The sequence below is a fragment of the Zingiber officinale genome, chromosome 1A (genome assembly GCF_018446385.1).
Source record: "Zingiber officinale cultivar Zhangliang chromosome 1A, Zo_v1.1, whole genome shotgun sequence".
Taxonomy (NCBI): Eukaryota; Viridiplantae; Streptophyta; class Magnoliopsida; order Zingiberales; family Zingiberaceae; genus Zingiber; species Zingiber officinale.
The window spans coordinates 57,497,515-57,569,603 of NC_055987.1; the positions used below are offsets into that span (position 1 = coordinate 57,497,515).

The 72,089-nt window shown below is 38.0% G+C and overlaps 1 protein-coding gene across 13 annotated transcripts; it reads left to right on the forward strand.

Moving 5' to 3' along the window:
- The first annotated feature begins 16,390 nt into the window (after positions 1-16,390).
- LOC122025183 (protein MEI2-like 4) lies at positions 16,391-43,704 on the forward strand. 13 transcript variants are annotated; one of them, XR_006123621.1, is made up of 6 exons: positions 16,391-16,526; positions 16,607-16,718; positions 18,254-18,584; positions 20,204-20,454; positions 20,615-20,699; positions 24,727-25,150. XR_006123621.1 is itself a non-coding variant. In XM_042583959.1 (5 exons), the coding sequence occupies exons 2-4, from the start codon at positions 18,317-18,319 to the stop codon at positions 20,648-20,650; spliced, it is 402 nt and encodes a 133-aa protein (XP_042439893.1). In that variant the 5' UTR covers positions 16,456-16,718; positions 18,254-18,316; the 3' UTR covers positions 20,651-20,699; positions 24,727-25,150. The 13 variants fall into 13 exon arrangements, 1 of the variants encoding a protein (XP_042439893.1); XR_006123627.1 differs by having other exon boundaries at positions 16,396-16,526; positions 16,614-16,722; XR_006123620.1 differs by having other exon boundaries at positions 16,396-16,526; positions 16,614-16,718.
- The last annotated feature ends 28,385 nt before the right edge of the window (positions 43,705-72,089 follow it).

Below are 72,089 nucleotides of genomic sequence, written 5' to 3' on the forward strand. Positions count from 1 at the left end.
AACGTCCTCGTGTCGAAGTCGTCGCCGGAATTGCCCTTGGAACCAAACCCTTGCTTGTTCTTGTGGTTGGCGCCGAGAGAGGAAGAGAAGGGAGAGGGTCGGCGGAAACTAGGGTGAGGAGGAGCAAGTCACGTTCAAAAGAGAAAATAACTCTTCACCTATTAATTCCCTATTTATATTAAGTGGGTATTTCCGCCCATCTCAAATATAAATTTAATTGATCCCCTTTCCTTTCAGCACGACCCTGCTGGGTTCACTTGGTTACCATGGTTCACCACAAGTCATAGGACCCATAGGTCTCGGGTTCAATTCCCGCGTAAGCTATTTTCGTTTTCTATTTATTTTTGCTACTTCTGCTATTCTAAAAATTTCATAAAAATATTCTAAATTTCCAGAAAAATCATAGAATATTCCTAAAATAATTTTGAGAATTTTCGGGCTTTACAATCCCCCATACCTTATAAAAAGTTCGTCCTGTCTCATGCTGGCTTCTGTCTCCCAGGTTGCCTCTTCTGTTGTGTGACTGTGCCAACTAACTTTGACTAATGGTACTTCCTTGTTCCGCAATTTCTTAACTACTCGGTCTATTATCTGAATAGGCCGACTGTCATAGCTGAGGTCCTCGCGGATTTGTACCTACTGGGGCTCAATCACCTGGGTGGCATCTGGGATATGCTTCTTCAGCATAGAGACATGAAATACGTTGTGGACAGCTGACATTTCCTGGGGTAGCTCTAACTCATATGCTACCTTGCCCACTCTTCTGCTGATAAGGTATGATCCCACGTATCTGGGACTTAGCTTGCCCTTCTTCCCAAAACGCATTACTCCCTTCATGGGAGCTACTCTGAGGAACATTGAATCCCCGACTGAAAACTCTAAAGGTCTGCGCCGTTTATCAGCATAGCTTTTCTGGCGGCTCTGAGCTGTCTCTATCCTCTGGCGGATATGCTGTATAGCTGCTGTGGTATCTGCCACTAGATCTGTCTGAAGTTCTAGTTCTTTCTGTTCACCACTCTCATACCAGCAGATTGGAGATCTACACCTCCGCCTATAGAGAGCCTCGTAAGGTGCCATATCGATAGTGGCCTGATAGCTGTTGTTGTATGCAAATTCTTCTAGACTCAGATATTTGCACCAACTTCCTTTGAAATCTAGGGCACATGCTCGGAGCATATCTTCCAGTACCTGATTTACCCGCTCCATCTGACCATCTGTCTGAGGATGGAAAGCTGTGCTGAACTTTAACTTCGTGCCCAAAGCTGACTGTACACACTCCCAGAAGTGTGATGTGAACCTACTATCTCTGTCTGAGATAATGGTTCGTGGGACTCCATGTAATCTGACGATCTCCTTGAGATACAACTGAGCTAACTGTTCCATGGAGTAGGATATCCTGATAGCTAAGAAGTGGGCTGATTTAGTCAACCTGTTGACTATTACCCAGATGGTATCAAAACCATTCGTGGTTCTGGGTAATCCCACTATTAAGTCCATGGAAATATCTTCCCACTTCCATTCTGGAATCTGGATAGGCTGCAAAACTCCTCCTGGTCTCTGATGTTCTGCCTTAACCCTCTGACAGGTTAGGCAGGTGCTGACATATCGCGCGATGTCTCTCTTCATCCCAGGCCACCAAAAATGTTTCTTCAAGTCCTGATACATTTTGGTGGAGCCAAGATGCATCGCGTAGGGAGTCTTGTGAGTCTCATCTAAAATATTCCTTCTGAGTTCCTCCTGATCTGGAACACATAACCTGTCACCAAAATATAGTACCCCGTTATCTGATATTCTGAACTCTCCACTCTCTGATGCTGCTAAACCTTGCTTGATTTTCTGAATTTCAGGATCCTGCTCCTGAGCTGTCTAGATGTCACCAAGCAAGGTAGACTCTAACGTAATAGTAGAGAGTTGTCCGACTATGAGTTCGAGACCGAAATCTGCGATCTCCTTTTGTAGGGGTGGTGACATGGCTGCTAAAGATAATAGGGCAGCGCTGGACTTTCTACTGAGGGCGCCTGCTACCCTATTTGCTTTTCCTGGGTGGTAGAGGATGTCTATGTCGTAGTCTTTGACCAGTTCTAGCCATCTGCGCTGTCGCATATTCAGATCCTTCTGAGTGAAGAAGTACTTCAGACTCTGATGATCTGTATACACTCTACACTGAGCTTCATACAAGTAATGTCTCCAAATCTTGAGAGCGAACACCACCGCTGCAAGCTCAAGGTCATGAGTGGGGTAATTCCTCTCATAATCCTTGAGTTGTCTGGAGGCGTAGGCGATTACCTTGCCATCTTGCATCAGTACGGCTCCTAGTCCCAACTTCGAGGCATCACTGTATATATCAAAGCTATCTGCGTTCTCTGGTAGCGTCAGAATAGGTGCACTGGTCAATCTCCTTTTCAGCTCGCTGAAACTGTTCTCACAGTCCTCTGTCCACTGAAACTTTTTGTTCTTTCTGGTAAGAGCTGTCAGTGGGGAGGCTATCCTGGAGAAGTCCTCTACGAATTTCCTGTAGTAACCTGCTAATCCCAGAAAGCTTCTGATCTCACTGGCGTTCTTGGGTCTTTTCCAGTTGCTCACAGCTTCTATCTTACCGGGGTCTACCATGATCCCATCCTTTGAGATGATGTGACCCAGGAAGGACACCTGATCTAACCAAAATTCACATTTTGTGAACTTGGCGTATAGCTGATTCTGCTGAAGGGTCTGCAATACTGTTTTCAGGTGCTCTGCGTGTTCTTCCTGAGTTCTGGAATAGATAAGAATGTCATCGATGAACATGATAACGAACTTATCTAAATATTCCCTGAATACTCTGTTCATGAGATCCATGAAGGTAGCTGGAGCATTTGTCATGCCAAAGGGCATGACTACGAACTCGTAATGTCCGTATTTGGTCCTGAATGCTGTCTTGGGTATATCCCCTTCTTTGACTTTCACCTGATGATAACCTGATCTGAGGTCTATCTTAGAGAACACTGCTGCTCCCTTTAGCTGATCAAATAGGTCATCAATTCTGGGAAGAGGATACCTGTTCTTGATGGTGACTTGGTTCAGTGCCCGGTAATCTATACACAGGCGCATGCTCCCGTCCTTCTTCTTCACAAACAATACAGGTGCTCCCCATGGTGAGTGACTAGGGCGTATGAAACCTTTGTCAAGCAGCTCCTGTAGTTGCTCATGAAGTTCCTTCAGTTCTGTTGGAGCCATGCGATAAGGCGCTTTGGAGATAGGATTGGTACCGGGAATGAGCTTTATCTCAAATTCAATCTCCCTGTCTGGTGCTAATCCTGGTAACTCTTCAGGGAAGACTGCTGGGTAGTCACAAACGACTCGGACCTCTGCTAGCTGTTGGTCCTTGTCCTGTCTGGTATTGACTACGTGTGCTAAGAATCCCGTACATCCTGAATCCATCAATTTCTGTGCCTTTATAGCTGAGAGAAAATTCTTGGCTTTTCTCCTGGGTTCTCCGACGAATTCGAACTGTGCTTCTGTTTACGACACTCGATGGAGGCACCGTTTTTGATCAAGAAGTCCATCCCGAAGATGACATCGTAGTCGGTCATATTAAGCACTATCAGATCGCAAAAGAGCTCTCTGTTTGCTATAATGACCGGCACTGCTCTGAGCCAGTGCGTGGACGCCATGATTTCTCCTGAGGGTAACGTCGTAAGAAACTGGCTACTGAGTACCTCTGGAGGTACTGCTAACTTCTCAGTGAATGCCCTGGATATATACGAATGGGTTGCCCCAGTATCGAATAAGATAGTTGTACTTTGCTGTAAAATACTAATCTGACCTGTGACAACTGTCGAGGCATTTGCTACGTCCTCTCTGGTGAGTGAGTAGATCCTCGTATTGGTCATAGCTGGAGGGGCTTCTAGTCTGCCCTGGCTGATGTGTGGACCTTCTAAAACGGCCTGCATCTGATGCAACTGTGCTGGCTTGGCTTCGTATTGGATCGGTTGTGGTGGAGGGAAAATGGCCTTGTTCGGACACTGCTTGGCCATATGCCCTTCCTGTCTGCATTCGAAGCATCCTCGTGTGCCCTTACGATAAATTCCAGGGTGGAATTTCTCACAAGTAGCACACTTTGGATAACTGGGTTGTTTACTAGCTGGTCCTCCCTTTGGGTAACTCCCTGGTTTGCGCTTGTTGCTGGAGTTTCCTTTCCAATTGGAGTTGTGGCCCTGTTGTTTCTGAGTGCCTGAACATCCTTGACCTTTAGATTCTTAGAGGACTTGCTTTTGCTGCTTGATATTATTCTGGTAGTGCTCGGTGGTCAGAGCATTGCTAACTAGTTCTTCGGTGGTTTGCGGCCTATGAACGCCGCCAGCCACGTTCACTGCTATTTCCGGCCTCAACATCTTCAGCATCAACCGGACTCGTTCTTTTTCTGTACTGACTAGTTCAGGGCATAGACGAGCCAATCTGTTGAATTTCTTCACGGCTTCCTCCACTGAAAGGATGCCCTGGAGAAACTCAGTGAACTCATCGTAGTGGCGGTTTGTGACCCGCATGTGAAAGAACTCCTCGAAGAATTCTTTCTCGAAGTCAGCCCATGTCATCTGATTGACTGGGCGCTTCGCTCTAATTCTCTCCCACCACATGCGTGCATCTCCTGTCAGACAGAAGGAGGCGCACTTCACCTTCTCATGTTCTGGCCAGTCCAGAAGCTCCATCGTGCTTTCTAGTGTTTTGAACCAGGCCTGTGCATCCCATGGTTCACTGCTGCCTGAGAAGTTCTCTGGCTTGACTCTCTGCCACTGGATCAGATAAGCTTCTCTCTGCGTTCCTGCTGCTGGGGCTACTGGTCCTGCAGGCTGGACTGGTGGAACCTCCAAGACCACTAGTGTCGCTAAGTTAGGCTCCGGGGTGACAGTGGGGGTGTTCTGATGACTAGCCTTTAAGGTGGCTATTTCCTGTTGTTGTTCAGCTAGCTGCTGCTGTAACTGAGCCACTAGTGCTGTAAGGTCTGGAGAGGCACTGAACTGCCTGCCTCGTGCTGGGGCTCAGTAGCTGGTGCCCTTCTAGCTGGGCGTCCTCGTGCCATTTCTAAAGACATAGAGGACATACATAACTAAGGCAATCATGCTTATATAACTACTATCACTATCATGTTAGGTACTATCATCAATCAACATGCTACAGTATCTATAAACATGAAAGAGAGAACATAATAAAGTGAGAGACGTTTCTTACTTGGAAGCTGCAGGTTCAATGCTGATGTGTGTGTAGGAAGTATGAGAACTGCTCTGATACCACTCTGTAACGACCCGCCTTCTACATGTTGGGGTTTTCGGGCCGCGAAAACTGCTTTTCGCGTCGCGGAAACCCCGAATCGCCCAAGCCACGGATCTCGTGCAAGGTAAAACTGAACGAAAAATACGAGTACGAGTTTAAAACACGATCGACTCTTAGATCTACGAGGGAAAAACATTTACCCTTGATGCGTGCCCTTCGCAATCCCGCAACGTCCAAAGGTAGCCGGATCTTGAGACCGTCAAGCGAACGGTCCTCTAGCGGTATCCACACGAACAAGGAGTGGTCTTCTACCACTCAAAGATGGAGAGGAGAACCCACAAGTGTGCTAGCACTTTCTAGGGCTCTCGGATTGGATCTAAAAGGTGAGAAAGGAGAGAATATAGAAGAGGAAACACATGTACACCTCTTGGTTCCCTCCTTTGTGACCTTCACCTTCCCTTAGTCTTTGGATTTAACTCACACTCCTCTTTTCCTCCATGAAACCCACGACCATCAGCAAGGTTGAGAGAGGAAGAAGCACACAAGGAAGAAGAAGCATTTACCACAATTAAATTGCCACAAGACAAAACCCATTTTTCCTTTAGTGTGGCCGGCCACACTAGTGTAACTCCCACATTAATGTGGCCGGCCACATTAATGCATTTGGTGTGTAACCTCCATGAGGTGGCACACCATTAAATGAGGAGATGATGTGGCTAGATTGGTCATACCAAGTAGGATGAGTCAACCTTCATGATGATGTGGCAAGACATCAAGTCAAACTTGATGTTTCAACTTCCATTTGGTCAAGTCAAACATGACCAATTTTCTTCCTTGTTGAGTTAAATCCAACCTTTGATTCAAGTCAATTTTAATTTAATGAATCTCAATTCATTAATATAAATTGACTCATGAATCAAATTTAAATTAGACTAATTCAACAATTGAATCTAATTGAGTCTAACTCAATAAGTCTAATTTGAATCCAATCTTTGATTCATCATATGAATCTAATCCTATTGATTCATCATATGAACCTAATCTCCATGCACATGTTCTTTGTGTGTGACCCAATAGGTTCTTGTAACGTTGGCAATGTTATAAACTCTTTTAGAAACATAAGCAATGAGCGGCATCTAGCAATACATCATTGCTACCCAAGTTACAAGAAATGTTGAGATCCAACATCACCTTGTGACTACTAATTGTGACTTCTCACAATATGTGGCAAGTGTCCTTCTATCCTAGACATCTAGATTGATCAATGTGAGGCATAGACCGTGTCATCCTCTGACCAATCTAAATCTTGAACTCCAAGTAGACTCACTCAATCAAATGAGCTCAATATCTCATATTGACTCATTTGGGTATGGCCATACACTTCGTGGTCTCACTCTATCAAGAATATCGATGTCTCTCCCGTCATATAGGAGGGATAGATCCCATCTACATCACTCACATCCCTCTGCATAATTTGTTATATACCCAGTAATCGCCTTTATAGTCCACCCAGTTACGGGTGACGTTTGACGAAGCTAAAGTACATAACTCCTTATGTAGGGATCCATGGTGACTTCAGGTGTAAGGACTAATAGTCATACTAATAGCCACATGAGAAAGTATATGACACTCATATAACGATCCATGATACTTTCTCATGGCGGGTCATTCAGTATACATTCTCTAATGTATACCCATGTGTCAGCTTGATATCTCTATATCCATGACTTGTGAGATCAAGTCATCGAGCTGACCTACATGCTAGTCTTATTGTATTAACATTGTCCCTGAATGTTAATACTCGACTAGGAATGATTTAGAGTAGTGTTCCCTATATCATCTCACTATCGATTCAACTAATCGATTGATATAGGTATGAACGTTCTACTCAAGGACGTTACTATACTTATTTTATCTGACACTAATACAAATAAGCATAATAACCAAAAACCAATGCTTTTATTAATATACAAAAAATATGATATACATGAGTCCATACAATCATCAAATGATTGGCTCTAGGGCTCTAACTAACACTACAAACTAAGCTGTAAGGCCGATCATCACATTATGCTGTGCTAAACTATTCCCTGACCATCACTAAAACTAGATACAGAAGCTGTGCTAATTAAAATTTTACTCAACTACTAACATTTCTTGGTTCTGTACATACTAAGGTAGGTAAACTAACTATTCATGACATGTTTTACCTTCCCCATGGTCAAGGAACTGAACTTAGACATTTTTCCCGCTGATATCAGACCTCCCAATCGATCCATTGATCGATTGGAACGTCGGATCGATCCAGCACGCTACTGTGCTCGGGCAATAATTTGGATCGATCGGCTGATCGATCCAGGCTGGTCAATCGATCCATTGATCGATCCCAGAGCTCTCTGTTCGCGATGGAAATGGCTGGATCGATCAGCGGATTGATCCAGCAGCCTACTGTTCGCGGAACAGATTGTCCAATCGATCAGCTGATCGATTGGGAACCCCCAATCGATCCACCGATCGATTGAGGTATCTGATTTTGCAGTTAAGCTCTGATTTCAGCACTGTTTCGTATCTCAATCACATTACAAGTGCTAAAATGACTAAGAAACACTCTAACGACAACAACTAACATTCTAACAACATAAAAGAGGTGTTCTAAGCATAATAAAGTGCATGGCTAACTAATTCATAGCAATTAACATACTAAAGTGCAAAATGATAAAAAAAAACACTGAAAAGCTCTAATGTTTGAAACAAAGCTTGCTAAGGTTCCCTAAGATCTCTATTCCAAGTTCCTGCCCACACACATCTTCGTAGCATTGCCCTCTAGCCTCCGCTAGTCCATCTTCCCTTTACCTTTATCTGCAGTATAAGGAAAAGGAAGTATCTATAAGCTTTCGCTTAGTAAGAAACCATCTACTCACAAAAACATGCATACGATAAGTTCATGCTTTGAAAGATGCTGATTGAAAACATGATAGAGAGTGCTAGGCATGACATACTATCATACGAGACATAAAAACCAAGAGCTGCTCATGGCAATAACTGAAGTATCAACAAGAAAGAACTAAACTGAAACATAACTGAGTTAACTAAAGCTGAACTAAAACTGATTTCAAAACATAATCATATAATTGATTGTGAGTTTGGAAAGCTATTACCATAATAGATCAAAATACATAATCATACTGCTAATGGGCCCGGTAACTGTACATGCTATGCGCGCATCCTTAACTAGACCCGGGGTTGCAAATCCCGAATTTAACAAGGTTTACTAGGTTATCTAAACCTAGGGACCGACTATGGGAGCCCAGCCCAATGGATATCTAATCCTGTACAGTGCCCCTATTGAAAGTAAAATACTGGATCATAGCTAACTAATTTATCTTGCTTTTACTAGGTAATCTGAACCTAGAGGCGACTATGGGTGCCCACCCATTGGACCGTAGTCCCATATATGCTGTAGCAAGACTAACTAAGCTATTTTAAATGCTTCCATTGCATTTACTGAGCTATTAAAAAAAAAGCCTACTGTAGCACTTTACTGAGCTAAGCATTTTATCGAACACTTAGTGTACTCCAACTCTCCCCTTTATTAGGGAGATCACCTCTAGGCACCCGACATCGTCTAGAATCTCCAACTGAAAGGAGGAAACGTGTCTGGCCCATCTAGATGTGCTCAACTAGATCCCAAAATCTACGAGGAGGGTTAAATACCCACTATGCGTCGAAAAATCTACATATGGCTAAATTAAAAGCATTCTATCGTACGAAAAGCTACTTATACTGCAAGTGAGTGGTTTCTTACCTCCTATTCGAAGTTTCTTACGATTCTAATTGCTAGATTTTCGGAGGAGACAATCCTTTCGACGATCTTCTCGCGTCTATGCGTTCTTCTCGCGGAGAGGAACGTCCTCGTGTCGAAGTCGTCGCCGGAATTGCCCTTGGAACCAAACCCTTGCTTGTTCTTGTGGTTGGCGCCGAGAGAGGAAGAGAAGGGAGAGGGTCTGCGGAAACTAGGGAGAGGAGGAGCAAGTCACGTTCAAAAGAGAAAATAACTCTTCACCCATTAATTCCCTATTTATATTAAGTGGGTATTTCCGCCCATCTCAAATATAAATTTAATTGATCCCCTTTCCTTTCAGCACGACCCTGCTAGGTTCACTTGGTTACCATGGTTCACCACAAGTCATAGGACCCATAGGTCTCGGGTTCAATTCCCGCGTAAGCTATTTTCGTTTTCTATTTATTTTTGCTACTTCTGCTATTCTAAAAAATCCATAAAAATATTCTAAAATTCTAGAAAAATCATAGAATATTCCTAAAATAATTTTGAGAATTTTCGAGCGTTACACGTTGAATAGGATACATCGATCCTCTATAGACTGACCAAACTGACAACGGTATACGACTAATTTAGTCTTTCCCCAAGTCAGTACAAGTCATGTACTCAATGTGCTCAAGATATCCAACTAAGCACGAATAACCCAAAGATCAGCATCTTTACAAAATAGAGTAAGTCGATACCCTGCTAATCGGACCAACCAAAACAAATGAATCGGTCATCGACTATCTATATCTACAAGGATAAATCAAACTTCTACTGACCGATCTAGCAAGAATAAATCAATTATCTACTAATAAAATTAACTAAGATAAAACGACATTCTACAAGCTAAGTCAACAGGAATATGTAGGTATCATCCACTACCCAGCAAACAATAGCAGAGGCTGGTATGTGCCTCCATCTCCTACTAGTAGTAACAGAAGTTAAAACTACTGATGATATGATATGAAAAATCACCAGAGACTATAATCCTTAATCTCTATTAAGGTCGACCATGCTCAATGGCTAACCCATCACATGTAATATGTGTTACAACAACCAGACAGGTACTAAATAAAGAGTGCTAATACATGTCATAAACTATAAAATTAAACATCATACCTATATGCCGTCTGGAGATGTTCCATCGCTGTCCAGCCCCCAACTTCTGACCTCAAAATTCCGAACATGAAAATCATCGGAAATCTATATAAATCCGAAACAGAAGTCCGAAACATAAACATAATGGAAATTCGTAGCTCCGAAATAAATACCCAATTTTACTAGTAAACTCGGGCTAACTCCAAAAATACAGAACACCATAAGCAGATATCATAACCCGCTCTGATACCAATAAATTGGTATCAGATAAATCTCGAAATTCGTAACACGAAAATCAAACAAGTATCGCCAACCTGGCTCTGATACCACTTAAATTGTCAAGCCCCGGGGAAGTCACTGTCCGAAGAAATTTAGGCAGCATCTCCCCTGTACGGCGGACAATCTGAAACTTTCTACATCACCATATACCTCAGCCACATGCGGCTGGAATAATAACAATAATAAACAAACAATAACACAGACATCCACGCAGTTTATATCAATTTCAGCCTCTGGCTGAGACAACCACGCAGTTTAATAGAAATGATAAGAAGACTCAAAATCCACTCTACTCAACTACACCCATAAAGCTCAAAACCGATGTCCTACTCCACTACACTCATAAAACACAAATCACAACGAACTTACCTCTTCTGTCCTCTAGGCAGGCTTGTAGTAAAAACAAATCCAAATAAAAGTCATCCACAAGTAAAACAAATTCATACAAGATCCAAAGAATCCAAAATGGAACAAGTCCAAACATAGTCTAGAAAAGAACACCAAAAGACAAATAACCATCCTCGTGGACTGCAGGGGACTAACGACTGGAACTCTCTCCTGACAGCATCAACCTAAAAATAGCAACGGAGGAGGGTGTGAGTCCAACACTCAGCAGGTACAACTGATGTACATAGTAAGGAAATAACATCTAGCACTAATCATGCGTACAGTCTCCTGACGTAATAAAGGTAAATGCAAACTGAAATAAACAGGAGAATACTGTACTAACCAGGACCTGGTACAAGGATAAACAGTCCGAGAGGTATAGAAATCCTGTATGCATGTCAAGCATGGGCATCCAACCAATATATAGCAAATAAATGCAGCAAACACAACCACAAGAAATAAATGCATCAATGTGTATGATGCCAATGCAGTCATGGTCACCCCTGATGCCAGTCAGTCATCTCACACACAATGGTGGAACCGACTGGGTAGGGCAGTGACAACCGTGCACTCTGACATCATTGCCCCTGATGAGTAACCAAATGGACGGGATGCTGTCAGAATACACACATACTCCTACCCCAAATCATAAATGGGGGAGCGCAATGCTCTCATCTCCCGGTACACCATGACGGGGAGGGATCCCTGACGTGCTACCACGCTGCGTCACACTACCCATGAGCGGATCAACGAAGCACCAAACAGAGCACAACTGACGTGCTACTACGCTGCGTCACGCTACCCATGAGCGTCAATAACGGAGCACCGAACAGTGATGAAACTGGCGATGTGCTCGACAATAATGGAGCAATCTATCACACAGCATGCAATCATGCAAATTGTGTATGACACTAAGCATGGTAATATACTGAACCAATCTATATACATATATGATGTGCACCATAGTCAATAAATCATATCAAAAGTACACAGATCAGATAAGGTATCACACCTAGGTCCTGAACATGGTGAAGCATGGTTATATCACTACCCCTAATCATGTATAATCAGGTAAGCAATAACATGAGATGCAAAACAAGCAATCAACCAAGCATGTAATAGGTAGCTGGTAGTGACTAACCGAAACAAAATAAGAAACATAATTATTTCTATTTGTTAAATTCACTACTATGCATATCAAAGACATAAAGTCAAAAGTACCCGCCTCCAAACGAAAAGTCCAAATTTGGTCCAAATATGACGTCGAGATACTCGTCTCACGTCAAAATCCTGTGATATCAAACAAATAATGTATTTAGCTATATAGCTAAATAAAAATCTCTAAACCTATTTAATAATCTTATCCTTCCTAAAAAAAATTGGAATTGATCCCATGTAACAAAATAAAGCAATGGATTAAATTCAACACTAATCCAATTTTATACACATCTTACCCCAATCGAGATCTGCAACAACTCGGTGAAGGAGCTCGATACAGCCGCTAACTCCTGTCAGAATTAACGCTCTTATCCTATTATGAACTTGTGTAGTAATCAATAGAAATCGCCTCAGCCAAAAATTTGTAACCCTACTCCTTACCTCAATTCACAGTCGTGCCAGTGCTGGAAGGAGTGACTGTCGGATCCAAGAAAAACCAACAGCAAAATAGCCTCTCTGCTGGACTCACCTCACGATCACAAAATCTCACTTCACTGGAATCAACCGAATCACAAAGAAAGCAAAAGGTCAACACCACATAAGGATCAAGTACCCGATTCACCAATTAGGGCAGAAACCCTACCTCTGTGCTCTGAGCCCCAACTCGACGCCGGTGATCTAGGGTTGAGATCCTTTGATGGTGCAGCAACAACTCACGAAGAGGGAGAGGCTCGGCAAGGATGCGAAGGTGAGGCCAGTGTTAGGGCACAGGCGACGGCGGCCGACGCTGGGGTTTGAAAGTGCGGCGTCGGCAGACACAGTGGTGGTGGCAACCGGCGCTAGGGCAGAAGCAGTCTCGGTCGACAGCATCGGCTCGAGCTCTCAGACAGAGGAGCAAGGGGCACTGCCCGGTGACCGGTGCTAGGGCTGGAGTGGCGGCACCTAGTGCGGCTCGGGAAGGAGAGGCCGACGGCAAAAATCTAGGGCACAAGCGACAGCTAGAAGGCCGGCGACCCGAGAGATGAGGGAGGAAGGAGGGTTCGGCTCGGGAAGAAGAATTGGGTTTGGCGTCGGGCAGAGGAAAAGAAGAAGAAGTGGAAGGAAGCGGAAACCGCCTCTACGGTTAGGGCACAAGGAATGCGGGCGAGGAAACGGGCGCGCGGGGGTGGTTTCGGCGAGGAAGAGAACGAAAAAGAATAAAAGAAATAAAGAAAAAAAATAGAAAAGAAAAAGAATTTGGAAAAACAAACATTTCCTCGTTAAAACGGGGTAACCTAAACAGGCTTTTCCGGGCCCCGTTTTTATCCCCGTAAACTCGTCCATACGAGCTTTGAAAAATTTCCGAAAAATTTCCAAAAATTTCGGAAAATTCCCTTATTAATATTCGTCTATTTTTGGTATTTTACTGCAGATACCTAGTTGACATGTATAGTAAACTATAACAAATGGTAATAACTATGGAGTACAGTCTCCTGGACAAAAGCTGGATGATGCACAATAGAAACGCTCATTTGGCTACCAGGGATTCATAAACTCTAGTACTTAAACTTGGAGGTCTAGAGTTCGAATCCTGGGGAAGGCAAAAATCCACTAGCCAGGGGTGGGAAGACCTAGTGAGTAACGGCACGGCCGAGGGTCGTCGGATGACGACATAAGGGGTCGCCAGTTGGGCCGCCATTGTGGCCGCCCAAGGGACCATCAAGGGCCGCCAGTTAGGCCACTAGTATGGCCGTCCAAGGGGCCGAGGGGTCGTGATGTTACAACTATTGTAGAAATATGGGAGTATTGTTTTCATTTATTAGAGAGAAGTATTGTTCTTTTTGTTTCAGCGACAAGCGCTTCTTCTTTTATAATTTTCACTATCAGTCACAGGTTGTACCTGATCTTATTGTTTTAGAAGAATTGGTAAACCTTAATCTTCTAAATCATTGCTAAAAACTTTCTAATTTTATCCTTGTCATTGTGTGTCATATATCTGTCTACTTATGATTATTGAAGCATATTGTTATTGCATGTTGAGAGCATCATATCAAATCTATATTTTGATATATGACTAAATTTAAAGTTAGTTTATTGGTGATCTAACAAAGTGTGTCAAGTGTGCAGGTGTAGGTAACTTAACAAGTGGAGAAGTCCTTGTTGGAAAATAGACAAAGACAAAGATCTAATAAGACTAGGTAGTGGATGTCCTAATAGGGCTAAGCGGTAGAAGACATGGTTGGAATCCGGGAAAGAAAATCTTAGTTGGGAACTAGATCAAGCAAGTCCAAGCAAGTCCAAGGGAAATCAACTAAGAGCTGTGTCTTGACAAGCAAGTCTAAATAGGTTAGTTGGGAGTTGAACATCTAGCTAAGGTATGCAAACTTAATTTAAATTTCTCTATCATACTCAATACGTGTTGATTTGAAGGGAAGTATTTTTTTAGGGTTCCAGGCTACCGAAAAGGAGTTCGGGTGATTGAATGGAGATAAACCTTGACTAATGGAGTTGGGTGGTTTCAAGTGACCGAAGCGAGCTGAGGCGATTTCGGCATCCACACAACTAGAGATAGCTTCCATGTGACAAGTTAGTTAAGATCGATGATTGACCAAGCTCCAAGCTGCCGAAGGGAGTCTAATCGACCAGAGACCACAGACAACATTATCAATGATGATAGATTTTGTAGTCAAATTCAGTCGACTGTAGTAGTGCCATATCAACATTGACAAGGATCTTGTTGAAGAACAACACATGCATCCAAATATCTATCATTGTTTGAAGAAGCTCTGTAATGCTCTATGCTGATGTGCTGCGCTTGTGATTCATCACTTTTCTAACTGACAACTTAAAGGCTAGTATTGTATCCTTTTACTGGTTGTTGTATATTTGTATTCTTTGTGCTTAAAAATTTTTAGATTATTTTTAAGGTTTCTCCACCTCAGGGGCTTTTTGGAAAGGAGAGAATCGAAATAAGAATAACATATTATTTTAATCGTGGTTGTCGATCTCGGATTAATATGGCTTCAAATTCTTGCATGTTAATTTTGCTTAACATATTATTAGTCTTTCCATGTTTAATATTTTTTTAGTTTTTGCACACTTGATGTGTTAAGTCTTAGAAATATTGCATGATAAGTTTATTGTTGAATATTGCAAGCTAAATTAATTGTTGAATCTTGTGTATTAATTTGTTAAGCCATATATCTTATTAAATTTTGTTTAGTTAAGTTAATTGCATTTATTCTACTACATACTCTCTGTTTATTAGTTTAGAATCATAATTATCACTCATAAAATTTGTAAATCACTATTCACTAACTACAAATTAGTATCAAATTGAATTGAGCTGATAATACATTAAGGAAGTTTGATTAAGTTCATATTTAGGCTGGGTAAGACATACTCTATCTGGTATATTTAATCAAGTAGAACTAGATGAAACTACATCAGCACATTTTAAACCAGTTAGACTAAGAGATTGTATTAAAGTAAGTCAAGTTTTTATTCTTAGATTAACTTTGTTTTAGGAAGTAGTTGCTCTAAAGTAGGCCCTTGAACCTCACCATGACCTAGAAGCTAATTTAAAAAACTTTTATTTAATTAACCCAAAGTAAAACCTAAATCTAACCTTGGGCCAAATTTTGCATTTTGAGTGGATCAAACTCTAATCAAATTACAATAACTTTAATATGAGCCTAGCCTAAACCAAATCCAACCCTCACAACCAATCCTAACTCAAACCAAACCCCTATCCCAACCTAGCCCTAATACAACACTTGGTTGCTACTGACTACACTTGGTTGCTACTGACTCGAGATTTGTAAGAATTTGGAGATATTTTCAATCTTATGACTATGCAGGAAAGATTTAGCACAATCCATCCTCCTCTTTTCGATGATAATAACTTTGTCGATTGGAAGGGAAGGATGAAATACTATCTCATGAATGAGATAGAAAATTGGATGAGCATCAAGGTAGGATTTGAACTACATAGAAATTCAAATGACAGCTAATTGATTTTGGTCACTAGATAGGTGATATTAAAAAGAGAGCCCAATCCAATACAATGGCTATAAATACATTGCAATGTGGTTTAACCAGTACAACAAAACTACTTAAAGATAATACTACAAAGACAATAATTTTGAAAAAAATTATTGTAAATTTAGCAAAAGACGATGATTTTGTCTAAAATTATTGTCTTTGATGTAACTTTTACCCTAAAAGATAATTTTTACAACATTTGGAATAACAATGTAATAAATCATTGTCAATGAGAATATTTTTATAACGCTCGGAACAACAATCCATAAATTGTCATTATGCTAATAAAACAATGATTATAAACCATTGTAAATAAAATTAAACCTATTGTATTTTTTCTGACTCAAAACTCGTGCCAGAAATTGGGACACGTTTGTGAAAATCTTAAGAATCATACACCCAAAACCACGTCACTTCGGCCAAAAACTCTTAACCAAGTAGCATACACCCAAAAGGCTCATCGGTGTGATCTCAAAGCCTTCATCTTCTCCAAAGCCACATCTTCACGGTGCGATCTCAAAGCCTTCGTATTTTCCATTTCATCTTCACGGTTCTCTCTTTAGGAAGCATATCTCATTCTCCCTCTAGGAAGCAGATCTAGGGCAAAAAATGGAACGTTGAAGGGAGGGGTTTTGGACGTCAGCGAATGGAATGAGCTCCGAGGTCATCCTCCTAGTCTTGAGCTGGAATCTATACTTCCGTGGGTAGCTTCTTTTAAATTATTTCCCACTACCATCCGTTCGTGCTTTTTCATGTAATTTGTGGTTTGACAGAAGATCTAGTGAGTTTTTTTTTGTCCTCTCTGATTTACTTTGTTTGATAAAAGTTCTAGTTTTATCTACGATTCATAATTTATGCGATCAGTGCGTAAAGGTTGGTTTTTAATGTAAGTTTGGACAGAACCATGAATTTCTTGTGCTTAAATGATCGAATTCCTCTAATATTTCTTATTGTTTTTATTTTTGCCTTGTGAGAATGCTAGTGCATTTTTGTTTTTCATGCTTTAATTTAAATTGTTGGTTTCGTGTCCTTTCTCTAATAGAAGAAGCAATTTTTAAGATCAAAAGTTACCCTCCTCTTTTATTAAAGAAAAAAAATTAAGGCCTCACTGTTTCTTTATTGTCTGAATATGATGTAGCAGCTTGTGCCTTGATCCTTTTATCCCTTCTTCTCTTCCTCCTTTGCTGCAAAGAAGTCAATCATCTACTTGATAGTTTCATTATTCAAGAGATAGTAGTCACTCGATCAGATTTTGTCTTTGCTTGGAGGCTGTAGTAGAGACAGGAAACATTATCCAAAAAGGATCGTGGGTTCATTTGTTCTCTCTCGCCGATGAGATGCTGACTAAAATCATGGAACAGAATGACCAATATCCATTTCTTTGGAACTTTGAGGAGTCTTCCTTCTTCTCCAAGGAGATAGTCTTTCCAATAGAAATAATTACCTAGCTTTACAAGAAAAAAAATGTCCATGTGTCCTCTTATTTCCTAAGTATATCGCCCTTTAGTTGATTGGCTCAGACATATGGTACTTTCTTTTTTTGCCTATTTTTTTTTAGTTTTCTTCCTTTAGAAATATTAATATTATTTTTTATCAAATGACACCTCAGTTATTTATGTTTTTTTTATCTATCACTTATTGTAGACGCAAGTTTGATTGAAGAAATCAAGTCCAGAGATTGATCTTCACAGTGAACCATACAACTTTTTCTTTTACATTTCTATTGACTATTATTAGTTATGATTATGTTTGAATATTGAACTCTATCTGTGACCCTATGTCAATAATTCTCATATTCTATTTTACTAGCTTCAATGGATATTATGGGAAACTATTAAGAGAGATTGCTAAAGAAAGTCTGAAATATTATTTCTGAATACTATTAAGGAACTCCTTTGGACGACAAAGGAGAAGATAAATGGCATATAAAATTCATAGAAAGATGATAATCATTATTCAACTCTCCAATCTAATCTTTCCAATATGTCAACTTCTGCAATGGAGGAACCCATAAATCAGAATGGAACCCTTTATGAAAGACTTTTCTCAAGTTCTTTAGCTGATGTATTTGTAAAAAGATGTATGTTCTTCCTTTTGATCTGTTGTGGCATTAATGTGCTATTATTTCTTGACAATGTTCAACATGAATGTTTCCTTTTACAAAGGTCTATTTCATGTCTTAATATATTTCCAAAAATAATCTTGACTATCTTCTCTGTCATTTTGATGAGGCAGTGCAATTATCATCAAAGAATGCCACTTTCTATCAGTCTGGACATGAAAATAACTTAGACAAAGATGAGCCTTTTGAAACAATGGAAGAACTTGAAGCTCCTCACAATAGGAAACCTTCTTCCTGATGATGATGATTTGCTATCTAGTGTTATTGGTGATATTGGATTTGTTGGCCAAATCAATGATAGAGTTGATATTGATGATGACATATTCTACCGTGGCGGAGGCATGAAACTAGAAGTCGATAATAATAGTGATGCCAATAAAGCTTCTGCACTTGTTGTACAAGCAGCTAATGAGCAACTAAGTGGACCAAATGGCCTATTTTCTGGTGAACATCCTTCAAGAACTCTTTTTGTTCGAAACATTAATAGAAATGTTGAAGATGCTGAGTTACGAGCTCTTTTTGGGGTATTTATTCTTGAAATTATGTTGTTTTTTGACTTTTTGTCACTGATATTATTGAAGCACTCAACTGTTGCTTTGGTTGCGTCATTGATACCTTATATTGTTAGATAGTAGCCATTTATAAGGTTGAATATGAGATATCACATAGTTGGCTATTATTGATTGGATATTCTAAAAATTATAGCAATATAGTGAGATACGGAAAATTTATACTGCTTGTAAACATCAAGGTTTCGTTATGATTTCTTACTATCATATAAGATCAGCTTGAAATGCGATGAAATCACTTCAAAGTAAGCCATTGAGGTGGAGGAAGCTTGATATTCACTTTTTAATTCCAAAGGTAATCTACAAAACATGTACAGAATTGTTTTAGTGGGAAAGGTATTGATCAAAAGTTAGAATCTATAATAGCCTTCTAAATTAATTCTACATGCCTTCACGTATAGCCTTCTATAATGTAAACTAGATTTGGTTAGACCTAAAATGTGAATTATACTACCATACTGTTCATCCATTGTGGACAATATATCCAAATTTCTACCTTGTTATTTGTTAACTAATGTCTAGTTATCAGGACAATCCATCAGACAAAGATATAAACCAGGAGACACTTGTTGTATTCAACCTTCATTCATCTGTTTCCATTAATGACCTCCATCATATATTTAGTGTTTATGGTGAAATCAGAGAGGTGATAAATATTCTGATTCCCTCTTCTATTTTTTGGGCTTATTGATGACCTCCATCAACTTCTTCAAGACCATCATTACTACTAGCTTTTTAAGGTGAATTTGACCCAAAAATGTCAATTTGTTAGATTTGCTGATTTATGCACTTCCTAAAGTTTCTAGTTTACATTTCCTTCTAGAGAATCTTTGCATTTTCATTCTTTGCAACAAGAATTTAATGTGCACTTTTTTATAATGTGCTGTTGTATTCCTTTATGCAATCAGCAAAATGGTTACCACAAGCCCAACCAGCTGGAGTGGTTCTTACAAATACATCAACTAAAAGATCACAAGCTTCATCGTGTTGCTGTTAGATAACTTTTACAAATGAATTTTTTGATGCATTTCTCTTTTAATGTTTAACAACATTCTTAATTAAATGGAGCTCCCCTTGGAAAGATCGGTCTCGGGGATTATAGATGCCCAGTGTGCATGGTAAAATTTCTTACACTATCAGAAAATGCATAATCAAATTCATATTTGTGACCCGTCCTCATTCTTCTTGATGTATAGATTCATTTTTAGACTGTAGTTTTAAGGGTATCAATGCACTAGGTGGGTATGCAAAGAAAATGGAGAAGCCAATCTCAAAGATGATAGGCAAGCACAAATGTTTGCTCATGCACCACTTTCATGTAATATATTTTCCCCAAAAATGTATTCTTTTTACCATCAATGCATCAAACAATACCAATGAGTTTTTCGTGAATAAATTCATGCAAATAATATTGTGTGTATTTTTAGGCGGACTGAAGATTTTTTTTTTTTTCAGTTGGTCTTATTTTTTGATATGTTTTTAATCTCCATGCAGGGGTGAGGTCATTGGAAGTGGACTTTGAGAAGCAGAAGGTGGTGGTGGTGGTTGGAGACAACATCACTCCATTTGAAATCCTAAATGGTGTATTAAAGGTTAAGTTTCTCACTCAGGCCAGATCACGAGTGGTGATACAGTACATTGTTCTTATGATGACAACTCTCTTCATAATAAATTGAGCCATTGGAAGAAAAGTCTAGAAGTTTCTCACTCAGGCCAGATCACGATTTAAGTGAGCCGAATAAGAGGTTGAGCTAATGACCTTAAATAAGTGCTTCTTGGGAGGCAACCTATGTTCAATTTTGTTTTCATTTTAGTTTTAGTTTCCTTCAAGTTCCTTTTTAGTTTCTTTATTCATAATAAATCATGTCATCTACTTAATTTTTCTAGGCTATCTTATTTTTGTAGGATTTAATGTCGTGGAGGAGTGAAATTCACATATAGGGAAGTATCTTCAAAATATGAATGTCAACCATTTAGAGCTTATCACTTGGTAACTTCTCTAACTTCATAAATCTCCTCCACATTCTATTTTTAGTTTTCATTGGAACAATGAAAAATTTAAGTCTAAGGAGATGTTTGGGTTTAGGTTAGTTTTTGTCATATTTCTTAGTTTTTGCACATTTCTTTTTGAAATTTTTTCTAGTTGCATCATTCATCATAACATGAATATTTGTTCCTTAATGCAAAATACTAACATATTTCATCTAGATATTTATGTTGTGTGATTTGGTATGCTAGTATGTCTATTGATCTATGTTTTCCTATCCATAGTAGCATAAAATGAGCATTGTTATTACTAGAAGAATGTGAATGTTAACCTAGTTTTAGGATCACTTCACATTATGCTTGACTTTGATGGTAGATATTTTTGAAAATAGTCATGATTCTTAGAACCAGACTAGTACTCTTGCTTCTATGGTGACCTGTCAACTACTACATTTTAGTTACTAGATAAACTCAGATTACTAAAAGAATTTGAATGTTGACATAGTTTTAGGATCACTTCACATTATGCTTGACTTTGATGGTAGATATTTTAAACAATAATCATGATTCATAGAATCAGACTAGTACCCTTGCTTCTATGGTGACCTCTCAACTACATTTTAGTTACTAGATAAACTCAGATCATGCAAGCTCATTTGGAAAAAATCAATCCATAAAAAAATGATGAATGAAGGTTTGTTCAAGTTTGATACTTTGCAAACATTCAAAGAAAGAAAAAAAATAAGGGATAAAAAATAGTTATCGTGAGTGGAAATTAGTAATTCACCCCTTTGAGACTAAGTTAGGTTACTGGAGAAATGAATGCTATGTTTCTCTTGATACTGAGTATTCCTTTGAGACCTTGTGTAGACGATGCATAGCATTTTTGTGGGAAATAAACCTTGTGTGTAGAAGGTAAGTGCCTATCACTAGAAGTATGAGGAACATGGTTAAATGAAAAATTGACTAGGCTTAGAGATTGACACTTGAAAAAGTTAAGCCACTTATCACACTGAGCACGGAGAACTTCTACATAGGTCGCACTCAAATAATTTTTCTATCATGCTCATCAATGAAACTATATGATAGGTTTATATTGATTCATTAGGGATATTACATTCCATCTACGCACATAAATCTAGATTGTGGGTTTTGCTTGAGAACAAGCAAAGGTTTAAGTCTGGGGGTGTGATGTGCGTAGATTATATACACTTTTATGCATATTTTAACGCACATCTATTTGTATTTCATTAGTATAATCTATGTTTATTACACTCTATTTCATTATAATGTCATACTTTCATTATATTCTGTTCGGAGATATGCTCTTTGCATATTTTGATTGACAGGACGTGATTTGAAGCAAAAATGGAACTTAAATGGAGTCTAGAGCTTCAAAAATACTTTGATCATGCTTATGAGACATGGATGTGTGAAAATATGGCACAAAACAAGGTCCACACAGCCTAACCGTGCCTAAAAGGCACGACCTTGTCAATTCCACACGAGTGTGTCAATTCCACACAACCATGTCATTTTCAGCACCACAGACCGAAAGTAAAATAGTCATAACTTTCTGCTAGGTTGGATTTATAAGCCATTCTAGACATCAAAATGTAGATAACTTTAAGATCTACAACTCTTATGAAGACTTAAACCAGAGAAAATCAGGTCTTGAAGGTCTAAAATGTGTTTCTATGAGACACGACCTTGGCACATGGCTGTGTCAAATCCTGCATTTTCTGCACTGTATACTAAGAGTAAAATAGGCATAACTTTATGCTTTGTTAGAGTTTTGGGTGTTATTTATGTTGATTTGTAGCTAACTTCATGATCTACAATTTTGATGAATACCTCAACTCAAGAATACCATGATAAGAGGTGCTAAAATGGCCTACAAGACTAGGTCGTGTGAGTCACACGGTCGTGTCACCCCACCAGCACAACCAGATCTAGGATGTGTGAGCCACATGACCATGTAATATTTCCAGAGAGTAAGAATAGCTAGGTTGTGTGAGCCACACCACCGTGCTGTATTTCTAGAGGTCAAAAAGAGCTAGGCCATGTGAGCCACATGATCGTGTAGCCCATCCAGAACTAAAGCAGAACATGGTCGTGTGAGCCACATGGTCGTGTTACTAGTCCAGAGAAGAAACAAGACATGGCCGTGTGGGCCGCATGACCGTGTGGACGGGCCATGTCGTGACCCGTTTCTAAGACTATAAAAGGGGGTTTTCTCCCCTTTTCATCCATCTTTGACTTGGGGTTCTTCCCCATTGTTTGGGGAAGGGTTCTTCCCCTTTGGGGCGGCCCTAGATCTTCCATCTTCATTGATCCATCCTCCTCTAGAGCAAGGGAGCACCTCCGAGGACACCATGCATCTAGGATAAACTTTCTCTTCTCTATATCTTCATGTATTGAGTTGTAGTTTGCTTTATTTATTATCTTGGTTGTAAATTCTCTTGCAATGGAGTAGATCTCTAGATCTACGATGTAGGAAGTAGTTGTGATGCGATATGATATATGAACTATGTATTTGGATGTTTCCTTATGCTATGAAGTGTTTATATCATATTCTATTGTGTATTGTGCCTTGTATGTGTTTGACAAAATATGTGTGAGGATAATTCATGTAGATATAAGGGATTTGTCTTTATGTTATGGTTGTTACTAGATTGGATAACCGAGGGATCCTTGTGACAAAAGGATACCCATTCAACCGAATATATTATGTCCTTCGTGATAGAGGACATCGATACTTACCCAATTTCTAGAGTCAAAAGATCTTAATATAGGGACTGATCCTTGTTAAGAAGATTAGTTAAAGTTTAGAGAGTTTTCCCAAATTAATATTAGGAAGTGACATGTGTAATCTAGGAACGTGGACCGAGGGCCCTAGTGATAGAAGGATAACCTTATAATCAGACTTCCTAAATTACCTCTTCTACTTAATTGCATTAATCTACCATTAGGAAGTAACTTGTGTAATCCAGGAACGTTGACCGGGGGCCCTTGTGACAGAGGGATAGGCCTATAACCGGACTTCCAAAATTACCTCTTCTACTTAATGGCGTTAGAATATGGGTAAACTCTTCGGTGTGATCTTTGCGAGATTATATCGGACTTTAGTTAGAACTCCTACACGAATGTAAGCATGGAGTTAGGTAAATGAATAATGCATAGGGACATTAACTAGCATCGCAACGAAACCCAAATCCTAGTAACTATCATCCTTCATTCACTTTCTCTCTTTACTCTCTCTCTCTCTCTCTCATTTCTCTTTTCTTTCTCTAGTGTTTGTGAACCATTTTAGATTGTCTAGATAATTGTTGTGCGAAGTTAACTAGTGCTTAATCAACAGTCCATGTGAAATCGATAATCATTTGTATTATTGTCAACATAATCGTACATTTGCAGTAACATAACACTAGTGGAGTCGGTTAAGTTGTAAAATCCACTCCAAAAATAGAATGCTATACATTGAAGTCATGACTTCTCCCTTCACCCTATGCTATTTGAAAGTTCTTCCTTGAGGTTAGAGACAATCAATTAGAGGACCCACTTTGAAAGCTTGATTTTTATCGGACCTTAAAGGCCAAGAAAAGAGAGTGCCTCTCACATGCAAGCGGGGTTCAAAAAATCAGAAGAAATACTAAACTTATAGTGTTGTAAGGAGCCTGGAGTTTCTAGAAGAGTGGATGTGACATCCTCTTATAGTTCTAGCTCTAGATCAGGTGCTGGTATAATAGAAGGAAGTGATTTTTGGGTCTTTACCTCCACAGTATAAGTCCCTACACTCTCCTTAACAACATTTGGTTCAGGTGATAGGACAACTAAAAGAGGTGATTCATGGGGTATTGCTTCCACCATGTGATGTGCGTAGGTTATATTCACTTTTATGCATGTCTTGACGCACATATACTTGTATTTCATTAGCATAATCTATTTTTATTGCACCCTATTTCATTGTAATGTCATACTTCTATTATATTTTATTCGGAGATCTGCTCTTTGTTTGTTTTGTTTGACAGGACGTTATTTGGACAAAAAATGGAGCAAAAATGCACACGGGAACAACTTCGAAAGAAATCCAGTATGGGTCGTGTATGCCACACGGTCGTGTGGCCACCATGCAAGTCCCTATATTTTCATCATCAACAACTTCAATTCCTATAATATCAACAGTGTCAACCAAAGTTTTGCATCCAAAATTTGCAGCAATAATATCATCAGAATCAAAATTTCCTACAATTACTACATCATAGTGCAAAAAACTAGAGGAGTCTTATAGAGCAATGGAGTGTCATAAGCTCTTCAATCCATCTTCTCACTGGTGTCTTATGCTTATAATTGGCTGATGGATGATGCAATCTAATCTAATTGTATTTGTAAGTCTTGTATCCTTGTACCATTTTATTTTGGAACTAAGGGTCAAGAGTGGCTTGTTGTTGCAAATGTAAAGTTAATTCCTATAATATCTCTTCAAACCCTTGCCTAAGGGTTTCTTTGTTAAAGCCCTCAAATGTACCTAAGAACATTGGCTCAACCTGTTAAAATGGTTGAGACCAAGTAGGCATTGGGTCGTCCTAAAATACAAATGAACTCTGGTATGTTGGAAAGGTCTTAGCATTCTATTGTTGTGTTCCCCCATGTATACAATCTAAATGATCTCTCTAATTAGGCATATACACATTAGGAACTAGGGGTGGGTAGCACTACTCAGAAACATATTGATGTGCTTTCTCATACTTGAAATCCAAGAACTCCCTCCAATTAGAATTGTGGGAATCTAAAAATGAATCATACCTATTCTATTGATAGGGTTAACGGTACTGAGGATTAGGCTGATAATATGGTGGCTCGGGCTGATAATATTGAGTACACTAAGGTTACATGGTTTGTTGTTGTTGGAATTGATTTGCAGTGTACTGTCTAAGATGAAATGTTATTTCATCCAACTTACTCACCATTATATTGATGAATATAATATATGTTTATAGCACCCTATTCTATTATTAAATCATACTTTTATTCTATTTGTTTATGTTGGTGCAGGAAGCATCCGATGATCGAACCTGTATTTTGATTATGCCAAAAGGTTCAAAGTTAGGTTGCCTTGTGATCTAACATGTTGGAATGAACTTGCAGGAAAGTCCTAAGTGTACTTAGACAAAAGTCCAAGCTGCGGTTAGGCAGGTGGAAAATCCTAGGGGGTGCTAATCCTAGGCGGAAAGTCTTGGCGGGTCGAGGGCTTCGAGCAAAAGTCCTAGAGTCGAGGACTCTAGGTGGAAAGTCCTGGTATCACGAACCAGGTGAAAGACTGGGCGGGTTGTGGAGTGGACGTCCAGCGGAAAGTCCTGGAGCCTCGGGCGTTGAGCAAAAGTCCAGTCGATCTGGAGGACCAGTCTGGCAATAGGTATATTCTCCTGAGTGGAGTAGGTGAAGACGCATTCTCCGGTGAGGGAACAGTAGGCGTCAGTTCGACCTAGGGTTTCTGGTCAGAAATTTGAAGTTAGAACTGGGCAGTCTGATAACTGTCAAATACTCTATTTTACATGTCTATATTGTGCTAACTTTGTTTTGCAGGGTATAGTTGGTTTGTTGGACTAACGTATTTTGCAGGAAGCAAATTGGACAACTTTACCTCGAATGAACAGTACCCGAGGCACCCTCTATGGAGCTTGGAGGCGCCTCGGGTCGTATGCGGAGACTGCCTCGTAGCTTGGCGCGAGGGTGCCCTCATGGAGCTTGAGGGCGCCCTAGACACTGACGCAAGGGCGCCCTCATGGAGGTTGACGGCGCCCTAGACACTGACGCAAGGGCACCCTCATGGAGGTTGACGGCACCCTTAGGCGGATAGCTTATGACCGGGTCGGAGCTTATCCACACTACGGATTCCGCGCGGATGAGGGTGCCCTCCATGCTATTAAGGGTGCCCTCCACAGTCTATAAAAGACAGTCTCGAGCAGCAGCCTTGTACAACAATGAAAACTTGATCCATCTTCCGTGCACTGCTCAAAGAACCACCTGATAAAGCTATAGCAAGACACCGACAACCTGAAGCCTCGAATTTCCTATTCTTAAAGTTGTTGGTATATTTTCTTACTACACATAATTGCTGTACTCTAAAATTGTACTCTTGCGAACTTATAATGATTGCCCAAAGTAAACGCTCAATGAGCGTGGGTCTTGGAGTAGGAGTCACCCCAGGCTTCGAACCAAGTAAAAAATCTTTGGTATTTGTGTTTGTATTGCTTACTTTTCCGCTTCATTTACTCTTAGTTTTCCAAAACGAAAGTGAAAATCATGAGCGCTATTCACCCCCCTCTAGCTCTTTCGATCCAACAATTGGTTTTAAAGTGGGGTCGCTCTGAATCGGTACAACTACCGTTCGAGCAATTTTTTGCTTTTTTCGTTTGTTTTTTCTAACAACTACCTTTCATTTTTTCCCTCCAATTTTTTTTTGAAAATTCATTTTCTTCTTTTCACTATTGGTTGGTATTAGCGAAATATCATATTTTCAAAAATTTATAATAATATATTTTTTAATATTTTTTATAAATATTTTATTAATTTTTTTTAAATAATTTTTTTTCTATTTTTATTTTTCCCGCACTACTAATCCAAGACGAAGTCTTGTAATATTTGGTTCTTTTTCTTTTTTGTGTGCGAGATTTTCTTCTACAATGGCCTACCAAGATTGGAAAAGCACCGCATGCCTACCACTCTTGTCCAACGAGAATTTCAGATATTAGAAAGACCAGATGGAGCTCCAACTGAAGACCCAAATGGAGATATGGACCATAGTCCAGATCAGATTTATTCTCCCCACTGAAGAAGGTGTACCCATCGCCTGTGACAAGTGGGATGCACAAACAAAAAGAAAATTCGAGGCAAATGCAAATGCAAAAGCAACATATACTCTCCTATGTAGACTAACAAATTCAGAGCTTGATCGAGTTGGAAAGTTCAACAATGCTAAGGAGCTTTGGGAGAAGGTGATCAAGCTTCATGAGATTCCTTCAGAACTTGAAGACCAAGTTGAACCTGAGTTTGAATCAGAGTATGAATCTTCAGAGTTAACCTCTGAATCAGAATCAGAAGAATCCGACGAGGAAGAACACAAGCAAGCAAGTTACCTCGCTCTGCCAGTACAAGCATATGTGGTCGAAACTGAGTCCGAGTCTGAGTCAGATATCGAGAGTGAATCAGAAACTGAGTCTGAGCGAAGTCACGAATCCATATTCGTTTCTGAAGGGCCTAACCCCACTGTAAACTCTCTAATTTCTGGTACTAACATAGATGAATTACAAAATCTAGTTTTATACTTATTAAAAGAGTTGGCCAAATCCAACGTCCGGGATAAGTCACTCAAAAAAGAGGTAACAACCCTTAATGAAGTGACTAACTCGAGTTCTTTGACTAAGCAAGAGAATTCTAATTTAAAAACTCAAGTCAAAGAACTCAAGAACTCATTAGAACGGTTCACTTTGGGTTCCAAGATAAGAAGGATAACATAAAGAGTCTGGTTTAATGGTTACCCTATTGTCATCTAGGGACAACCGGTCATACAATCTAGATTACACTAATCACCTCTTAGCATGCACTGGGAAAACCCATTAAGCACAAGTTATATTCTACCTTGCATGGATTCAACCTCCGTTTCAAGGGAATCCATGAGATGTCCGATTTAAAGGTTACCCTTTGTCACTAAGGGACCACCAGACATACGATCTTGAGTATTCCTGCTATGTAACAACTAATTCATACATCCACTCAATTAAATAACATGTATTAGCAATAAGAATTCATACATGCAATCAATTAATTAGGAACTAAACATGAACATGTCATTGAAACTAAGTAAGGGCATATCCATAGAGTTTACATCATATCTCATTATAACTGCTCCCTTTGTCCTAGAACTAAGGGAGTCTACTCCATAATTGAAGGAATTAAATTTGAGGATATGAATAAAAGCATTCTACAACCAAATCAAGGAGTAAGGAAGAGAAACGCTTAGTCTAGATGAGCGTGGTGTCCTCGAGATGGTGGAAAATGTCTTCGGAATGTCTAAAACCTCCCAAGAATTAAGACTAATGCACCCTAATAGTCCTCTCTTTGAGAGAAGAACTTGTTATCCTTTTATAGGCATAGGGTCGTGTCGCCCCTTCCCTAAGTGCACATGGTCGTGCCTATTGACACGGTTATCTCGTGTAGAGCGGAACATGAGGCACAACCTTATCGTGTAGATATCAATGCTCAATGACACGGTCGTGCCATTTAGCATAGCCTACTAGTGTAGCTTCGTGAAATAGGGGACATTGTCGTGCCATTTGGCACAGCCTACCCGAGTGAGCTACTAGGAAGAAAGACATGTTAGTATTAGCCCTAGTACCAATTATGAGATGATTGATAAGGACACTTTTTGTACCATATTTCACTTATTAATAAAAGACAAAGTTGGTTATTATATTTACTTCAGTTCAGTGTTGAATGAATAAGTATAATAATATCCTAGAGTAAGAGGTTCTAGTCACATTTTTCAAGGCAAAAATAAAATAAAATGTTACTCACTCCCCTCTTAAGTATTACTTTTTCTCAAAATAAAGCTTTTTAGTTTAATTTTAACACCTTTCTCCCCCTTTGACATATATAAAAAATGACTACAAAGTAGAGAGACAAGGTGTAAAAAAAACTTTAAATTTGAAAAGTTATTTTTTAATTTTTGTTTTTTTTAAGCTCCCCTGAAAATAGTACTTAAATCCTAAAAAAATGTATTTAACTTAAAAAATCTTAGCAAAATACTTAACTTTGAAAAGAATTTCTTAGTTAAATACTTAAAACTTAGCTTTTAAAAAAAATCTTTGAAAATACTTAGCTAAATAGTTAAAATACTTAGCTTTAAAAAATTTATAAATAAACTTAGCTAAATACTTAGCTTTCTAAAGGACTTTCTTTGAAAAATACTTAGCTAAATACTTAACTTTAAAAAGAGTTTCTTTAAAAAAATATTTAGCTTTAAAAATAGTTTCTTAAAAAAAACTTAGCTAACTACTTAGTTTTGAAAAGAATTTTTCTTAAAATTTTGAAGAAGCAATTGATTTTAAAAGAGCTTAACTTATAAACATTCTTTTGAAATATAACCCCAAAAGAAAACTTAATTTTTGAAAATAAAAAAACAACTCCCTATTTCTCTCTCTCTTAAAAGATTTAACTAATTTGTAAGGGATAGTGAGTTTAAATAATTTAATTAATGCCTTCATTAATGACTATGACCATATAGTCCAAGCATAAAAAAAACATGGAAGTAATTATTTATTTTTCTGATTTTCTATCTCACTCATTTTATATTATCAAACATATTCAGTTTATGAGTTTGTATGAGATAAAGTTAAGTTAATTTTTAAATTGATTTAAAGTTTGTGAATATTATTTCTAACTTTGAGAAATATTTAAATTTAAAATTTAAGATTGAATATTTAATTAGAATTTTGAACAAGTATTTATGTTTGAATTTTTAAAATATTTAAGTTTGAATAATTGAATTTTGAATTTTAAAATTTTTAATTAAGATGTGAAAATATTTAAGATTTAAAAATTAATTAGAATTTGAAAATTAAGTAATATTTGAAAATGATTAAGATTTTGAAGTTTGATATTTAAAAATTACGATTTAAAATTTAATTAACATGAAAAATAATTAAGATTAAAATTTGAAAATTAATTATCATTTGAAAGTCAATTAACATTTGAAAATAATTAAGATTTTGAAATTAAATTAGAAAATTACTTATGATTTAAAATTTAATTAACATTTGAAAATAATTAAGATTTTGAAATTAAAATTAGAAAATTAATTATGATTTGAATGTTAATTAACATTTGAAAATAATTAAGATTTTGAAATTAAATTAGAAAATTACATATGATTTAAAATTTAATTAACATTTGAAAATAATTAAGATTTTGAAATTAAAATTAAAAAATTAATTATGATTTGAATGTTAATTAACATTTGAAAATTATTAAGAGTTTGAAATTTGAAAAATTAATTAAGATTCAATTTAACTTTGGTTAAGTTTGATTAAATTTAGGTCAAGTTTGATTAATTTAAATTATATTTTCATTGATTAAGTTAGGTTTAAGTTTTAATTAATTAATTTTAAATATAAATCTATCTCACCCTTTTTCTATATTGTCAATCATGGAACCTTATCTGTTTTGTGAGATGATTAATTGTATCTTCAATTTAGATTCAAATCTAAGAATTGATTTACACATGAATTAGACTAAGGTCTAACAATTAGTCAATTAAACATTCATTTTAATAATTGGCTTCCAGGCTGTAGCGAGACACTAGGCCTTTTTGGATATTGGTACAACAACCACTTCTAGATAAAGCCTTTTAAAAAATTAAATATTTAATTTTCTTTCTAAGAATCCTTGGTCTAACTGAATAAGTGACAATCAAGTCTAAGTTCTTATTTATCCTAAACTAACAATGTATAAGGAAAGTGGTAAATCATACATCAATCATGTTTATCTAATAATAAAGATGGTCTTTTTATTGGCTCCTCCTGGATCATAGCCTCGATAAGTTCTATCAAGGTAGTGGACTTGATCCTTGGGGATACAATATTGATCAAGCCCAACTTGATTAGTCAAGTTAGACTACATGACCCATGGTTGGACTAGGTTCTTAGTTGATCGATTCACTAAAGACAAATACGATTTAAATCGATGTCTAGCTTTGTACCCAAGTCCGGTTTGGTTGTATATGACTCTTTGTTTTCAAAGAATCAGATCAAGGTTCTTGGAACTTAAGGTCAATTGTTCCAACATGTCCTTAAGTCCTTTGACTTGAGTTTTCATATTGCAATTTTCTTCCTCAAGTCATTGACCTTGGTTTGAATTTTCAATTTGAACTGGATCTGTCAAAGGACTTAGGTTAGTCTCCTCCTTAAGGGATTCAATCTCCTTTAGGAGTGTCTTGACCCAAATATTGGACTTAGCTAATTTTCTTAATAAATAAAATTAAATTATGAGATCTAATTAAAGAATTATTTATAGTGGATTTAGAACTTTCTAAACCATATACAGATTCGTGACTTCTCTCATACTCAACTTTTGATTCTGTCTCAGCCTCGGATTTAGTCTCGATAATATGGGCTTGTATGGGTAGAGCAAGGAAGTTTGCTTGAGTTTATTCTTTTTAGTCCGACTCTTCTAATGACTCGAACCACGTTGCTTTCAACGCCTTCCTTCTTCCTTGCTTTTAGTTTGGATATTTAGGTTGTAGTGCCCCTTCTTGTTGCAGCCGTAGTAGGTAACTTCAAACTTAGCCTTCATATTTAATTGAATCACCTTCTTGATCTCTTGTTTGGTGAATCCCTTCTTCTTCTTGTATAATTTTTGTATCATTTTCGTGAGCTCAGTGGTAATTTCATTGTCATCTTCCGAGTTCAATTCATTTTCGAACTTAGGTTTGGTTCAGTACATGTTTCTAGACACCTTGGTCTTGCTTGTACCTACAACCAACGCAATACCTTTTTTACCAGAAGTGCATTAGTCTATTTGTGCAATTTAAATTCTGAAAATGGCTTGTCTAATCTAATTAAAGGTCCTTGGATACTTTGTAAGCATATACCATCGATGCCTACGAGGTATTCCTCAAAAAATCATTTAGCACGTATTTAATGACATCATGATTCTCCACTTTTTGTTCGATCGCATGGAGGTTGTTCAGAAGATCTTAGATGCGAGCATGTAACTAGCTCGACGATTCAACTTCCTACATTTTAATGTTATATAACTTATGTTAGTATTAGCCCTAGTACCAATTATGAGATGATTGTAAAGAGCTCCTTTTATATCATATTTGATTATTAATAAAGACAAAGTTGGTTATTATATTTACTTCAATTCAGTGCTGAATGAATAAGTATAATAATATCCTAGAGTGGGAGATTCTAATCTATAACATATCAATTGGTTGGATTGATAGTGAGATATTGTAGATATACATAGAATACTACTCTTAACTATTCCTAGTCAAACATTAATATGCAAGGACAATATTAATGCGTTGAGACTAGCATGTAGGTCAATGGATGACTTAATCTAACAAGTCATGGATATGAGATATCAGGTTGACACATGAGTATACATGAAAGAATATATACTGAATGACCCACCATGAGAATGTTTCATGGATCGTTATATGAGTGTCATAAATATTCTCATGTGACTATTAGTATGAATAGTCCTTAGACCTGAAGTCACTACAGTTCCCTACATAAGGAGTTGTATACTTTGGTATCGACAAACGTCACCCGTAACAGGGTGGACCATAAAGTCGATCACTGGGTATGCAATAAGTTATGCGAAGGGATGTGAGTGATTTAGATGAGATCTATCCCTTCCATATAATGGTCATGCTTAATCCTTCTATCTATGGGCCTCTTGATTAGTAAGATACAAGAATGCATGGTCATGCTTAAATGAGTCAATATACGATATTGAGCTTATTTGATTGAGTGTGTCTACTTAGAGATCAAGAAATACAAAGATTGATAAGAGGATGATACAGTCTATACCTCATTGATCAATCTAAATATTAAGGATAGAAGGATTGAGCCATACAAGATAATAGGCAGGAAAGGTTAGGTCGGATCTTGACATTCTCGTCATTAGGGTAGCAATGATGCCTTTCTAGATGTCACTCATTGTCTATGTATCTAAAATAGTTTTAGAGACATTGCAATGTTACGAGAACCTATTGGGTCACACACAAAGAACAAGTCAATAGAGATAGATTCATATGATGGATCATTGGATTAAATCTAATTCAAATTGGACTTGAGTTAGACTCAATTGGATCCAACTATTGGTTTGAGTCAATTAGATTGATGATTAATGAGTTAGACTCATTAAGTGATTTCATGAATTTGAATTCATGAAGAAAGAGAGTGAAAAATTTGAATTGCTCATGCATTGAATTCATTGGATGAAGATAAATATTAATATCAATTAAGACAATTGACATTAAGGCATAAGGCAATTTCATGTGGCAAAAGGCGATTCGCTCGCCCCCAGCGCCCCCGCCAACCCGTCCCTAGGGCAACACGGAGGAGGTAAATCACGGGTGGCTACTAGCCATTAGTGCAAATGGCCAAGACATGGGGGAGGTTATGCTCGGTCACACCAATTTCATGAATCTATAAAAGGGGGTTTTTTTGGATTCATTTTCATGATAAGTTTTTGGTGTTCTTGCTCTTCTTCCTTCTCCTCTCTTCACTTGGTTGAAACACCCAAGAAGGGTTGCTAGCACAACTTTTGATTGTTTCATTCTCCACTTTGTGAGTTTGTGAGACAAACGAGGCTTGTTCGTGTGGATACCATAGAGGCGTGACCACTGGATCCCGTTAAGATCCACATCTAAAGAAATGTTTCTGTCGGGATTACGAAGGGCACGCAACAAAGGTATAACCCTCTCATGTAAAACTTAATATGTGGTTTTCCTTCACATGGATCTTTTGGGAGGAATTAGATGTTTTCTGCTGCGCTTTCGCGTGTTTAGTGCCCTAGTTCCTTACAGTGGTACCAGAAACACTTGTGAAGGCATATACTAAGTTGTAGTAGATTTTATATGTGATATAGAAATTGCATGAGATTTTACTATGATTTACATGATTATGAGTATGATTTCGGCTAATAGTCTTGGCTAAAGTTTTGTGGGTAGTGGGGTCTCAGGCATGGCAGCAACTCATACAATGAGTATGCAAAAGAATTTTGCTTCGGGGGCACTGCCCCTTGACCCCCGCCCTCTAACTGACTAAAAGGACCATCTTAGCGTTGTAACTTATAAGTCTTTGTTTAAATCATAGTAGATTTTATGTCATAAAATATTATGAATGTTATGTGACATGGTGCATGATTATAACCCTTAACGCCGATATGATTAGATGTGTGTGTTGTAATTCATAATACGACATGCATGTGATGCCTCTCCCTTTTCCTTCTTATTGTAAATTTAGACTACCCTCAAATTTAACTCAAGGTTTCTTTATATTTTGTAATGTACAAATTAGAGAAGAACAAGTCTACTGGACGAAGGTGATAAAAGGGAGGAGGACAACAACACATGACAACCGAGAAAGCACTTGGAGAAGATGCTTTGACCTAGGTTAACCTTATGATCTTCTTATTGGCTTGAGAGGATCATAGAAAATTGGGCCATAACCATGTCATGCTTTATTTTATGCATATATGTGATGTATGTCATGATATGCTATGATTGTATGTGATGCATGTATAGTTTATTCATGATTATATCTTTTTAAATATGCCTACCAAAGTTTGGTACTCACTACTACCTCTGTAACATCCGAATATTCTCAAAGTTATTTTAGAAATATTATATGATTTTTCTGGAATTTTAGAATATTTTTATGGAATTTTTTTGAAGTAGCGGAAGTAGCAAAAATAAATAAGGACGTAAAATAGCCTAAGCGAGAATTGAACCCGAGACCTATGGACCCTATGACTTATAGGACGACTCCAGTAACCAAGGGGCCCCAGCAGGGGTGTGCTGAAAGAGGAGGAGAACAATTATATTTAAGGTTTAGTTGGGGTATATTAATTAGTTAATATAAATAGGGAATTTAAGTGGGAGAGTTATTATTTTTCCAAAATGACAAATCTCTTCTCCCTCAAACCCTCACCGCCGAACCCTTTCTCCCGCACCCTCTCTTCACGCCAAGTCCAAGAAACCTAGGGTTTCATCCCTAGGGCCGTAGGAGCACATTCTGGCGACGACTCCGGCACAAGGACTCTCCCCTCGGCGAGAGGAAAGCATAGACGTAAGAGGATCGTCGAGAAGACCTTTTTCTCCGGAAACCTAGTGATCAGATTGTAAGGAAAATTAGCACAGGATGTAAGTAACCCCTCACCTGCAGTATAAGTAGCTAATCGCATGTTTTCATGTCTATAGCTCGCGATTATGTTCATAGTGCAGCCATATGTAGAGTTAGAGCACACCGGGTGCTCGATAAAATGCCTAATACAGTTATATGCTACAGTAGGTGTTTTAATAGTTCAGTTAAATGCCTAGATGCATTTTTAAATAGCCTACATAGCCTAGCTTCAGTTTTATGGGACTACGGTCCAATGGGTGGGCTCCCATAGTCGCCTCTAGGTTCAGATAACCTAGTTATAGGTTCAGATAACCTAGTAAAAAGCAAGATATGATAAATTAGCTATAAACAGTATTTTACTTTATCAGTAGCACTGTACTGGACTTCAGTTGTCCTTGGGTTGGGCTCTCATAGTCGTCCCTAGGTTTAGATAACCTAGTAACCCTACTAGATTCGGGACTTGCTACCTCGGGCCTACTTAGGGATGCGCGCACAACAAGTACAGTTGCCGGGCCCATCAGCAGCATGTTTAGTATTTTTATCTATTTACGAAAATAGTTTTCAAACTTCACAAAACAGATAAGTGAATTCAGCTTAGCTTCAGTTCAGTTTTCTATTGATATAGCAGACAGCTTTATGTTTAGTTTTTGATTGCCATGATTTACATGCTCATGTGCTATGTTTTAGCATTTCTAGTATGATTCTCAGCTTGCATATCAGCATAACATCTTTTAAAAAGCATGTTTTTTGCAAATGCATGTTTTTGTGAGAAAGATGATTTCTTACTAAGCTCTCAAGCTTATAGTTGCATTTTTCCTTATACTGTAGATAAAAGTAAAGGAAAGATGGAATAGCAGAGGCTGGAGCAATGTGATGAAGATGTGTGTGTGAATGAACCTGGAATAAAGACCCTTGGGGAGTAGCCCATTTAAAGACTTTGTATTTCTGTTTTAGATACTTTCTTCACTCTTAGAATGTTAAGTATCACGAATTTGGATTCTATGAATTATGCCATGCGTAGACTGTTAGTTGTCTTGCTGATAGATAGTAAAATATGTATAAAGTCATGTCTAGTAGTATTGTTTCATAGTGTAGTGATTTATGAAGGTTCTGAATGAGTTCGGGTGAGTTTCTGCTGAAATCAGAACCCCGATCGATCAACCAATCGATTGAGGAATCCTCAATCGATTAGCCGATCGATTGGGAGAAACTCTCCGTGCACAGAATGCTATTGAATCGATCAACTGATCGATTGAGGAATCCTCGATCGATCAGCCGATCGATTGAAGCGCAATCTGTCGCGAACAGAGAGCTTCTGAATCGATCTCTGTATCGATTGAATAGATTGGATCGATCAGCCGATCGATCCAGTTTTGACTCCGTGCACAGTAGCTAGTTGAATCGATCATTGGATCGATCAGACAACTCCAATCGATCAGCCGATCGATTGGAATGTCTAATTTCAGCTAGAAGTGCCAAAATTCAGATTTTGATCAAATAAGAAGTTAAGTTCCCTTATTTAGCATATGTATAACTTCAGCAATATATCCCGAATATAAATTTCAGATGTTATGGCACATGACATAGAGTTTTAATTAGTTTAGTCTTTTTTTTCTTTTCCGCACAAGAATAGTTAGCATAATGTAACCCCCGACCTTATAGCCTAGACAGTAGAAGGCGGGTCGTTACAGAGTGGTATCAGAGCAAGTTCCATACTTCCTCACACACACATCAGCATTGAACCTGCAGCTTCCAAGTAAGAATGTCTCTCACTTTATGTATGTTTTGTTTGCTTTCATGTTTATAGAACTAAAGCATGTTTATGTATGACAGTATCTAACATGATAACAATAGTTATGCAATATGATCGTATTAGTTATGTATGCCCTTTATTTCCTTAGAAAATGGTACGAGGACGTCCAGCTAGAAAGACACTAGCTACTGAGTCCCAGCATGAGGCAGACAGCTCAATGCCTCCCCCAGACCTTGCAGCAGTAGTGACCCAGTTACAGAAACAACTAGCTGAACAACAACAGGAGATAGCCACCCTATGGGCTAATCAACAGAACACTCCCACTGTCACTCCAGAACCTAGCTTAGCAACCCCAGTAATGATAGAGGTTCCACCAGTCCAACCTGCAACACCAGTAGCCCCAGCAGCAGGGGCAAGGAGGGAAGCTTATCTGATCCAGTGGCAGAAAATCAAGCCAGAGAATTTCTCAGGCACTAGCGAACCATGGGATGCTCAAGCCTGATTCAAACACTGGAGAGTACGATGGAGCTTCTGGACTGGCCAGAGTTTGAAAAGGTGAAATGCACCTCATTTTGCCTGACAGGAGACGCACATATGTGGTGGGAGAGGATTAAAGCAAAGCACCCAGTGAACCAGATGACATGGGCTAACTTCGAAAGAGAATTCTTTGAGGAGTTCTTTCACATGCGGGTCACAAACCGCCACTACGACGAGTTCACTGAATTTCGTCAGGGCAACCTTTCAGTTGAGGAAGCCGTGAAGAAATTCAATAGACTGGCTTGTCTATGCCCTAAACTAGTCAGCACTGAAAGAGAATGAATCTGTTTGATGCTTAAAATGTTAAGGCCGGAAATAGCAATGAATGTGGCCAGCGGCGTTCATAGGCCGCAAACTACTGAAGAACTAGTGAGTAGTGCTTTGACCACCGAGCATTACCAGAACAACATCAAATAGCAGAAGCAAGCCGTTTCAAAGTCTAAGGGCCAAGGAGGTTCAGATACTCAGAAACACCAGGGCCACAGCTCTAACTGGAAAGGGAATTCCAACCACAAACGCAAACCAGGGAGTTACCCAAAAGGCGGACCAGCTAGTAAATAGCCTAGCTATCCCAAGTGTTCTACTTGTGGGACATTCCACCCTAGAGTTTATCTCAAGGGCACACGAGGATGCTTCGAATGTGGCCAGGAAAGACATATGGCTAAGCAATGCCTGAACAAGACCAGTATCCCTCCACCACAGCCGATTCAGTACGGAGGTAACCCAACACAGTTACATCAGATGCAGGCTGCTATAGATGGACCACACATCAGTCAGGGCAGACTAGAAGCCCCCTCATCCACGACGAATGCGAGGATCTACTCACTCACCAGAGAGGACGTAGCGAATGCCTCGACAGTTGTTACAGGTCAGATTAGTATTTTACAGTAAAGTGCAACGGTCTTATTCGATACTGGGGCAACCCATTCTTATATATTCATGGCATTTGCCGAAAAGTTAGCAATACCTCCAGATGTACTCAGTGGTCAATTTTTGACAACATTACTTTCATGAGAAATTATGACATCCACACACTGGCTTCGAGCAGTGCCAGTCATTATAGCAGACAGAGAGCTTTTTGGTGATCTGATAGTGCTAGATATGACTGACTACGATGTCATTTTGGGAATGGACTTTCTGATCAAATACGGTGTCTCCATAGAGTGCCATAAACAGAAAGTTGTATTCCAACCTAAAGCAGGAGTGCAGTTTGGGTACATCGGAGAACCAAAGAGAAAGGCTACGAAGTTTCTCTCAGCTTTGCAAATACAGAAACTATTGGATTCAGGATGTACGAGATTCTTAGCGCATGTAGTCAATACCAGTCAGGACAAGGACCAAAAGTTAGAAGAGGTCCGAGTTGTATGTGACTACCCAGCAGTTTTCCCTGAGGAGTTACCAGGCCTAGCACCAAACAGGGAGATTGAATTTGAGATAGAACTTATTCCCGGTACGAATCCCGTCTCCAAAGCACCCTACCGCATGGCTCCAGTAGAACTGAAGGAACTTCAGGAGCAACTACAGGAGTTGCTTGACAAGGGCTTCATACACTCTAGTCACTCACCATGGGGAGCACCTGTATTGTTCGTAAAGAAGAAGGACGGGAGCATGCGCCTGTGTATAGACTACCGGACACTAAACCAAGTCACGATTAAGAACAGGTATCCTCTTCCCAGGATAGATGACCTGTTCGATCAGTTAAAGGGAGCAGCAGTGTTCTCTAAAATAGATCTCAGATCGGGATACCACCAAGTGAGAGTTAAAGAGGGTGATATACCCAAGACAACCTTCAGGACCAGATACGGACATTATGAGTTCGTAGTCATGCCCTTTGGCGTGACGAATGCTCCAGCTACCTTCATGGACCTCATGAACCGAGTATTTAGAGAATACTTAGATAAGTTTGTTATCGTGTTCATCGATGACATTCTTATCTATTCCAAAACTCAGGAAGAACATACAGAGCACCTGAAGATAGTACTGCAGACCCTTCAGTAGAACCAGCTGTACGCTAAATTCACGAAATGTGAATTCTGGCTCGATCAAGTATCCTTTTTGGGCCACATCATCTCCAAAGATGGTATCATGGTAGACCCCAGTAAGATAGAAGCTGTGAGTAACTGGAAAAGACCTAAGAACGCCAGTGAAATCAGAAGCTTTTTGGGACTAGCAGGTTATTACAGAAAGTTCGTAGAGGATTTCTCCAGGATAGCCTCCCCACTGACAGCTCTCACTAAGAAGAACAGAAAATTTCAATGGACAGAGGACCATGAGAACAATTTCATGGAGCTTAAAAGAAGATTGACCAGTGCTCCCATTCTGACTCTGCCCGAAAACACAGACAGCTTTGATATTTATAGTGACGCCTCTAAATTGGGACTAGGAGAAGTACTGATGCAAAATTGTAAGGTGATCGCCTATGCCTCCAGACAACTCAAGGACTATGAGAGGAACTACCCTACTCATGACCTTGAGCTTGCAGCAGTTGTCTTCGCTCTCAAAATTTGGAGACATTACTTATATGGAGCTCAGTGCAGAGTGTATACAGATCATTAGAGTCTGAAGTACTTCTTCACTCAGAAGGATCTGAATATGCGACAGCGTAGATGACTCGAGCTGGTCAAAGACTACGACATAGACATCCTCTACCATCCAGGAAAGGCCAACAAGGTGGCGGATGCACTCAGCAGGAAATCCAGTGCCATCTTACTATCCCTAGCAGCCATGTCACCGCCCCTACAAAAGGAGATTACAGATTTTGGTCTCGAACTTATAGTTGGCCAACTCTCTACTATGACATTAGCATCTACCCTACTTGGTGATATCCAGATAGCTCAGGATCAAGACCCTGCTTTTCAGAAGATCAAGCAAGGGTTAGCAGAATCAAAAAGTGGAGAGTTTCGAATATCTGATAGTGGGGTATTACATTTTGGTGACAGATTATGTGTCCCGGATCAGGAGGAACTATGGAGGAAGATTCTTGATGAGGCTCACAGGACTCCTTATGCAATGCACCCTGGTTCCACCAAGATGTATCAAGACTTGAAGAAATATTTTTGGTGGCTTGGGATGAAAAGAGACATCACTAGATATGTCAGTATCTGTCTGTCCTGCTAGAGGGTCAAGGCAGAATACCAGAGACCAGGAGGAGTTCTGCAGACTATTTAGATCCCAGAATGGAAGTGGGAGGATATTTCCATGGACTTCATAGTGGGACTACCCAGGACCACAAATGGTTTTGATGCAATTTGGGTAATAGTCGACAGATTGACTAAGTCAATTCACTTCTTAACTATCAGGATATTCTACTCCATAGAGCAGCTAGCTCAGTTGTATCTCAAGGAGATTGTTAGACTGCATGGAGTTCCACGGACCATCATTTCAGACAGAGACAATAGGTTCACGTCACATTTCTGGGAGTATGTACAGTCAGCATTGGGCACTAGGTTAAAGTTTAGCACAACCTTCCATCCTCAGATAGATGGTCAGATGGAACGAGTAAATCAGGTACTCGAGGATATGCTCCGAGCATGTGCCCTAGACTTCAAGGGAAGTTGGTGCAAATATCTGTGTTTAGCAGAATTTGCATACAACAATAGTTATCAGGCTATTATCGGTATGACACCTTACGAGGCTCTTTATGGGAGGAGGTGTAGATCTCCAATCTGCTGGTATGAGAGTGGTGAACAGAAAGAACTAGAACTTCAGACAGATCTAGTAGCAGATACCATAGCAGCTATACAGAAGATCCGTCAGAGAATAGAGACAACTCAGAGCCGCTAGAAAAGCTATGCTGATACACGACGTCGACCTTTAGAGTTTTCAGTTGGGGATACAGTGTTCGTCAGAGTAGCTCTCATGAAGGGAGTAATGCATTTTGGGAAGAAGGGCAAATTAAGTCCTAGATATGTGGGACCATACCTTATTACCAGAAGAGTTGGCAAGGTAGCATATGAGCTAGAGCTACCCCAGGAGTTGTCAGCTATTCATAATGTATTTCATATCTCTATGATGAAAAAGCATATCCCAAATGCCACCCAGGTGATTGAGTCTCAGTCGGTACAAGTCCGTGAAGACCGCAGCTATGACAGTCGACCTTTTCAGATAGTAGACCGAGCAGTTAATAAATTACGGAATAAGGAAGTGCCATTAGTAAAAGTTATCTGGCAAAATCACACAACAGAAGAGGCAACTTGGGAAACACAGCTAGTATGAGACAGAAGTACCCAGAGTTATTCTAAGTTCGAGGACGAACTTTTTATAAGGTATGGGGGATTGTAACGTCCGAAAATTCTCAAAGTGATTTTAGAAATATTCTATGATTTTTCTGAAATTTTAGAATATTTTTATGGAATTTTTTTGAAGTAGCGGAAGTAGCAAAAATAAATAAGGACGTAAAATAGCCTAAGCGGGAATTGAACCCGAGACGTATGGACCTATGACTTATAGGTGACTCCAGTAACCAAGGGGCCCCAGCAGGGGTGTGCTGATAGAGGAGGAGAACAATTATATTTAAGGTTTAGTTGTGGTATATTAATTAGTTAATATAAATAGGGAATTTAAGTGGGAGAGTTATTATTTTTCCAAAACGACAAATCTCTTCTCCCTCAAACCCTCACCGCCGAACCCTTTCTCCCGCACCCTCTCTTCACGCCAAGTCCAAGAAACCTAGGGTTTCATCCCTAGGGCCGTATGAGCACATTCCGGCGATGACTCCGGCACAAGGACGCTCCCCTCGGCGAGAGGAAAGCATAGACATAAGAGGATCGTCGAGAAGACCTTTTTCTCCGGAAACCTAGCGATTGGATTGTAAGGAAAATTAGCGCAAGATGTAAGTAACCCCTCACCTACAGTATAAGTAGCTAATTGCATGTTTCCATGTCTATAGCTCATGATTATGTTCATAGTGCAGTCATATTTAGAGTTAGAGCACACCAGATGCTCGATAAAATGCCTAATACAGTTATATGCTATAATAGGTGTTTTAATAGTTCAGTTAAATGCCTAGATGCATTTTTAAATAGCATACATAGCCTAGCTTCAGTTTTATGGGACTACGGCCCAATGGGTGGGCTCCCATAGTCGCCTCTAGGTTCAGATAACCTAGCTCTAGGTTCGGATAACCTAGTAAAAAGTAAGATATGATAAATTAGCTATAAACAGTATTTTATTTTATCAGTGACACTGTATTGGACTTCAGTTGTCTTTGGGTTGGGCTCCCATAGTCGTCCCTAGGTTTAGATAACCTAGTAACCCTATTAGATTCGGGACTTGCTACCTCGGGCCTAGTTAGGGATGCGCGCACAGCAAGTACAGTTGTCGGGCACATCAGCAGCATGTTTAGTATTTTTATCTATTGACGAAAATAGTTTTCAAACTTCACAAAACAGATAAGTGAATTCAGCTTAGCTTCAGTTCAGTTTTCTATTGATATAGCAGATAGCTTTATGTTTAGTTTTTGATTGGCATGATTTACATGCTCATGTGTTATGTTTTAGCATTTCTAGTATGATTCTCAGCTTGCATATCAACATAGCATCTTTTAAAAAGAATGTTTTCTGCAAATACATGTTTTTGTGAGGTAGATGGTTTCTTACTAAGCTCTCAAGCTTATAGTTGCATTTTTCCTTATACTGCAGATAAAGGTAAATGAAAGATGGAATAGCGGAGGTTGGAGGCAATGCGATGAAGATGTGTGTGTGAAGGAACCTGGAATAAAGACCCTTGGGGAGTAGCCCATTTAAAGACTTTGTATTTCTATTTTTAGATACTTTCTTCACTCTTAGAATGTTAAGTATCACGAATTGGGATTCTATGAATTATGCCATGCGTAGACTGTTAGTTGTCTTGCTGATAGATAGTAAAATATGTATAAAGTCATGTCTAGTAGTATTGTTTCATAGTGTAGTGATTTCTGACGGTTCTGAATGAGTTCGGGTGAGTTTCTGCTGAAATCAGAACCCCGATCGATCAACCATTCGATTGAGGAATCCTCAATCGATCAGTCGATCGATTGGGAGAAACTCCCCGTGCACAGAATGCTATTAAATCGATCAACTGATCGATTGAGGAATCCTCGATCGATCAGCCGATCGATTGAAGCGCAATCTATCGCGAACAGAGAGCTTCTGAATCGATCTCTGGATCGATTGAATAGATTGGATCGATTAGCCGATCGATCCAGTTTTGACCCCGTCCACAGTAGCGAGTTAAATCGATTATTGGATCGATCAGACAACTCCAATCGATCTGCCGATCGATTGGAATGTCTGATTTCAGCTAGAAGTGCCAAAATTCAGATTTTGACCAAATAAGAAGTTAAGTTCCCTTCTTTAACATATGTATAACTTCAGCAATGTATCCCGAATATAAATTTCAGATGTTATGGCACACAACATAGAGTTTTAATTAGTTCAGTCTTTTTTTTCTTTTCCGCACAAGAATAGTTAGCATAATGTAACCCCCGGCCTTACAGCTTAGACAGTAGAAGGCGGGTCGTTACAACCTCGATCATTTATAGTCAGGTTTGCTAAAGCAAAGTGACTCGTTTTATCTTGGTAGAGTGCGATAGGACAATAGTGATGTCCGACTATTGGACTTTGGGTGTGACTTAACTAAATTACCTCAATTAGATTGAGAACTTAGAGGCATATCCCATACGATGTAATTCAATTATATTAGTCTTGGGCGATTAACGAATGCTAACTCATGATATGTTATAATGTGAATTTCATAAGATGGGCAAATGAACAAATAGTCTTGTTCACCTAATGATACAAGAGTTACATAGGATGTAATTGGCAAACATTGTCTACCTAAGTTATACAAATCTTGGGCGATTAGCCAAAGCTAACTCAAGAAAAGGTATAATATGGATCTTATCCAATTGGTACACATTTCCTACATAGGTTATACAAGTATTGGGTGATTAGCCAAAACTAACTCAAGATGAGGTATAATATAGATCTTGTCCCACTTGAATGTCTTTGCTCATAGGTTTATAGCTAGTAGCGACTTGCTCCTGCCAAGCTTTAGAATTCAGTAGGAGAATCATTTAATTAAATGCCTAATTAAATGATCTAAATATGATACCTATTTCTACATTTTATTACTGTAGATCATCATGTTGTCTAGTACGTCGAATACACTCTCTTTGCAATCTATCCTTGATAAGGATAAGCTTAATGGAGCTAATTTCCTGGACTAGTACAGAAACTTAAGAATAGTTCTCAAGCAAGAGAGAAAATTTTACATCCAAGAGCAGCCCATTCCTGAAACACCCTCCACTACTACCACTAAAGCTGTGAAGGATGCTTATAGTGTAACGTCCACCCTTCTTACCCAACCAAAGGTGGCGCTACGTTCTTATACTACTTACGTACATGCTTTAGTTATAACAGCGGAAGAATAAAAACTTTAAAGAATTTAATTTATTAAGCATGATATCACATATTCTGATTAGTTCGAATGTGCATATATTGATCATATAACTAAAAATATTAATTTGTCCGAATCGTTCTTGCCAAGCCACCACCACACACATCACTATCTGCTCCTCCTGCTGCTCCGTTGTACATCCAGCTTTCTCTTTTATCTGCGGTACAAGGAAAGTAAGCTATGAGCACTCGTGGCTCAGTAAGTTCCTTTCCTACTCACTAAAACCGAGAATCATCGTATATCAAGAATGGATCAACATATCATCGTCTCAACTAATCATAACATAACATATCATTCTATTCAAACATATCATGCATATTTCTTATTCACATATCATTTCATAGAAGCATGAATATCATATCATAAAACAAATAAATCACAAGCATGAGACATACAAGGGCATCATATTCATATCATAATATCACATGACATTATATCATATCATCATATAATTCAAGCACATATGAATGTAGGCAATGCATCGTGAATTTGAAAACTTATACTTAATAGTACTTGAAATTAATATCATCATCATTTGGGATCCCGGTTTGTACCACATACATAATGCGTAGGTCCAAGGTAGCAAGTCTTGAGCCCTACCATGCATACATACTAGGCCCGAGTCTTACTCCATCGACCTAGGGCACTCAAAGGCCCATTACTGACGAGGCCCGAGTCTTACTCCATCGACCTCGGGGCGTTTACGGAGCCCACCCTTGGTACAAACCATAAAAATAACTTATCATGCATAACTATCATATCATGTCCTTAATAATCTTTCATGCATTTATTCTTTTTCATTTCTTTTCATTATGTATAGCATTTTCTATGCTATCACATATCATAACATAACTTCATTTCACATATCATAACATAACTTCATTTCTTTTCATTATGTATAGCATTTTCTATGCTATAACACATCATGGCGTATTTCATAATATAACTTCATTATGCATATCATTTCGTAACTAAAGCAATCATGCATTCCAACTTATTATCATATCATTTTCATACAGCATGGCATAGACATATTTAATTTTTGTTCTAGGGTTTCTAGGGCATCTATCCCTTCATGGCCGAACACATAATGATTCATTTAGGTCATACAAACATGTATCACATTCACACATTATCAAGTTTTCATAAGAAGTACTTTTAACCCCTTAGGTTTCATTTCCAAGGCCTCTAGGTCCTTTAAACCTTACTTGGCCGAAATTCATAGAATATAAACTTCCTTTAAGTGGCCTAAAGCATGGGAAACCTAAGTAAATTTCATAGCAAGATTTACTAAGAACATCATACACAAGGTTGGATCATAAACAAGCTAGGACTCTTGTGATCTTACATGTCATAAATCATGTAACTAATTTTTTACATTCCAATTAAACATGAGAGCATTAATCGTCTTTCATAACATAATATCACAAAGGTCATTGAGCATATTAGAATTTTGTTTAAGCTTCTCTAAACTATCACCTTACCATGGCCGAAATATTAAGAGTAAGGTTCATGAGTTTCTTTCAACATACAAGTATACAACTCTTAAGAACTTTATAGCATGTCATATAAGCATAGTTATTTTAAATTCAAGGTCCTCCTAACCCTAAATTCTTTCTTGGCCGAAACATGAGAATGGGGTTCTTTTGGTTCCAATCAACTTCCAAGCAAGAAAACCATAGGAAGGTCCTTAGCATTTCATAGAGGGAAACTTGCACTAGTTTGGTTAGACAATAATTTTCCTAACCTATTTACAATATTTTTGATTGAAATTCTAGGGTTACATACACCTCTGATCATGCATCATATATGTATACAAACATAGGGGAAAACTTTCTTTCAAGGCATAGAAAAAGAATCCGAAAATCACATGAAAGCCTTGTACCGCAGGTGAGGGGAAGCTTACCTTCTTTGCTTAAGTTTCCTAGAGTTGAGAACTTGCTTGTGGACCTTTCTTCCTTGCTTGCTTTGCTCGGCACCAATGGAGGAAGAAGTGGCTAGGTCTTTTGGTGGAGAGGAGGAGGAAGAAGAGGAGGCTTCTTCCTCTTGTGTTGCTCGGCAACAAAAGAAAGAAAGAAGGGGGAGAGTTGTTGCTCTCGGCAACAAGAGGAAAGAGGGAGGGAGAGTGCTCGGCACAAATGGAGGAGAGGAGGAGAGTGAGTTGAGGATGAAGCCCCCCCCTCCATGCCTATTTATACTAAAGTGAGGGGAGGAAAACTTGACTTGATTCATCCTCCTCATTTACTTCTCCTCTTAATGAGAAAGAATATGCTAGAGAAATGCTTCTTGAGTTTCTCTATTTTCTTTCTCTTAATTTCTCTCCTTTCTTTCCTTTAATTATAATTCCCATCTCTTCTTTTACAATATTCACTCCTATCACACTTAGTTAACACATGCATGCATCCACAAGAGAACCAAGGATCAAATCCTTCTCCTAACATATTTTTGTACAAAATAATTCATGTATATGCATTATGCATAAATATTTCATACATGCATATATAATATCTCATATCTCTTTTGTTTACATTAATTCCATGTATTATAAATATAGATGATTTATATTCTCAACTTTATTTTCTTTCATAAAGTTTTAATCATCTAAATCCTTCCCATCTTAATATTCAACTTAGAATATTTACACCTTCTTTTCACTACCTTCAAACTCTCATTATCCTTACTTTCTTATCTAGGCTTTCTAGGGGTGTTACATATAGGAAGCATCAAGATGATGCATTAGATGTATCATGCCTTATGCTTACCACCATGAACTCTGAGCTTCAGAAGCAACATAAGAACATGGATGTTTATGATATAATTGAACATCTTAGACAACAATGTTAAGGACAAACAATGCATGAGAGATTTGAGATCTCTAAGACTCTATTTCAATGCAATTGACAAATTGTTGCTTGAGATGTTAAGCATGTTGAGAACTGCTGAAATCAACCTTAAGAAGGCAAAGCCTAGTACCATTTTGATGATGCAAAAGGGCAAAGGTAAATGGAAGCTCAAAGGAAAGGGTAGGACCCAAGCCAAAGACAAGAGCAAGACTCATGCATTGAAACCCAAAGGTGGAGTTGTTAAGGAAGGAACCTTCTTCCACTATGGTGAGACTGAACACTGGAAGAGGTTGTAAATTGTACCTAAAGGAACTGAAAAAGGAAGAGAAGTGAGACTTCTACCTCAGGTATATATGTTATAAAAATCGATCTATCTATTTCTTCTTCTCGGATATTAGATACCGTGTGTGCATCTCACATTTGTACTAATATGTAGAGGCTGAGAAATAGTAGATCATTAACAAAGGGCGAAGTGGACCTACGAGTAGGTAATTGCACAAGAGTTGCTACTATAGCTGTAGGAACATATTTCTTATCTTTGCCCACTGGATTTATTTTAGAACTTAAAGAGTGTTATTATATACCTACCTTAACTAAGAACATCATCTCTGTTTCTTGTTTGGACAAGAAAGGATTCTCATTTATAATACAGTACAAATGTTGTTCCATTTATTTCAGTGAAATGTTCTAAGTAGTGCACATCTTGTGAATGAACTCTATATTCTAGACTTTGACAACCCAATCTATAATATAAATACCAAACATATCTCTGTCATTGTCGCTTGGGTCACATAAATAAGAGTCGCATATCGCAACTCCATAAGGATGGACTTTTGGACACATTTGATTTTGAATCATATGAGGTATGCAAATCTTATCTTCAAGACAAGATGACAAATACTTCATTTAGTGGACATAGCAAAAGAGCTAATGACTTATTAGGACTCATACATACTGATGTATGCAGCCCTTTCAAAATAGCAACTAGAGGAGACTACCATTACTTCATTACTTTTACTGATGATTTCAGTAGGTATGACTATGTATATCTAATGAGACATAAGTCTAAATTCTTTGAAAAGTACAAAGAATTCAAGAATGAAGTAGAAAATCAGCTTGGCAAGAGTATTAAGATACTCCGATCAGATCAAGGTGGGAAATACCTTATCCAAGAATTTCATGACCATCTCGTTGAGTGTGGGATCATATCTCAACTCATTCCACCTAGAACACCACAATGGAATGATGTATCAGAAAGGAGAAATCGTACTTTATTAAATATGGTACGATCGATGATGAGTCAAACAGAAGTTCCTACTTCCTTCTGGGGATATGCTCTAGAGACGACCGCTTTCATACTTAACTTCGTTCCATCTAAGATCATCATAAAGACACCATATAAGATATGGACTAAGAATAGTCTCAAGATGTCTTTTATGAAGATTTGAGGTTGTGAGGCTTATGTTCGACGACAAGTCTCAGATAAACTAAGACCCAAATTGGACAAGTACTACTTTGTAGGATATCCCAAGGAAACAAAGGGATACTACTTTTATAATCCCACACAAGGCAATGTGTTTGTTGCTAGAAATGGTGTCTTTCTAGAAAGGGAGTTTATTTCTAGAAAAACTAGTAGGAGTCAAGTCGATCTTGAATAAATTTAAGATACGTAAACTAGCACCGAAGACTTAATGGAAACTGAATAGGTACCACGAAATGTTGTGGATCATGATTTTGTTACACCGCAAGAAGTTACGGAGCAACATCCTATTCAAGTAGCACAAGCTCTACGTAGATCTGATAGGACCTGTCATCAACCTAAGAGATATTCTTTTCTCTTGTCTGACCATGGTGATGTAGTGCTTATTGGTTTCAATGAGCCTACATCTTATCAGGAAGCTGTACAGGGCCCAGATTCTGAGAAATGGCTAGAGGCCATGAGATCCGAAATGGAATCTATGTACACTAACTAAGTATGGACTTTGGTTGATCCACCTAAAGGAAACACACCCATTGGGTGTAAGTGGGTCTTCAAAGTGAACACTGTCATGGATAGTCATATGCATACCTATAAAGGTAGATTGGTGGCTAAAGGATTCAAGCAAATTCATGATATAGACTATGATGAAACCTTTTCGCCAGTAGCAATGCTCAAGTCCATTCGGATCATGCTTGCTATTGCAACTTACTATGATTATGAGATCTAGCAGCTGGATGTCAAAACTACATTTCTTAATGAAAATCTACTTGAGGATGTGTACATGACACAACCTGAGGGTTTTATCGATCCAAAGCATACTGGAAAGGTGTGTAAGTTGCACCGATCCATATATGGATTAAAGCAATCTTCTAGAAGCGGTAATCTTCAATTCGATAATGCGATCAAAGTATTTGGTTTCATCAAGAATGAAGATGAACCTTGTGTCTATAATAAGATTAATGGGAGCATAGTCATCTTTCTCATATTGTATGTAGATGACATACTTCTCATTGGAAATGATATCCCTACTCTTCAGTCAGTGAAGACGTGGCTTGAGAATTATTTCTCAATAAAGGACTTAGGTGAAACAACCTACATTTTGGGCATCAAGATCTATTGAGATACATCTAAGAGATTTCTTGGTCTAAGTCAAAGTGCATACATTGACAAGGTGCTTAATCGTTTTGCCATGCAGAATTCCAAGAAAGGGTTCCTGCCAATATCACATGGTGTGAGTCTTTTAAAGACTTAATGCCCTTATTTTAAGATAGAAAAGGACCACATGTATAAGATTCCTTATGTATCTACTATAGGGTCTATCATGTACGCCATGCTTTGTACTCGCCTAGATTTCTCATATGCATTAAGCATGACGAGCAGATACCAGTCAGATCCAGGTGAAGGTCACTGGACAACAGTCAAGAATATTCTTACGTACTTGAGAAGAACTCAAGATTATTTCTTGATTTTTAGAGGCGATTAAGAGCTTGCTGTAAAGAGTTACACTGATGCTAGATTCCAAACTGATAAGGATGATTCTAGATCACAATTAGGGTATATATTTTCTTTAAATGGTTGTGCTGGGTATTAGATACTACAGCAGTTCCATCTTATTCGAGAGATTGTTGATAGATGAGATGTGAGTGTTAGTATTAGCCCTAGTACCAATTATGAGATGATTGTAAAGGGCTCATTTTGTATCATATATCATTACTAATAAAAGGTAAAGTTGGTTATTATATTTATTTCAGTTCAGTGCCGATTGAATAAGTATAATAATGTCCTTGGGTAGTAGGTTCTTATCTACATTATATCAATTAGTTGAATTGATAGTGAGATATTGTAAAGAACACTACTCTTAATTATTCCTAGTCGAGCATTAATATACAAAGACAATATTAATGCGTTGAGAATATCATGTAGGTCAACGGATGATTTAATCTCACAAGTCATGGATATAAGATATCATGGGTATATATTAGAGAATATATACTGAATGACCTACCATGAGAATGTTTCATGGATCATTATATGAGTGTCATAAACATTCTCATGTAACTATTGGTATGAATAGTCCTTAGACTTGAAGTCACTACGGTTCCCTACATAAGGAGTTGTATACTTTGGTATCGTCAAACGTCACCCGTAACAGGGTGAACTATAAAGTCGATCACTGGGTATGCAATGAATTATGTGGAGGGATGTGAGTGATGTAGATGAGATCTATCCCTTCTATATGACGGAAGCGATATCTGTGAGCCCCTTGATTAGTAGGACATAAGAAAGCATGGCCATGCGTAAATGAGTCAATATAAGATATTGAGCTCATTTATTTGAGTGTGTTTACTTAGAGATCAAGAAACACAAAGATTGATAAGAGGATGACACGGTCTATGCCTCATTGATTAATCTAGATATCAAGGATAGAGGGACCAAGTCATACAAGATAATAACCACAGACAGGTTAGGTCGGATCTCGACTTTCTCGTCACTTGGGTAGCAATGATGCCTTGCTAGATACCACTCATTGCTTATATATCTAAATGTTGATTTGGGTACATTGCCAACGTTACGAGAACCTATAAGGTCATACACAAAGAACAAGTTGATATGGAGATAAGTTCACGTGATGGATCATTGGATTAAGTGTAATCCGAATTGGACTCATTGAGTTAGACTCAAATGGATCCAATTGTTGGATTGAGTCAAGCTGCATGAAAATTAATGGGTTGGACTCATTGGGTGAACTTGAGTTCACCAAGGAAGTTTAATGGTTAAAATTGAACCATTAGATTGAATGGTTAATTTTGAGCCATTGGATGGGAATATGAAAGGGAAAAACCCTTGGTATTCATGTGATGGGTATATATATATATATATATATATCATTCGGATGATATTTTTTGTGTGTGAGACCTTTTGCATTCTTCTTCTTCCTCCTTCCATCTCTTGGCCGAAACACTCTTTGAGGTTGCTAGCACAACCTTGTGTGTTTTCTTCTCCATCTTGTTTTGTTTGTGAGACAAACAAAGACAAGACTTGTTCGTGTGGATACCATAGAGGCGTGGGCGTGTGATCATGCTGAGATCTGAGCTGTCGAGAGATCATGTGCACGCATCAAGGGTATAATCCTATCATGTAACTTAGTATAGATTGTTTGTATGCAATGTTTATTCCCTTCGCATGGATCTGTTGGATAGAGGATCTAGTTAATTTTCGTTGCGCTTTCGTGTGTTTAGCTCACTAGATCCCAACAGTAGGGATATGTAGAATACCGATCGATGCTAACATTGTGGATCCATTGACCAAGACTTTGGCACAGAGGAAGCATGATGGTCATACTAGGTCACCGGGTATTAGATATTTCTGTTGGAATGTATACTAAAAGCTTAACTTTTTGTATAAACATTTATTTAGAAATAGGAATTACATTGGTCAAATGTCTACATTTATGCTAAGTGTAGTTGTCCGTTTAATTTATATTGTAGATAACATGGTGTGAGGAGACACACAGAAGTTCATGTTATCAGTTCCTTATAAATTATAAATAGTTGTTCACAACCAAGATGGAATGAGACTAACCATTGGAGTGGTTGTAGTGTAATTAGGTATTAGTTTATTTTGACTAACAAATTACATTAGTACACTATGAGTGTATTGAGTAGGACCATTTGAGGTAGTTTTTTTTTATACTGACTATATTAAAGAACAAAGCCTCTGTTATTATGGAAGTGTGTACTCTTAATCATGATATAATAACAAGCACATATACTTAATATTTATTTCTTTAATTTATCAAAGGGTGTGATTTAGTTCGTTAAATCAATAGGCCCGATAAGTTGAGAAATGATATTATTTATATGGTGTGTTGTTGATTATAGAATGAAACTATGTCCTAGTAATCTAGGTTGATGATGTCCCCTTGAGAAGCTCATAAGGATTGTCATGTAAACCCTGCAGGTGGACTTAGTCCGACATGACGATAAGGACGAGTGGTACTACTCTTGGAGCTAGATATTAATTAAGTGAGTTGTCAATAACTCATTTAATTAGTGGACATTCAATATCTTAAACACAGGGAGACTAATACACTTATGATAAGAAGGATCCCATATAGTAATATGGGATTGGTGCGGTAGTGCAATAATAACTCTTTAGTGGAATGAGATATTATTGATGAACTTGAGTTGGGTGTTTAGGGCGAACATGGGAAGCTCGAGCTCATCGGGAGACCAAAACCAATTCCTCCTCTCAGTCCCTATTGTAGCCTCTTATTTATAAAGTCTTATATCCATCAAAACCCAACTTCTTACCCACCTCTTGGTGGTCGTCCAAGCCTACCTTAGAGCCCAAGCTAGAGCCGGCCAAACCAAACCAAGAAGGGAGCCAAGTTGTGGTCGGCCCTAGCTTGGAGCCCAAGCAAGGGTGGCCGGCCACATTAAGATTAAAGGACGTTTTAAATTTTAAAATTTTCCTTATGTGGAAGCCATGGTTTTAAAAGAGAGTTTTTTTAAATTTTTTTAAATCTTTCCTTTTATAGCTTTCTACAAAGGATTAAAAGAAATGTTTGATATCTTATTTGTAGTTAAAAGGAAGATTTTAATTTTTGATAAAATTTTCCTTTTTTGCTATCATCCACATGTTTTAAAAGAAAAATTTTAATTTATATAATTTCCCTTTTACAACCAACAAGGGATTTAAAGAAAGAATTTTTTTTTAATTAAAATTTCTTACCGGAAACAAATAAGGAAGTTTTAATTTTATGTTTAAAACTTTCCTTATTTAAAGCAATAGATATGGCCGGCCATAACAAGAAGAAAAGGAAGTTTTAATTTTTTGTTTTAAAACTTTCCTTTTTAGTCATTGGCAAGGGATATAAGAAAGTTTTAATTATGTTTAAAACTTTCCTTATTTGCCAAGACCAAGGAATATAAAAGAGAAGGAGGGGGTGCCTCACCCCATAACACATCTTCTATTCCTCCTCTCTTATTCCTTGTGGACGACCCTTCTTATTCTCATTCTCTTCCTCTTTGGTGGCTGGTGGCATCATCTCTTGGAGCTTGTTTGGTGGCCGGATTTTGCTTGAAGAAGAAGAGGAGCAAGGAGGCATTGTTTCCTAGCATCCCTTGGAGATTGGTTGGTGGCTGAAACACATTATCCTTTGGAGGTTGTTGGTGGCCGAAACTTGGAAGCAAGAAGAAAAGGCTTGGGTGGATTTCATCTTGGTAGATCGTCGCCCACACGACGTCCAAGAGAAGGAGAGGAATACAATAGAAGATCAAGAGGTCTATAAGGTATAAAAGGTATAACTAGTTATTAGTTTTTGTATCATAACTAGTTCATCTTTTGTATAGATCTTGAAAAACCAAACACAAGATGTTATCGATTTTAGTTATCGTTTTTGTTATCGATTTTCATTTCGATTTCACGTTTCGATATTGTGCTTCTATTGAGGTCTATGTAGTTAAACATAGTTTACTGTGAGAAGTTTAAATATCTGATTTCTTTGAAAAGCTTTGTCTAGGTAGTGGTGGATGATCCCATACCCAAGAAGGCCTAGTGCCTCGCCATGTTTGACCTAGAAGCCGATCCTTGAAATAGATATTTGATCAACTTATGTAATATGGTTTAACTTAGGAAGATCACATTGGTTGAACTTGGAGTAAGAATGTTAAGTTTCGTTCCCAATCCAAGTTTAACTTCTAAAGGGAAATTTGGATTAATAATGTTAAGAATCGTTTGCAATCCAAATTTAACTTTAGTAGAGCACATGGGTAAGTAGGATAGTTCTATGCTTGTACAAATTTGTGTACAGGGGAACTATGACGATATTCCGAGTAGCAACCAACAATTTCAGTGATTGACACTAGTGCTAGTAAGAGATTGATAGTATTAACTCTAGTACAAATTATGAGATGATTGTAAAGGGCTCATTTTGTATCATATTACATTATTAATAAAGGCAAAGTTGGTTATTATATTTCAATTAAGTTCCGAATGAATAAGTATAATAATGTCCTAGAGTGGGAAGTTTTAATCTACAACATATCAATTGGTTTAATTGATAGTGAGATATTTTAGATATACATAGAACACTACTCTTAACTATTCCTAGTCAAGCATTAATATGCAAGGATAGTATTAATGTGTTGAGATTAGCACGTAGGTCAACAGATGACTTAATCTCACAAGTCACAGATATGAGATATCAGGTTGACACATGAGTACATATTAGAGAATATATACTGGATGCCCCGCCATGAGAATATTTTATGGATCGTTATATAAGTGTCATAAACATTCTCATGTGACTATTAGTATGAATAGTCCTTAGACCTGAAGTCACTACGGTTCCCTATATAAGGAGTTGTATACTTTGGTATCGACAAACATCACCCATAATAGGATGGACCATAAAGTTGATCACTAGGTATACAATAAGTTATACGGAGGGATGTGAGTGATGTAGATAGGATCTATCCCTTCCATATAACGGAAGTGATATCTGTGGGCCCCTTGATTAGTAGGACACAAGAATACATAATTATGCTTAAATGAGTTAATATGCGATATCGAACTTATTTGATGAGTGTTTCTACTTAGAGATCAAGAAATACAAAGATTGATAAGAGGATGATACAGTCTATGCCTCATTGATCAATTTAGATATCAAGGATAGAAGGATTGAGTCATACAAGATAATAGACATGAAAAGGTTAGGTCGGATCTCGACATTCTCGTCACTTGGGTAGCAATGACCCCTTGCTAGATGCCACTCATTGTTTATGTATCTAAAATAGTTTTAGAGATATTTCTAATGTTACGAGAACCTATTGGGTCACACACAAAGAACAAGTCAATAGATATGGATTCATATGATGGATCATTGGATTAAGTCTAATTCAAATTGGACTCATTGAGTTAGACTCAATTGGATCCAACTATTAGATTGAGTCTAATTCAAATTAGACTCATTGAGTCAATCGGATTGATGTTTAATGAGTTGGACTCATTAAGTGATTTCATGAATTTGAATTCATGAAGAAAGAGGAGTGAATAATTTGAATTGTTCATGCATTGGATTCATTGAATGAAGATAAATACTAATGTCAATTAAGGCAATTGACATTAAGGCATAAGGCAATTTCATGAATCTATAAAAGGGGTTTTTTGGATTCATTTTCATGATGAGTTTTTGATGTTCTTGCTCTTCTTCCTCCTCCTCTCTTCAATTGGCCAAAACTTCCAAGAAGGGTTGCTAGCACAATCTTTGGTTGTTTCATTCTCCACTTTGTGAGTTTGTGAGACAAACAAGACTTGTTCGTGTGGATACCATAGAGGCACAACTACTTGATCGCGTTAATATCTGCATCTAAAGGAATGTTGCTGTCGAGATTGTGAAGGGCACACAACAAAGGTATAACCCTCTCATGTAAAACTTAGTATGTGGTTTTCCTTCGCATGGATCTTCTGGGAAGAACTAGATATTTTTCGCTGCACTTTCACGTATTTAGCGCCCTAGTTCCTTACAACTTATTTAATATTAAGTCATGTTTACTTACTTTTGAATTAGAGGTTCCCTCATGTAGCTCAATCAATTTCTCCTTTAACTCCTTGGCGCCATTGAAGGAGCCAACCCTGTTCAACTCTTCTTTGGTTAGGTCGCATTGGAGAGTACATGTTACTTTTACATCCGTCTCGATCTTTCTCTTTGTTTATACATCCCACTTGTCACAGGGGATGAGTACTCTGTCTTCGGTGGTAAATGTAAATCCAATTTAGATTATGATCCACATTTCCACTTATGTTTTGAGGTGATACTCCATTGGGCTCTTCTAGTAGTCGAAATCTTCCTGAGAGAAGAGTGGTGGCCGTGTGGTACTATAACCTTCTTGGTAGACCATTCGAAAAAAAGTAAATCTTGTACACAATGAAATGTTGAAACTTGTTCTAAGACTTAGTTTTAGATTAGTAGTGTGAGAGATAAAGAAATTACTCAGATAGTATTGCACGAATTTTAAGAAAAATAATAATAAAATAATATTATGATAATTTTTTTAAAATGAGATATTCCACTAATTCTAACTAATAGAAACAAATAAAAATGAAAAAAATGAGAATTTTTCAGTAAAAAGAAAAATTGGAGGAGAAAAAAACGAAAGGCGTAGGATCGAAAATGATATATAATTTTTTTCTTTCAAAAAGGAACCTCCTGCTCGATTAGTGATTTCTCCAATTTAAAGAGGCCCTACTCTGATACCAATTATTGGATTGAGACATGCTAGAGGAGGTAAATAGCACTCGTGGATTTTTCATAATTTTTGGAAAACACAGAATATAATGCAGCGGAAAATAAATAAAAGAACAAAAAAGAATACACAGTAGCACAAGTAATTTTACTTGGTTCGGAGTCAGTGAAGACTCCTACTCTAAAGCCCACACTCGTTAAGTGTTTACTTTGGACAATTTACTATCAATCCGGAATAGTACAAATATGAGTACAGTAGATTTATAACTTAAGTACTATAATTGAAAATATACCGATGACTTCTAAGGATCTAGAAGCTCATGTTTTCCATCATCGAAGTAGAGTTCGGGTGTCACAGAGGTTATCGGAGTAGTGTACATGATGTGCATAGATTATATACACTTTTATTCATGTTTTGACGCACATCTACTTGTATTTCATGAGCATAATCTATGTTTATTGCACCATATTTCATTATTATGTTATACTTTCATTATATTTGTTCGGAGGTCTGCTCTTTGCATATTTTGATTGATAGGACACCATTTGGAGTGAAAATGGACAAAAAACGTACATTGGAGTGAACATAAAAAAAGTCCAACAACTAGGTCGTGTGAAACCACACGGTCGTGTGGCTATCCCGAAGAGGAGAAGGCTCCGACCATGTGAACTCACATGGCCATGCCACATTCAAGAGATAGAGAAGACCTCAATCGTGTGAACTCACATGGTTGTGCCATATTTCAGAGGCAAAGAATACCTCGACCGTGTGCATCCACACGACCGTGTGGATTTTCCAAAGCCAAAGGCGACTGTGGCTGTGTGAATCCACACGGTCGTGCCTCTCTAACCGAGGCCATGCATGCCATGGCTGTGTCTTTGAGATGGTTGTGTGGAGAAGAAGTCGAAGCCCTATCATGCCAAAATAGAGCCATGTTGAATTCTGGATAGATTACAGACCAATCATAATGGCCATAACTTTACACTCAGTTGGGGTTACAGGCTATTCTTTATACCGAATATAGTTAACTTCAAGGTATACAACTTTTCTTCAGGTCCAACAAAGAGATAGTAGAGTCTACCCATGCTAAAAGCCAAGGTCATGCCTCTCAACCGTGGCTTCATCAGAACCTTCTCCCAGACTGTTGATCAAACTTTAAACCATCATAACTTTGGCTAGGTTAGAGCCAGGACTCAATACAAATATCAGATTGTAGATAATTTTAAGGGATACAAATTTAGTTTAGGGTGAATTATGAGAAAACTAGATTTAATTGGTGAAAAACTTAGTTTACCGGACCCCTATAATCCTGGTTTTCTTGGGCAGTTTGGAGGAGATATAAAAAGGTCAAGAACCCCATTCTTTATCTCATCTTGGGATTGAAGACTTTGTCCCTCTCCTTGTGGAAGGTTTCTCCCCTTAGGGGAAGACCCTAGGGCTTCATCCACCTCTATTCCTTCAAGATCCATCCACCTCCGGAGAAAGGGAGTATTTCCAAGGACGCTACGCTTCAAAGATAATCATCTCTTCTCTCTATCTCTATGTATTGAGTTGTAATTTACTTCTTTCTTCATCTTTTATTATATCTCCCTTGTAATGGAGTAGATTCTCTAGATCTAAGATGTCAGAAGTAGTTATGATGTGATTGTGGATGTATAAACTATGTATTTGATAATTTTCTTATTCTATAAAGTGTTTATGACATGTTCTATATGTGTTGTGCTTTATATGTGTTTGACAAAATATATGTAAGGTCAATTCATGTAGATGTAGGATTTTGATCACCATGTAGAGGAAGGGTCTTGGATTGTCAGACCATGGGACCTTGTGACAAAAGGTATTCCTTACTTTCTATGGCATGTCCTTGAAATGGAAATCGATTATTTACTAGGGAGATTAATTAGAGTTTAGAGGGTTCTCCAAAATTAATGTTAGAAAGTGATTTGTATAATCTAGGAACGTATGACTGGAGGGCCCTAGTGACAAGGATTCCCTCTTAACTAGACTTCCTAGGTTACCTCTTATACTTAATTGCATTAATCTACCATTAGGAAGTAAATCGGTTAACTCAGGATTGTATGACCAAGGGTCCTAGTGACAGGGATTCCGTCTCAACCAGACTTCCTAGGTTATCCTTTTACTTAATGGCGTTAGAACATGGGTAAACTCTCCTGTGCAACCTACACGGGGGTTGTTCTAGGCTTTATTTAGAATCCCTACACGAGTGTAAGCATGGAGTTAGGTAGATGAACAATACATAGGGGCATTAACTAGTATCATAACGAAATCGAAATCCTAAAATCTATCATCCTTCCTTCACTATGCTCATTCTCTCCCTCTCTACTCTCTCATTACTCTTACTCTATCTCTCTCTCTCTTCTCTCTTCTCTTTCTTTTCCTAGCGTTTGTGAACCAATTTTCGATTGTATAGATAATTCATCGTGCAAAGTTACCTAGTGCTTAATCAACAACTCCTGTGGGTTCGACAATCTTTTATATTATTGATGATATAGCCATGCACTTACGGTTTTCTAACACTACAGAAACTAAAATGCTTGGAATTAATTGTTTTGAAGCTGCTGGTCTAAACCTTTTTATAGCCAAGTTGGGCGTGATCTAGGTCCACTAATCTCGGGATCAGTATTTGACTCAACATTGATCGGTCGACTGATGCCCCTGATCAGTCGACTAAACCCACTAAATCCACGCATCTTTCTATCCAGATGCTGTCGCTCCGGGTAAGATCTTAATTTGGTCGACTGATCACATCGTTCTATCAACTGAACCCTCGACGATCCCTAGCTTATCTAGTCTAATCAACCTAGCCCGATCAAGTCGCTGCTTATCCACCATTCGATTGATTGAACTTGATGTTTGGTCAACTGATCCCTTGCTCGAGGTTGACCATGAGCTAATTTGATCACTAGGTTCTATCGACTGATTCCAATGTTCAATCAACCGATCAAGGAAAAATTCTAACCTATAAAATGTTAGTCTTCCTACAAAATAGAGTTAGAATAATAGATAAACAATATATAAAAATTAACTTTCGAAAGCCTCTGGGTTGTCTGGTCATAACTTTGAGTTTTGTTGAAATTCTAGGTCAGACCAACATCTACTGTTCCCTCTTCAGGATATATGTCCTTACCTACTCCTCTCAAGAGAAATTACCTTTTCCAGATCTGTCCTCCAGACCATCTAGACTTTTGCTCAGCGTCTGAGACTTCAAGACTTCATACTGAACATCCAATCCACGTCCCGTCCAGACTTCCACCTGGTGTTTGTGCCCCCCAAGATTTTCACCTAGAGCCCTTGACTCTAGGATTTCACTCAAAATCCTTGACTCGTAGAGACTTCGCCCATTCTCCCAGACCAAGACTTTGTTGCCTAACCACAACTAAGTATTTCTACTTGCCTAACCCCAACTAGGACTTTTCTTTACCTAAGATCACTTAGGACTTTCCTACATAGTTAGTTCAACTTATTAGACAACAATACAGCTTAACTTTTAACCCCTTTACCATTATAAAAATACAAGTTCGATCATGTGGTGCTCCTTTCACCAACACTTCATCCTCTAACCTGAGCGTTAGAGTGACTATGTCGGGAAACCCCTTGGCTATCATTCTAATACTCTTCTTCTTGTTTACCTTCGTCCAGACTCGCAACTATGTCATTATTCTCGTTGTTATATGGAAATTGATAATTAAGTTAGCAACAAAGCTAACTCACTAGTGATTCATTCGTCAACATTTGCAGGCAAGATTATAAGATAATTAATAATTAATAAGGAAATAAATTTATAGGAATATATAGAACTTATTATAATGTTATTAGATTTTTTTAGAATTTAAAATGTTATATATTTTAAAGGGTTAAATCCATTAGGATTTTATAAAGGTGATTAGAGCTATTCTATTTAAGTTAGGAGTTGATTAGTTCAATTAACATGAGTTGTAATTAAAATACCTAAGTTGAAGTCCACCTCTTATTCACGCACGCCACCACAACTTCCTCACCACCGTGTCGACATCACCCTCGTCACGTCAGCCACATCCCCCACCCCTACCATTAGCCACAGACTCCCAGCATCGCCATCTTGCAGTAGTGAACCTCTAGTTTGATCAGGCTCATGCGTACTGAACAATGCATCTTCTCTTGGCTGCTGCACAACATCCCCAAAGTCGCATAACCGTTTATTCCAGCCTCCTTTCTTCCCACCCGATGTCATCGTCGAATGTCACTGACTCACTACTATCTATGCAGACACTTGATAAGCCCACTACCACTGCCACACTTAGGAATTTCCTACACAGTTAGTTCAACTTATTAGACGATAATACAGCTTAACTTTGAACTCCTTTACCATTATAAAAATACAAGTTCGATCATGTGGTGCTCCCTGCACCAACACTTCATCCTCTAACCCAAGTGTTAGAGTGACTATGTCGGGGAACCCCCTGGCTATCATTCTAATGCTCTTCTTCTTATTTACCTTCGTCCAGACTCCCAACTATGTTATTATTCTCGTTGTTATATGGAAATTGGTAATTAAATTAGCAACAAAGCTAACTCACTAGTGATTCATTTGTCAACTTTTGCAGGCAAGATCATAAGATAATTAATAATTAATAAGGAAATAAATTTATAGGAATATATAGAACTTATTATAATGTTATTAGATTTTTTTTTGAATTTAAAATGTTAGATATTTTAAAGGGTTAAATCCATTAGGATTTTATAAAGGCGATTAGAGCTATTCTATTTAAGTTAGGAGTTGATTAGTTCAATTAACAGAAGTTGTAATTAAAATACCTAAGTTGAAGTCCACCTCTTATTCACGCACGCACGCCACCACAACTTCTTCACCACAGTGCCGACATCACCCTCATCACATTAGCCACATCCCCCACCCCTACCATTAGCCACAGACTCCCAGCATCATCATCTTGCAGTAGTGAAGCTCTAGTTTGATCAGGCTCATGTGTACCGAATGATGCATCTTCTCTTGGTTGCTGCACAGCATCCCCAAAGTCGCATAACCGTTTGTTCCAGCCTCCTTTCTTCCCACCCGATGTCATTGTCGAATGTCACTGACTCGCTACTATCTATGCAGACACTTGATCAGCCCATCACCACTGCCAAACTTAGGACGTCGCACCCCACCATCGTTGTCGCTACTACCACATGGTCCCGATGACTGCCGACAATCCAAAGTTGATCGACCAGGCCATCGCTGACCACTTGTGTGATTCACGACTATGCCGTATTTGCAGGGATTTTGCTTCAAAATGGGACTTGTAACTAAGAGATGTTGGGCTTCTGGTCTGCCTTCCACATGTGTTTTCCAATTTATTCTAGTGGCTAGTGGGAAACTTTCGTAGGGTAGGGCTAGTCACCCCAGACTTGACGTTACCCAGCCTAGTTAATCATTTTCTTTATAGGATTTCTAACTAAAGTCTGGCACAACTCGTAAAGATTGTACTAGAGAGTTTACCCTAGTTCTAACGCCATTAAAGAAAGAAGCAATTCTAGAAAGTATGATTACTGGATTACCTTAGGGTCCTCCTGGTCATATAATTGCAAGAGTTGTCTAATATATTTTCTAATGGTATATCAATATAACTAAGTATAAAAGGTAACCTAGAGAGTTCAGTTAAAGGGATACCCTTTGTTATAGGACTCCCCGGTTAAACAATCGCTAGATTACTCAAGTCACTTTCAAATATTAATTTTGGAAAAATTCTATAACCTCTAATTAGATATTTCTTTGTAGACAAATGATCTCCTTGCAAGAGGATCATTTTAGAAAGTTTGCTTAAAAGGACACCATGTGTCACAGGGTCCCACAATCATACAATTTAGCGCTTCTCCTCTACAAGGTGACCAATCTATCACAATCCATATGCATACACCACACACACATTTCATCAAATATGTATAAGGTACGATACACAACAACAAGTCATAAACATATTATTGAACAAGAAAATAGGTAAATACATAGTTCATACACCAACATCACATCAAAACTACTACATCCTAATAATAGGAGGTCTACTCCATTGCGAAGGAATAACAAACCAAAGACATATAATAAAACATTCTTACAACCAAAATATGAGAATAGAGGAGAGATGCCTAGCGTTGTGTTGTCGATGTCTTCAGAGTGTTTTCTTGCTTTGGAGGAGGATGAATCATTTGTTGGTTGGTCCTAGGAGGATCGTACCGGTTCCATTGTACAAAAATTTTGTACAAGTATCGAACCTTTTCCTAAACAATCTATTGTGTTCTTTAGAAGTTAAATTAGGAATCGCAAATGGAACTTAACATTATTGATTCCAAATTTAACTTATCTATTCTTAATGGTTTAGATTTGGATCGCAAGCGGAACTTAACACTATTGATCCAAATCAACCTATGTTATAAATTCAATTAAATATTAATTTCTAAAATTGGCTTTCAGGACTGCATGGTGAGGCACATGGCCTTCTTGGGTATGGGAGCATCCACCACCGCCTAGACAAAGCCTTTTAAGGAAAGTTAATATTTAATTTCCTTATATAACTCTAGGTTTAACCAAAAAGAACAATCGAATCACAAATTTGAAAAACCAAGAAAAACACAAACTCGAATTACAATTCGAAAAACTAGAATCTAATGTCTCTTGTGTTTGGAATTCATACAAAAGAAAAACTAGTATGATGCGGAAAATAATTACTAGTTATACCTTCTTTTGTATGCAACGACCTCTTGATCTTCTACGGTATTCCTCTTCTTATCCCGGACGTTGTGTGGGCAACGATTTACCGAGATGAGAACCACCCAAGCCCTTCTCCTTCCTCCTTGCAAGTTTCGGCCAAACCAAGAATCCTCCAAGGATATAGAATTTCGGCCACACCACCAAGCTCCAAGGGATGCAAGAAACAAAGCCTCCTTTCTGTCATTCTTCTCCTAGCTAGAACCGACCACCATCAAAAGATCCAAGAGAAGGATGAAACCGGCCACTAAAGAAGAAGAGAAGAGGAGAGGGAGAACCTCTAGGGCCGGCCACACCAAGGAGGAAAAGAGAGGAAGAAATAGAATAGTGTAGTTACCTATGAAGGCACCTCTACCCCCTCTTTTATAGTCCTTGGTCTTGGCAAATAAGGAAATTTAAATAAAAACTTTCTTAATTCCTTTGCCATGAAAAGGAAAATTTATTTAATTAAAAAAACAATTTCCTTTTCATTATTAACATGGCCGACCACCTATAAGCTCCAAACAAGGAAAGTTTAATTAACAAAAGAATTAAAACTTCTTAATTTGTTTTTGGAAATTTATAAAAAAATTTTCCAATAATTTTTCCCTTCATGGTGGGTTATAAAAGGAAATTTTATAAATTAAAATCTTTCTTTTAAACATGTGGATGATTTCCAAAAAGGAAAGTTTTCTCTAAAAATTAAAATCTCCTTTCAATCTAAAAATAAGGAAAGATATCAAATCTTCTCTTAGTCTTTTGTAGAAACTTATAAAAGGAAATTTTTATTTTAAAACTCTCTTTTTAAATCATGAACATGGTTACAAAAAAGGAAAGTTTTATCAAAATTAAAATCTTCTTTCAATCTACAAATAAGGAAAGATTTCAAATCTTTTCTTAATCTTTTGTAGACACTATAAAAGGAAAGATTTAAATTTTAAACTCTCTTTTATAAAACCATGTTATCCACATAAGAAAAGATTTTAAATAAAATCCTTTTAATTTTATTAGGGTTGGCCACATCATGCTTGGGCTCCAAGCATTGGCCAGCCCCTCCATCTTTGCTTAACCCTTTGCTTGGCCGGCCCAAGCTTGGTCTCCAAGCTTGCTTGGCCGACCCCTTTGGGTTGGGTAAGGAGTGAGTATGAGGTGGGTATAAATCTCTATATACAAGAGGCTACGATAGAGACCGAGAGGAGGAATTGGTTTTGGTCTCCCGATGAAATTAAGCTTCCCGTGTTCGCCCCGAACACTCAACTTAATTTCATCAATAATAATTCATACCACTAAAGAATTATTATTGAACTACCGTACCAATCCCAAATTATGTTTTGGGCTCCTTCTTATTATGAGTGTGTTAGTCTCCCTGTGTTTAAGATGCCGAATGCCCACTAATTAAATGAGTTATTGATAATTTACTTAATTAATATCTTAGTCCAAGAGTAGTACCACTCAACCTCATTGTCATGTCAGACTAAGTCCACCTGCAGGGTTTAACATGACAATCCTTATGAGCTCCTCTTGGGGACATTCTCAACCTAGATTACTAGGACACAATTTCCTTCTATAATCAACAACACACACTATAAGTAATATCATTTCCCAACTTATCAGGCTTATTGATTTATCAAGCTAAATCTCACCCATTGATAAGTCAAAGAAATAAATACTAAATATATGTGCTTGTTATTATATTAGGATTAAGAGCACACACTTCCATAATAACTAATGTCTTGTTCTTTTATTAAATCAGTATAAAAAGAACTTACCTTAAATGGTCCTTACTCAATACACTTAGAGTGTACTTAGTGTAATTTATTAGTCAAGATAAACTAATACCTAATTACACTATGACTATTCCAATAGTTTATTCCTTTCCATCTTAGTCGTGAGCTACTGTTTATAATTTACAAAGAACCGATAACACGATCTTCTATGTGTGACACCACACACCATGTTATCTACAATATAAATTAATTGAACAACTACACTTAGCAGTAAATGTAGATAATTTGACCAATGTGATTCTTAAATATTTATACAAAAAACTAGACTTTTAGTATACACTCTAACATCATTGACGGTGAGAAGATGGAGGCTCTAGAGTTTTCTCTAGAGGGGAAAACTCATCCTCAAATGAAGGGGCAAATCCCCAAACCAAGGATGTGACCTAAGGGGAGAAAATCTCCTTATATAGAGGTGGGGCATGACCTCCTCATGTTCTCTACCACACGACTGTGCCAGGGGCATGGCCATGGCATTCATGCCATGGCCCAGGGTGGCATAGTCATGCCTGAAGGCATGACTAGGCCATGGCATTCACTGGAAAATGAGGCACGGTTGTGCCTTTTGGCACGTCCAAGTCGTGTCTCTTGCTAAGAAGAGGGACACAGTTGTGCCTTTTGGCATGGTTGGACTGTATCTTTTGGCACGGTCATGCCCCTCTTCTTAGCAAGAGACACTGCTTGGCCGTGCCAAAAGGCACGACCGTGCCTCATTCTTCCAGCGAATACCATGGCCTAGTCATGCCTTTAGGCATAACTGCGCCACCCTAGGGCATGGGATACACGCCATGGCCATGCCCCTGGCACAACCGTGTTGTAGAGAACATGAGGAGGTCATGCACCGCCTTGGCCATGGCATGCATGCCATGGCCCAGGGTGGCACAGTCATACCTGAAGGCATGACTAGGTCATGGCATTCGCTGGAAGAATGAGGCACGGTTGTGCCTCTTGGCATGACCAAGCCATGTCTCTTGCTAAGAAGAGCGACACGGCTATGCCTTTTGGCATGGCTGGGTCGTGTCTTTTGACACAACTGGGCTGTGTCTTTTGGCACAGCTGGGGCGTGTCTTTTGGCATGGTTGGGCCATGTCTTTTGATTATATGGGAGGCATGGCTAGGATATGGGTTCTGTTGAGGATGCGGAATGGCCATGCCTTATGGAACGAGCTGCCCATATCTTGCTCTAGAGACCATATGACATCATTCCTTAGAGGCACGACCTGCCCGTGGTTCTTTCTGGTGGGATGTACATGGTCATGTCTTTTGGCACGCCCCTAGTTGCTGATCTTTACAAGTTGCTTTGATCTGTGGATTTGCTCCATTTTTGTTCTAATTTGTGTTCTAATAAAAGAAACAAGCAAAGAGCATATCTCCAAACAAAAGGAATGGAAATAAGATATTATAATAAAGTAGGGTACAATAAACATAGATTATACTCATGAAATACAAGTAGATGTGTATAAAACAATGCCTAGAAACATATATAACCTATGCATATCGCACCCCCATACTTAAATCTTTTCTTTTCCTCAAGCAAAAACTACAATCTAGACTCCTGTGGTTTAAATAGTGCATCGTAATCTCTAGAAAATTTATCTAATTCTATCAAATGATTTCATTAGTGAGAAAGATACAAAAGTTATTTGAGTATGATCTAAGAAAGAGTTCTCTCTCATCAATACAATGGTGGCCTAAATTTTCCAAGTCTCAATCTCTAGGCCTAGTTAAGTCATCATATAGTTGTGTTCCTTATGCTCCCAACGATAGGCACTTACCTGTCACACGTATGGTTCATCCCTCTTATGCTACACAAGGTCTCAAAGGACTACTCAAAATCAAGAGAAATATAATATTTATTTCCCTAGTAATCTAGCTCGGTCTCAAAAGGGTAAATTATTAGTTTTCATTATGATAATTGTTTTATATCCCTTATTCAAGTGTTTTTTTGGTGCTTTAAAGGTGAAGCATTAACACAAATGCAAATATATAAATGCAAATGCAAGAATTTTAATTTTTCCAAGTGAGTTGTTATTATAGGATTGTTATGTATGTGAGAGGGGGTGAATCATGTGGTTTTAAAAAATCTATCTTTTTCAGTTTTAAAAATGAGTACGCAACGGAAAAACTAAGTAAAATAGAAACTTAAAAGTATAGTACGCAAGGATTTACTTAGTTTGGATCCTTCGACGACTCTAACTCTAAGACCAAAGTCCCGCAGACCTATCGATGGGTAATCCACTAATGACCTTTTCCAGAACAGCCGAAGGAGGGGATCGAGTACAATAAAAAGGATAAGATAATTGTAACAATCTACACTCTCCTTTATGCAATAATTAAGTATATAAAGAAACTTCGTTACCAAACACTTGTAGATTTAATTGATTGAGCTCGGTGTTGGATGACTTCTCAGTAGCAGTCGAGCGTAGAAGGTCATAGTAGAGTAGTTGTATGAAATTGGAGTGGTTGGATCATCGAACGATCATGCAAAGGCTTGTAAAAAAGTTGTGAATGAGTTGCATTGAAGCCTTGGTAAGTAGCCCTTTTAAAGAGGGTTGAAGACGCCTTCAACACTACTAGAGGCACCTTCAACACCAAGTTTTATCCTAGCAAAATTGGCTCTTATCATCTACAAATCCTTCAGCCTTATTCCAACTGAAGGCACCTTCAAGCCTCTCCAAGGTGCCTTTCATCACCCAGCTCAAGGCGCCTTCCTTCACATGAAAGGCGCCTTAGGTATTGTTCACTCAAGGCATTTTGTGCTCCTTTCTCCCTTCAAAATGTATTAGTGTAACAAAATAAAGTATATCCTACAAGACGATGTTAGAACAATAAAAATAAGTAGTATTAATTAGATCTTGTCTATTCAAGACCAGGATCTAGTTAGGGTCTGAATTTAAGTTTTTAAAATAGACCTAAATTGGACATGTATCTAAAGTCTCCAAATAAGACTCATCCTCACTGAAACACTCTCCTCTAATGACTTACTTACCACACAGAATCATTTGACTCCCTCATGATCCATCAGGTCTTCCCATCAGTTGTCAAGTCTGCAGACCCAATTGGACTTTGGCCAGCTGTCAGGTCCCGTGGACCTAGCCAGACTTCCCACCAAATATTTAGTCACTTCTTGACCTATCTGAACTTCTACACTAGCTGTCAGGTCCTCCAGACCTAGCTAGATTTTAGCTTTGTGTCCGACTAGTCAAGTCCTACACACTTGATAAAAAGGTTGGATCACACAACACATCTAATCTTAATCTATTGGTCATTGATCAAAACTCAGATTTGATCATTTGTGTCAACTACACCAACAATCTCCCTCTTTTGGATTCAATGACAACCAAAGTTAAAGTTAGAAAAATAAGTAAAAAAATAGCAATAAAAATAATACAAGAGAAAAAAAATTAAGTAAATTATGTTTTCTTCTCTTGAGCAGGTTTTTAAAACTTTTGAAAAATAAATTTTTTAAGAACATCTTACAAGGATAACCTTTGCAAGAATTTTGCAAACCATTTTTTAAGACAAATTTCAAAACATTTTTCAAAAGTAATTTTCAAAATAATTTTCAAGGTGGTGTTGCAATGTAATTTTTAAAGTTTAATCTTTTAAAAATTACTTTTGAAAAGAGTTTTTTTTAATTATTTTTAAAAACAAATATTTGCAAAGTATAAAAGTAATTTCTAAGGTATTGTTCAAACTATTTTCAAATTTTTTTAAAAAGTGATTTTGAATGTATTTGAAAAAATAGTTTACAAAGTATTTCCAAGAATGTGTCAAAAACATTTTTCAAGTATAAATATTTAAAAGTATTTTCAAACTTTTTCTTTAAAGAAATTAGATCAAAATAATTTTGGAAACCTTTTTTAAAAAATTTGCAAAGCATTTCTTAAAGCAATGAAACATTAAACTTTGCAATAAATTTTGCAAACCCTTTTTTAAAATAACTTGCAAAGTAAATTTTTAAAAGTAGTTTTTAAAGTGAATTTTTAAAGTAAATTTTGTAAGGTAATTTTCAAAGTTATAAAATAATTTTTAAAATAATTTCTAAAACATCTTTCAAAATATTTTCCAATGAGATTTTCAAAGTAATTTTGAAGTAATTATTACTTTTCAAAACACATTTCAAAACATCTTCAAAGAATTTTAGAAGCATTTGTAAAATACGTTTCAATAAAGTTAGAGAATTTTTTTTATCCCAATGAAAAATAGAAATGGAGTATAGAGGAAATTTTAAAGTTAGAGAATTTACCAAGTGCTGAGCTCTAAATGGTTGAGACATTGATGTGCTGAGAAATACTCCTCTATCTAATATTCACCTTCCTCTACAACTTTTAATCCTAAAAAAGAATATTAGACAAAAAAACAAAGTAAAGGGATTGGGTTATAAAGAAAGGAAAGAAACTAAAACTTAAATGAAGTTAAGAAAGAACTTGGATTACCTCCCAATAAGCACTTGCTTAAGGTCATTAGCTCAACCCCTTATTTGGTTCACATAAATCATGATCTTGCTAGAGTAAGATATCTCTAAACTTTCTTGGTAATGGCCCAAAATGCAAAGGGATCTTTCATCATGAGAAATCACTCTCACCTTCTTCTTCATCTTTAATATTCTCTCTAGAGGTTGGAGAAGATGTAGTTGAAGTATCCAAACCAAGAGCGTAATTATTATAAATGATGTTGAGGCCTTGTTTTGAAGAAATTAAGGCATCTACAAAAGTGGGAGTGTCCAACTCGGGGTCTCCAGCTATCCATCAATTCCCACTCGGAGGGTTGCACACTAATATCATCATTTACCCCATTGTTAATCCCATCATCAATCAAGCATGAATTATCACGAGTTTTAATAAAAACAACAACAAGGTCGGTTGAACATGCAACACTAGTCCTATCAATATCTAGAAAATTATCGCTTATATAATTACCATGTAAAATAGTAGAGGAGTCATATAAAACTACAGAATCATGTACATAATCTGTTGGATCGAGAAGCGCTAGAGGGGGGGGGGGGGTGAATAGCGCTCATGGCTTCACAATTCGTATTTGAAAAACGTACGAGTTAAACGCAGCGAAATAATAAACAACACACACAGAAAGGACACCAAGATTTACTTGGTTCGGAGCCTAGGGCGACTCCTACTCCAAGGCACACACTCGTTGAACATTTATTTTGGGCAACAACTATAATATCACAAATGTTTACAAATATGTAGTACAAATAAAGCAGTAATTAGCTTATACTGACAACATAAATGATAGATTTGAAGCTCCTGGTCGTCGGGGTGTTGCTACAGCAGTTCTAGATTGTCTCTTGAGCAGCGCACGGAAGAATGATCGTTTGGAATGTGTTGAATAGAGATGCTGGTTGAGACCTCCATATAATTGTTAGGATGTATACTAAAAGCCTAGCTTTTTGTATGAACATTTATATTTTGAAATGAGAATCACTCTGGTCAAATATTGCATGTTAATACAGTTGTCCATTTAATTTATATTGTAGATAACATGATGTGGTTCCACACAGAAGATCATATTATCATTTCCTTATAAATTATAAATAGTAGCTCACGACCGAGATGGATAGAGACAAACCATTGGAACAGTTGTAGTGTAATTTGGAATTAATTTATCTTGACTATATAATTGCACTAGTACAC

Bases quoted from the DNA above. Each gene is read 5' to 3' on its own strand.
- LOC122025183 (XM_042583959.1), top strand. From the start codon at position 18,317: ATGAGCCTTTTGAAACAATGGAAGAACTTGAAGCTCCTCACAATAGGA. The intron at 18,585-20,203 runs GTGAACATCCTT...ATCTCCATGCAG, and splicing joins ACCAAATGGCCTATTTTCTG to GGGTGAGGTCATTGGAAGTG. The intron at 20,302-20,614 runs GTTAAGTTTCTC...TTATTTTTGTAG, and splicing joins TCCTAAATGGTGTATTAAAG to GATTTAATGTCGTGGAGGAG.